This window comes from Coregonus lavaretus (genome assembly GCF_964263955.1).
Source record: "Coregonus lavaretus genome assembly, contig: HAP1_SCAFFOLD_152, whole genome shotgun sequence".
Taxonomy (NCBI): Eukaryota; Metazoa; Chordata; class Actinopteri; order Salmoniformes; family Salmonidae; genus Coregonus; species Coregonus lavaretus.
In genome coordinates this window covers 145,162-216,289 of record NW_028165720.1, presented here as the reverse complement: position 1 = coordinate 216,289, position 71,128 = coordinate 145,162, and the positions used below count along the sequence as shown (strand labels likewise).

Sequence of the window (71,128 nt, the reverse complement as noted above, 5' to 3'; positions counted from 1 at the left end):
CCTCCGACGAACCATCAAACAGGCAAAGAGTCAATACAGGACTAAGATTGAATCGTACTACACCGGCTCTGACGCTCGTCGGATGTGGCAGGGCTTGAAAACTATTACAGACTACAAAGGGAAGCACAGCCGCGAGCTGCCCAGTGACACAAGACTTCCAGACGAGCTAAACCACTTCTAAGCTCGCTTCGAGGCAAGCAACACTGAAGCATGCATGAGAGCACCAGCTGTTCCAGATGGCTATGTGATCACGCTCTCCGTAGCCAATATGAGTAAGACTTTTAAGCAAGTCAACATTCACAAGGCCGCAGGGCCAGACGGATAACAAGGACATGTACTCCGAGCATGTGCAGACCAACTGGCAAGTGTCTTCACTGACATTTTCAACATGTCCCTGACTGAGTCTGTAATACCAACATGTTTCAAGCAGACCACCATAGTCCCTGTGCCCAAGGACACTAAGATAACCTGCCTAAAATGACTACGGACCCGTAGCACTGACGTCTGTAGCCATGAAGTGTTTTGAAAGGCTGGTCATGGCTCACATCAACACCATTATCCCAGAAACCCTAGACCCACTCCAATTTGCATACCACCCCAACAGATCCACAGATTATGCAATCTCTATTGCACTCCACACTGCCCTTTCCCACCTGGACAAGAGGAACACCTACGTGAGAATGTTATTCATTGACTACAGCTCAGCATTCAACACCATAGTGCCCTCAAAGCTCATCACTAAGCTAAGGATCCTGGGACTAAACACCTCCCTCTGCAACTGGATCCTGGACTTCCTGACGGGCCGCCCCCAGGTGGTAAGGGTAGGTAACAACACATCTGCCACACTGATCCTCAACACGGGGGCCCCTCAGGGGTGCGTGCTCAGTCCCCTCCTATACTCCCTGTTCACCCATGACTGCATGGCCAGGCACGACTCCAACACCATCATTAAGTTTGCCGACGACACAACAGTGGTAGGCCTGATCACCGACAACGATGAGACAGCCTATAGGGAGGAGGTCAGAGATCTCCCTCAACGTGACCAAGACAAAGGAGATGATTGTGGACTACAGGAAGAAAAAGAGGACTGAGCAGGCCCCCATTCTCATCGACGGGGCTGTAGTGGAACAGGTTGAGAGCTTCAAGTTTTTTGGTGTCCACATTACCAACGAACTATCATGGTCCAAACACACCAAGACAGTCGTGAAGAGGGCATGACAAAGCCTATTCCCCCTCAGGAGACTGAAAAGATTTGGTATGGGTCATCAGATCCTCAAAAAATTATACAGCTGCACCATCGAGAGCATCCTGACTGGTTGCATCACCGCCTGGTATGGCAACTGCTCAGCCTCCGACCGCAAGGCACTACAAAGGGTAGTGCGTATGGCCCAGTACATCACTGGGGCCAAGCTTCCTGCCATCCAGAACCTCTATACCAGGCCGTGTCAGAGGAAGGCCCTCAAAATTGTCAAAGACTCCAGCCACCCTAGTCATAGACTGTTCTCTCTGCTACCGCACGGCAAGCGGTACCGGAGTGCCAAGTCTAGGTCCAAAAGACTTCTCAACAGCTTCTACCCCCAAGCCATAAGACTCCTGAACAGCTAATCATGGCTACCCAGACTATTTGCACTGCCCCCCCACCCCATCCCCCTCTTTTACGCTGCTGCTACTCTGTTAATTATTTATGCATAGTCACTTTAACTCTACCCACATGTACACATTACTTCAACTACCTCAACTAGCCGGTGCCCCCGCACATTGACTCTGCACCGGTACCCCCCTGTATATATAGCCTCCCTACTGTTATTTTATTTCACTTCTGCTCTTTTTTTCTCAACACTTTTTTGTTGTTGTTTTATTTTACTTTTTTTATTAAAAAATAAATGCACTGTTGGTTAAGGGCTGTAAGTAAGCATTTCACTGTAATGTCTACACCTGTTGTATTCGGCGCATGTGGCCAAAACTATTTGATTTGATTTGATTTGATTTATCCCCAAAAGGCATTGTCTGCATCCCAAATGTAACCCCATTCCTTCCATCGCACACTACTTTTGATCAGAGCCCTATGAGCCCTAGTTAAAGATAGTGAACCATTATGGGAGATAGGGTGCCACTTGCGACGCTGACATTGACATTCTGAGTTTTCTTTACAACCCATAATTTCATCTTTCACCTTACAATATCCTGTAGGAGGCATGTGAAGTGCGCCGAGGTAAAATGGATGCCATGCCACAAACCTGAAATGTAACGGCTCAATATGAGACTTTCAACCAAGAGGCATTTGATCTTGGTAATGGAAAAGAATCCAGGCATGAGAAGGGTTATGATGCTGCTGTATGTAATCTACGTGTCAGGTCTATTGATTCTGCTGGCTGGCTACGTTAATGGCCATATGATTACCATTCAACATGTCAACACCACACACAGGGGGGCCCCGCTCTGATGCCGACACAGAGCACTCCTCTGGCTCTTGACTGACAGCCATAGTAATGATCGCTGGATCTTTCTATTGAGATGTTACTCTGTCTGCACACCAAGGGGGGTCCTTCTACCACAAACTCATGTGATGAATAAGGGCTGACAGGAAATGTACTGTAGATGTGAACCAACCTTTAGAATGTCCCTTAGGCCTACTCCTACATGACCTGTGGTGGAAATGTACGTAGAAGTTAAGGAGTGCAATCATTTTGACATAGAAGGCGCTAAATTCAAGGATTTTACATTGGAGGATTCCCAGATTGAATATTTTTGTCAATTTCCACTCCTGTTTATAACAAACTCTTCACTACTACTAACCCTAACCACTCCTGTTTATAACAAACTCTTCTTGAATATAGAATATTTAATAATTCAAGACAAGATTTCTTAACTGCAAGTTCAATTTTTTTTTTTTAAGTAATACCATTGTACGTAACAAATGTAAACACAATGTTGTAATATGTTTGATCTTATGTAAGACTTTACTGCTGTCATGTCATCATATTTTACTACAGGACAAAGTTCTCCATTTAAATGTTTTCAGGGAGATTGATTTGTCAAACTGTACATTACATATCATATATACATATATACGTATGTGAGGATTAAAGCAGAATGAACGGTGAAACGTTGTTCTCAAATGACCAAACATGACATTCCTGGTTGATGTTATAAACATGGGTGTCAAGAGTACTGATGTGGATGCGGTGGTGAGGTCAAGCGCAGGACACAGAGGAATAAGTCAAGACGACTTTACTACTGAACTCTCTATATGCACACAAAACAAACGGCCTCGAAACACTAGAGGCGAACAAATACGCGGGGTGCGTTAAACAACACGAATAGCCAAGGTGCCGAACCAAATACATACAAGACAAGCGGACAATAACACACAACATGCAAACATAACACAGGGGAACTTATAGGTGACATAATCAATACAGAATACGAAACAGGTGCACCAACTAGACATAACAAAACAACCATCGAAAACATCAAGCGGTAGTTGCTAGTACTCCGGGGACGACGAACGCCGAAGCCTGCCCGAGCAAGGAGGAGGAGCAGCCTCGGCGGCATCCGTGACAATGGGTTATGTAAAATATTCAGATGTTAAAGAATACTGTCACTCCTTTAAATTGACATTCACCACCACAGAATAGTAGGAATTAGGATATATATGTTCACAGCAGTTGGTGAAACTGAGAAGTGTTGATATTCCAGACCTTTCATTGAACCGTGTATATTATTTTTTGGGGGGGGGGGGTTTGTGGGAGATAAGTGCCTTAGACCACTGCTCCACTCGGGAGATTGAACCGTGTTTTGTAACATGTTTGAAATCAGATGTGGAGTTGCATCAGGCCAGATTTCACGGAGGAGTCAGTCCTCAGATAGACAGGCCTAGATCTCCTGAGGAGACATTTCCATGTCAAAAGGAAGATCGCTGAGATTGAAAGTAAAGCAGCTTTCCACCTCTTTTCAAATACTATTTATCTTGGTAGTACCCACAGGAATAGAGATGTAAAGTTACATTTCACACATTAGATATCCTGGTATTTCACCCTCTCCTCACCTAAAGCTTTATAGAAGCCTGTTAACTGTCAATCCACACATCTCAAGTCAACAGGTATGCATCCCAAGGGGGGACACTTTAGACCAGGGGCCTAGGCCTGTCATGCCAAATAGTGTCCACCTCTGCGAATCAATGGGATTCGATAAACTATTAGCGTCCGTTGCTATATCAACGGTGTGTGTGTGTCCACACACACACATGCACACGCACACACACACACACACGTCTGTCTAGGGGACCTGACTCACAGACCCACAGTGACTCTCCTTGACTGCACTTGACTTCTCTCCATCTCAGCTTCCATCTCAGCTTCCATAGCAATAAAAACAGAGCCAGACGGTATTTCAGATCAAATAGGGCTATTCGGGTTAACAGGTAAAGGTAGGGGTTGTCTCTACTCTTAACCAGGGCCCATACAGCCCTGGAATATAGGGAATGGGGAATATGGTGCCCTATGAGACACCCTGGATCCTGTTTACTGTTTACTGTGTAAGGATCTTCTGTCATCCAATACAGAGTCTAGCTACTATAGCTGTAGGGAGTGTAGGAGCAGGTCTCAGCAGTAAACCAACAGCTTGTTATGTGAATAGACAGTAGGAGCTGGTCTCAGCAGTAAACCAACAGCTTGTTATGTGAATAGACAGTAGGAGCTGGTCTCAGCAGTAAACCAACAGCTTGTTATGTGAATAGACAGTAGGAGCTGGTCTCAGCAGTAAACCAACAGCTTGTTATGTGAATAGACAGTAGGAGCTGGTCTCAGCAGTAAACCAACAGCTTGTTATGTGAATAGACAGTAGGAGCTGGTCTCAGCAGTAAACCAACAGCTTGTTATGTGAATAGACAGTAGGAGCTGGTCTCAGCAGTAAACCAACAGCTTGTTATGTGAATAGACAGTAGGAGCTGGTCTCAGCAGTAAACCAACAGCTTGTTATGTGAATAGACAGTAGGAGCTGGTCTCAGCAGTAAACCAACAGCTTGTTATGTGAATAGACAGTAGGAGCTGGTCTCAGCAGTAAACCAACAGCTTGTTATGTGAATAGACAGTAGGAGCTGGTCTCAGCAGTAAACCAACAGCTTGTTATGTGAATAGACAGTAGGAGCTGGTCTCAGCAGTAAACCAACAGCTTGTTATGTGAATAGACAGTAGGAGCTGGTCTCAGCAGTAAACCAACAGCTTGTTATGTGAATAGACAGTAGGAGCTGGTCTCAGCAGTAAACCAACAGCTTGTTATGTGAATAGACAGTAGGAGCTGGTCTCAGCAGTAAACCAACAGCTTGTTATGTGAATAGACAGTAGGAGCTGGTCTCAGCAGTAAACCAACAGCTTGTTATGTGAATAGACAGTAGGAGCTGGTCTCAGCAGTAAACCAACAGCTTGTTATGTGAATAGACAGTAGGAGCAGGTCTCAGCAGTAAACCAACAGCTTGTTATGTGAATAGACAGTAGGAGCTGGTCTCAGCAGTAAACCAACAGCTTGTTATGTGAATAGACAGTAGGAGCTGGTCTCAGCAGTAAACCAACAGCTTGTTATGTGAATAGACAGTAGGAGCTGGTCTCAGCAGTAAACCAACAGCTTGTTATGTGAATAGACAGTAGGAGCTGGTCTCAGCAGTAAACCAACAGCTTGTTATGTGAATAGACAGTAGGAGCTGGTCTCAGCAGTAAACCAACAGCTTGTTATGTGAATAGACAGTAGGAGCTGGTCTCAGCAGTAAACCAACAGCTTGTTATGTGAATAGACAGTAGGAGCTGGTCTCAGCAGTAAACCAACAGCTTGTTATGTGAATAGACAGTAGGAGCTGGTCTCAGCAGTAAACCAACAGCTTGTTATGTGAATAGACAGTAGGAGCTGGTCTCAGCAGTAAACCAACAGCTTGTTATGTGAATAGACAGTAGGAGCTGGTCTCAGCAGTAAACCAACAGCTTGTTATGTGAATAGACAGTAGGAGCTGGTCTCAGCAGTAAACCAACAGCTTGTTATGTGAATAGACAGTAGGAGCTGGTCTCAGCAGTAAACCAACAGCTTGTTATGTGAATAGACAGTAGGAACTGGTCTCAGCAGTAAACCAACAGCTTGTTATGTGAATAGACAGTAGGAGCTGGTCTCAGCAGTAAACCAACAGCTTGTTATGTGAATAGACAGTAGGAGCTGGTCTCAGCAGTAAACCAACAGCTTGTTATGTGAATAGACAGTAGGAACTGGTCTCAGCAGTAAACCAACAGCTTGTTATGTGAATAGACAGTAGGAGCTGGTCTCAGCAGTAAACCAACAGCTTGTTATGTGAATAGACAGTAGGAGCTGGTCTCAGCAGTAAACCAACAGCTTGTTATGTGAATAGACAGTAGGAGCTGGTCTCAGCAGTAAACCAACAGCTTGTTATGTGAATAGACAGTAGGAGCTGGACTCAGCAGTAAACCAACAGCTTGTTATGTGAATAGACAGTAGGAGCTGGTCTCAGCAGTAAACCAACAGCTTGTTATGTGAATAGACAGTAGGAGCTGGTCTCACTCTCAGTGTCAGCGTCAACCTGTTACCTTTGATTTTATAAAACTGTGTAGTTATATTCACGCCATGCCTTAAAGCTGCAGCGCCATTGAGACGCCTTCGGTTGCATTCTTATCATGCTGAGATATTGTAGCTATGTCCAGTCCTTTGGTGTTCCATGTGCACCGATTTAAAAGGTATTCAGTTTGTTATCAGGGCCTGTATAGCATCTCAGAGTCGAGGCGCTGATCTAGGATCCGTTTTTATTTTAGATCATAATGAATGAGATTGTTATGGAAAGGGAGTGCCTGATCCTAGATCAACACTCACACTAATAGGAACTACTGCTGTGAGATATTTAATACATACAGGCCCAGGACATCATGCATCTGAAGATGTGGATTAAAGTTCCACTTTAGTTTAACTTTAGGTACGTGACCTTGTATAGTGTTCATTTTAAAGGAGTGGTTAACTTTTTTTTTTTTTTTTACCAAATCTCTATTTTTTTTTTGTCATTACGAACTTTATCCGCAACGTTATATTCCATTTTGTTGGACTCGAGCGATATATTTCGGCGCGCGAGCATGCGCTTTTTTTTTCTCGTTTCTCGTACCACCACCAACACAATGGAACAAGAAAGCACATGCATGCTCGCACATGGAAAAGTATCGCTCGAGTCCAACAAAGTGGAATATAATGTTGCGGATAAAAGTTCTGAATGACACAATTTCATGAACATGTAAAGACTTGCATCACTATACTGAGAGCTTTGCATTTCTAAAATGACATATTAGGGTGGTTTTGGAGCTTTTACTCATGTTCGTCTGTGGACCCCATACTGCAGAATGACCACTGCTAGTGCGGCTTCTCTAAACCAAGTTAAATTGCAAAACATAAGTGTCCTGACACTTCTATAACATGCCATTTACAAAAAAAAATAGATTTTTGGTTTTAAAAAAAGGGTGAACCAGTCCTTTAAGTAGGACATGACACCTTCAGGGCCGTGTGCAAGAAAAGTTGGAGAATGTCCAAAAGACGCACAGACGGTGGCGGTCCACCGATCACCAAACGAAAAAAGGAACTTCAGTAATTCTGAAATAGAAATTCTACTTCAACAGGTAAATGCCAAACGAGGCACAATATTTAGTAGTGCTATGAACAAGGAATAGGATGGTTCCCTATATGGGGCAATATGTTTTTTCGCAGTGCACTAGATAGGGAAAGGATGCGATTTGAGTCTCCTATTACCCAGGTGTGAACATGACTGTGCTTTCCCCGCCTTTACTGCCTCCCTTCTGAATGACACAGCTTTTTAGGCAGAATGACAGAACATAGAAAGGATCTCACGGTACAGGAGGAGTAAACACATACTCCAGTCACGCTCTCAGAGTTACTGAAGCCGTAAAGATCTTGTACGCTTTTTTCCTTCCTTTAGATTTCCACGTTTATCTTTGTTTGATGATAAATGCATATTTATGTGCATTCTAAAGGGCATTTTTCCGCAGCCATATAATGAACATATATATATATATACACTACCAGTCAAAAGTATGGATACCCCTACTCATTCAAGGGTTTTTCTTTATTTTTTACTATTTTTTACATTGTAGAATAATAGTGAAGATATCAACACTATGAAATCGATCCGTATAGCTCCGCATTGATATGATTGGTTGACAGTCGTTGAGGGCGGGAGGTCCTGTATAAACACAAACACACTTCCTTGACAACAGCTCTGCTCTGCTCTGCGAAGCGCAAGGCCATATCACCATAAATGCTGCACGGCCAATGCACCATGCAGGGCCTTTAATAATAAGAAAAAAACTAGGTCCTGAAGAGACTAGGGGTGTATTCACTAGGAACCAAACGGAAGCGATCAGGATGAAACGGGGAGAGACCTACCTAAACGTGTCCAATATTAACTCTTGTTTTGGTAGCAAAACATTTTCCTTTGCAGAACATTTTACTACAGCGTGCACTAATGAATCCACCCGAGGTTGGGGAGAATTCACACCTCCATATATCTCTCCTGACATTCAATCAATAAAGATAAATCATTTTAAGAGCTGCTGCTTTGCCAGCCCAGGGGTACCTGTATTGTTTCAAACTATTATAGACAAAGTAAGTCTGGTGGGTAGAAAACACATTTCCAGGAAACTTTCTTGTGTAGGTCTACAACATTGTCCGTTTTAGATATGACAGACCTGCTGCATCCCAAATGGCACCCTATTCCCTATGTAGTGCACTACTTTTGACCAGATCCCTATTGGCCCTGGTTAACAGTAGTACACTACATAGGGAATAGGCTGCCATTTGATGTTGTTGGAGAAGAGGAGTGACAGTAGGTCCATCTGGGTTTTCAAACTTAAAGATAATTAATTTGACCAAAACATGTCTTGGTTAATAAAAAAAAGTGGTCAGATGATGCAGATGCTAAAAGCTACAGGACTGTTTTGCTAGCACAGACTGGAACATGTTCCGGGATTCTTCAGATAGCATTGAGGAGGACACCACATCAGTCACTGGCTTCATCAATAAGTGCATCGATGACGTCATCCCCACAGTGACCGTACGTACATACCCCAACCAGAAGCCATGGGATTACAGGCACGATCAGCACTGAGCTAAAGGGTAGAGCTGCCGCTTTCAAGGAGCGGGACTCTAACCCGGACGCTTATAAGAAATCCCGCTATGCCCTCAGACGAACCATCAAACAGGGAAAGCGTCAATACAGGACTAAGATTGAATCGTACTACACCGGCTCTGACGCTCGTCTGATGTGGCAGTGCTTGAAAACTATTACAGACTACAAAGGGAAGCACAGCCACGAGCTGCCCAGTGACACAAGACTTCCAGACGAGCTAAACCACTTCTATGCTCGCTTCGAGGCAAGCAACACTGAAGCATGCATGAGAGCACCAGCTGTTCCGGATGACTATGTGATCACGCTCTCCGTAGCCAATGTAAGTAAGACTTTTAAGCAGGTAAAAATTCACAAGGCCGCAGGGCCAGACGGATTACCAGGACGTGTACTCCGAGCATGTGTTGACCAACTGGCAAGTGTCTTCACTGACATTTTCAACATGTCCCTGACTGAGTCTGTAATACCAACATGTTTCAAGCAGACCACCATAGTCCCCGTGCCCAAGGACACTAAGATAACCTGCCTAAATGACTACCGACCCATAGCATTGACATCTGTAGCCATTAAGTGCTTGAAAGGCTGGTGAGTCCTATGGGCCCTGCTCAAAAGTAGTGCACTTTAAAGGGAATAGGGTACCAATTGGGACTTAGCCTGAGTGAGTTATAATTGAACTATACATCTGACAGCTGTAATGATCATCTTAACAAGATTCCGTCAACTTAATCAATTAATCAGGATGGGGAGACGTGAACTGAGCAACCTCTAAAAGGTGTGTGTGTGTGTGTGTGTGTGTGTGTGTGTGCGTGTGTGTGTGTGTGTGTGTGTGTGTGTGGGTGTGTGTGTGTGTGTGAGAGTGTATTTATACTTCCGGTCAGGAAAACATCCCTTATTGCCTTCATCATTATACAAAAATGGGTATTTTACTTTTGGGGTTGCTTCTCATAAGTACCTTGGTCTTTTAAGAAGGCTTTTATATCATGTTTGACTCAAACATGATCGTTTCAAACCTTGCTTACATTTGTATATGATCAGATGTCTCTCTATTATGTGTGGGAATACTTGGGAACCGATTTCTTAAATTAAAATCACTTGGAGCTGATTTCCTGGTATTTTTACAGTGTTTTATTTTCACAGAAAATTAGGGAACCCTGTTTCAGCAGAACCATACAGGGTTTTTCTGGTCAGCCATATTATATTGTTAAAACTCCGTAGGTGTTATTATTGTGTTCATTGACAAGTTGGATCAAGTGAGCTACCTCTGGAACATCTGGGGGTCCCTGAGGAGAGAAGTGAGACCCAATGACTGACTTAGTCATCTGTTCTCAATTGACACAAGGCCATACATGACTTTTTCACAAGACACCATCACTGGCCATTGTCATATATAATATGTAATGCCATAATTCAAATCAAATGAAATGTTATTTGTTACATGCTTACGGGCCCTTCCCAACAATAGAGAAATAATAGAAAAGTAAAACACAAAATAATAAAAGTAATAATAAATAAACAATGAGTAAGGATAACTTGGCTATAAACACGGGGTACCAGTACCGAGTCCATGTGCAGGGGTACAAGGTAATAACTTGGCTATAAACACGGGGTACCAGTACCGAGTCCATGTGCAGAGGTACAAGGTAATAACTTGGCTATAAACACGGGGTACCAGTACCGAGTCCATGTGCAGAGGTACAAGGTAATAACTTGGCTATAAACACTGGGTACCAGTACCGAGTCCATGTGCAGGGGTTCAAGGTAATTGAGGTAGATATGTATATATAACTAGGAATAAAGGGACAGATAATAAACAGTATCAGCAGAGTATGTGATGAGTAAAACCAGTCAACAACACAACACATTAGATAAACTGACATGACTCTCACTCACGGTTGCACAAAAAGAGCTGTAAGCAAACCACGCCCCAAAATATTATAGTGAGCAGCCTCCCCTACATATTCATTATCACCGAAAGAGTGAGAACTCTTTTGTGAACTGAAAAGAACCAGTGAAGTCATAATGGTTCCACATAGAACCATCACCCTTCACAAAGAACCGTTGAGGAACCCTTGTGTTTTAGTGTGTAGAGGATCTGGAAGCGTGTTCTTGGGTTAGCTCTCTTTGGGTCACCCGTCGACAGGAGTGTCATGCCAATTCACGTGTTATGTTGCGCTCTGTTAAGTTTGTACACTGCCGGTTCTGCGGTCTGAATGAGTCTGACATAAGTGCATTGGCAGTCACAATAATCCATTGTTAAGAGAGTAACATTTTGTTACAATATCATTTGGCAAATGTTTCATATTATGTTCATTTGAATTTAACCATATTTCTAACAAATACATTAAAATGCAATATATTTCACAAAACATTTCCAAATTCATTGATAAATACATGTGTAAATACATTCTAAAATACATTTTCCGATGTGTTTAACATGTGATATACACTGAGTGTACAAAACATTAGGAATACCTTCCTAATATTAAGTTGCACTCCCCCCTTTTGCCCTCAGAACAGCCTCAATTCATCGGGGCATGGACTCTACAAGGTGGTGAAAGCATTCCATAGGGATGCTGGCCCATGTTGACTCCAATGCGTACCACAGTTGTGTCAAGTTGGCTGGATGTCCTTTGGGCCCATTTGGACCATTCTTGATAAACATGGAAAACTGTTGAGTGTGAAAAACCCAGCAGCCCCCGCAGTTCTATGACACACTCAAACCGGTGCGCCTGGCACCTACAACCCCATTCAAAGGCACTTATATATTTTGCCCACCTGGTCAGTCTGTCATGGAAAGAGCAGGTGTTCCTATTGTTTTGTACACTCATTTTTTACATACATTTATGATCTAAATACAGTCCGTAGTATACGTTGAAATGTAGTAAATACAATGTATCTTTCACATGTATCCTAAGAAATGCATTAATGAAGAGAGAAGCTACAACAAAGTAGATAGAGGATTACTGTGTCAGGCCCAGGAGGATTTCTAAGGCTTTTAAGTCTAACAAGCAAATTGAAAAAAAAAAAAAATGCATTGAGCAAACAAGCTTCCACTAGCAGGAGCTTAGTCACACAGACAACCATAATTAGGTTTTCGTTGTTCATTCGTCACAAAAACAGGCAACTACATTTCATGCTTTGAGGTTTAATATGAATAAATGTAACTGCATTTAGCTTTATTGGCGACTATGTGTTGTGTTTACCCATTCAGCAGAAAGACTGGAGAGGAGAGGACACCACGTCTTCATAACGAGCAGAGAAAGAGCTGAGGAGCCTCCTCATTTCTGGCTAAACACTGCACTCTGCTGGCTGGATCTGGGTGTCTACAGTCTGCTCCAAAACAAGATTGTAAATTGGCAGTCAGCGGTATGAGTAGCTTGGTTACTGTTGCAGTATTAACAAAGATGATCAATTATATTGACAAGATAGCCGAGTGACTGTTCTAACAATGGAAATACATGTTTTCAATGATTGAAGGCAGGCGAGATTAAGTGGGACCATGCTAGCCAATGTGAATAACAGGCACACATCAGTCGTTTTCCTCAAAGATGCCGGAATGCCACGTGCACCCACTTACAGCAGTACATTTATAACAGCCTAAACATTGCGAAACTTCAATTTGATCAAATAAGCCTCACGTAATTCGACACTCTCTCTTAGACCTCCTTACAAATATGGGCTTATCTCACGCAGACAGATTTTGGGCGGAGTAAATCATCTCACTTCGACTCTTCATCTCTAGCATTGGTTTGGTGTAGTTTTAGTAGATACACCCCCCACCCCACCAACCTCAGCCGACTTCCTGTAACTGCCATAAATTGTGAATTATCTCACACAACTGCATGGATTAAATCATTTGTATGCTTAGTTTAAAAAATGAATGATGATTTACTTTAAAGTTTCAACTAGTTGCACTAGATCTAGAACCTGGTTCACACAAGCACACCAGGAATTTAGAGCTTTACAGGACAATCCAACAATAAATCATAAAAAATTAAAAAATATTACAAAAAAAGAATTTACCGGTCCCTGAGCAATAGTAATGCTGTCTTTTTGTAGACATTAACTCCACCATGGTTTGTTGGGCAAAACCTATGGGTCAATTCATGGAGTTTAACACCCAGAATAAGGAGTGTGATAAACACAGGCTTAGGAGATCTTATACGTTTTGTTCTGTGAGATAATGTTCATCAGCTGACGTCACTTTTTGTGAATTTTCAAGCATTTTTTTAAAAAGCACATAAAGGCTTCATAATTCATAAAGGTCATGTTAACTGACTGATATTATCTCATAGAACAAAAACGTATAAGATCTCCAAAGCCTGTGTTAACCTCAGACCTTATTTTGGCATTTATCCCAAAACCCTTTTCTTTCCCCATTAATTTTCCCATAGGAATGGCTGAACGAACCAGCGGTAACTCATGTCCGATTTTTAGGACTACAAGCTGGCGAGCTCTATTCCCCGGTATAAACATGGTTGTGAAACACCAGCCAATGGCCTAGGCTCTTAGATTTCGATGTCTACGACTTATATTGTGTCGAATGTCTTTGTCTAAGTATGTACAAAAATGATGTTTAGCAAAAAACGTTGAATGGTCATTATGGGGGAAAACAGACAGATAACAGTCCACTTTCCCACGGCTGTGTATCTGTCAGCTCGCCAAGGCCCTGCGAAGCTGCGCATAAACGGCGCACTTTTGAGCCGCTAATAGACTTTTGAAGCGTCTAAATGACGTCACTGTTTCATGTCGACTGTCGATGTGCGCCATTTTGGATAGGAAAAAAAATCACGGGCATTTCTGTATGCCCTTATTCACGAGTCTAATAACTGTTTCCTTGTAATATCCTGCACTGAAATACAATCCTTACAACTCAAATCACTATCGGAAGACCCCCCAAAGACGCCAGTTCTGTTGCAGAAAGTGGCAATGGCAGGTAAGGTTGACAACTTTGTAGGCGGGGGCCCCACTGGTTCTCAGGCATCAGCGCGGCCTAAAAGCATTGCAAGTTTCTTGGCTAGCAAGCAACCGATAAGCTCTGAGGATGTGTGCCAAATTAAACTCCATAGTTAGCTAGTTGCTATGTTGAAGTACACATTTAAAGGTGGGAGTTATTCCTCTGTGTTTTTATAACACCTGCTAGTATTTTCAGGCTATTTATTCACCTTATTCAATTGGTCATGTTTTTTAGGTGTAGGAGGAGGGAACGATTTCCAATGGTGCTTCTCTCAAGTGAAGGGAGCCATAGACGAAGATGTGGCTGAAGGTGAGCTCGTTTCCATTTAAAAAAGATAGATGTCAATTTGGAATGTTATTCATTGACCTAATCACGGGTGTTTTGTGCAAGCTAACGGTACCGAGCTAGCAACGTCGCTAATACAGATGGTTGCTAGTTAACTATCTAACTAGCCTAGTGCCTAAGATAGCAGCATACAAACCTTGTTAGCTCGCTAACTAGCTAGGCAAGCCAGTTATGGCTATTTAGCGGAGCTAGGTAGTTAGCTGCAAGTACTGTTTTGGCTAGCAAGGTGTAGGGGGCTGAGCTATGTAGATATTGCAAGCACATAGTTAGCTAAACAACAACAGTGAGTCTCTCTTCCCTCTTCACCAGACAGCACAAGGTCAGATATTTGCTAGCTACATCTACATCTGTCACTAAACATAGGCTTGAACTATATAGTTATATACCTATAGCTGTGAAAAATGTATGCACTCACTAACTGTAAGTCGCTCTGGATAAGCGCGTCTGCTAAATGACTAAAATGTAAATGTTAAACTCAGCAAGATCTTAAACACTGTCAGTGTTGGTGTGGAAGAGAATCATGGATACATTGCCCTGCACGCCCCTGTTATCTAAGACGGCATTGATGATGATGTAGGTACACTATGATCTGGCCTGTAAGGCCTGCTATTGGCTGGCAGTGTGAAGGCCGACAGATATGGTGATGCTGGTCCATCTTGTTTTAAATAAGGGTGTCTCATAGACATGCCTTCCTCACTGGACTGTGAGGCAACCTGTGGAACTAGATAATCACCTTGCTCTCTCAAAATGGAAAGATGTATGTTTGTCTGTACAGGACTACCTTACTGTGATACTGTTTCTGAAGCTATTCGGTTGTGTAGTTTGGGACTAGGACTACTTGTCGTACTGACATTAATTATGGTGCAAAATATAATCGTCTGTTTTTGAAGAAAGGGATTGGTCTGTGTCTAACTGTTGTGGACTGGCAGGTGGCACACTGCTGTGGCATCCCAGGAGAAAGGGCAGGAGGGATGCTGCTGTCAGCTGGTTGTTTCCGGCTCCTCTCCTCCTCACTGCTGCTTTGTTATAAATAATCCAGTGGCCTGGCTGTGAGATGTGGTGCTAAAACAGAGAGAGAGAGAGCCCCCAGCATCACAGAGAGCGAGCCCCCAGCATCACAGAGAGCGAGCCCCCAGCATCACAGAGAGCGAGCCCCCAGCATCACAGAGAGCGAGCCCCCAGCATCACAGAGAGCGAGCCCCCAGCATCACAGAGAGCGAGCCCCCAGCATCACAGAGAGCGAGCCCCCAGCATCACAGAGAGCGAGCCCCCAGCATCACAGAGAGCGAGCTCCCAGCATCACAGAGAGCGAGCCCCCAGCATCACAGAGAGCGAGCCCCCAGCATCACAGAGAGCGAGCCCCCAGCATCACAGAGAGCGAGCCCCCAGCATCACAGAGAGCGAGCCCCCAGCATCACAGAGAGCGAGCGAGCCCCCCCAGCATCACAGAGAGCGAGCGAGCCCCCCCAGCAGCACAGAGAGCGAGCGAGCCCCCCCAGCAGCACAGAGAGCGAGCGAGCCCCCCCAGCAGCACAGAGAGCGAGCGAGCCCCCCCAGCAGCACAGAGAGCGAGCGAGCCCCCCCAGCAGCACAGAGAGCGAGCGAGCCCCCCCAGCAGCACAGAGAGCGAGCGAGCCCCCCCAGCAGCACAGAGAGCGAGCGAGCCCCCCCAGCAGCACAGAGAGCGAGCGAGCCCCCCCAGCAGCACAGAGAGCGAGCGAGCCCCCCCAGCAGCACAGAGAGCGAGCGAGCCCCCCCAGCAGCACAGAGAGCGAGCGAGCCCCCCCAGCAGCACAGAGAGCGAGCGAGCCCCCCCAGCAGCACAGAGAGCGAGCGAGCCCCCCCAGCAGCACAGAGAGCGAGCGAGCCCCCCCAGCAGCACAGAGAGCGAGCGAGCCCCCCCAGCAGCACAGAGAGAGCGAGAGAGCCCCCAGCAGCACAGAGAGAGAGAGAGAGCCCCCAGCAGCACAGAGGGGCCATCTGAATCTCTCTCGCCCAGTCATCCATACTGCAGCCTCTCTCTATTCTTCATGAGCAAGCCAGACATGTGCATGAAGACTGAAACAGAGAGAGACAACCTCAACTTGTCCAATAAGAAACCCTAATTTTCATTCTCTGCAAAAGCTTTTGCTACGTTATGTCCTAATGAATATGACCCTGGCTGTGCATCATCATACAGTCTCAACCAGCACAGACAATAAATAGATTTCCCTTGCTGCAGTCTTGTTGTACAGGCCGTGCTTAGATCTTCCATGGCTGGGTGCACTTCCCTGATGTCAGCTGTGTCCTTTAACCAAGGTATAGAGTCCTAGGGCCTCTCTTTAATTGCTACAGGGGCACTGCACTGCGGCTGACCAATTGCTTCCAGCCCAAACGGGGGGGGGGGGGTTGTGTTGTGAGCATAGAGACAAATATTAGTTATCTGTAAGTTAATGGACAACAAAGTACATCTTATCGTATCTTAATGGCTAGCTAGACAGACTGCACTGGAGATGAATGGAGTAGGCACTACTGTGTTCACTCACATGATTTTGTCCAATCAAGTGTTTTTTCAAATCAAATTGTATTTGTCACATGCTTGGTAAACAACAGGTGTAGACTAACGGTGAAATGCTTACGGGCCCCTTACCCACAATGCAGGGAGAAAAATAAACAAATAATAGAAAGATACAAACACCAGGTTACCAAGTCGAGGTGAAGGGGTACGAGGTAATTGAGGTAGATATGTATATATAGGTAGGGGTAAAGTGACTAGGCATCAGGATAGATGGTAAGCAGTAGCATCAGCAGCGTATGTGATGAGTCAAAAGAGTTAGTGCAAAGGGGGGGGTCAATGCAGATAGCCCGGGTAGCTATTTGGTTAACTATTTAGCAGTCTTGTGGCTTGGGGGTAGAAGCTGTTCAGGGTCCTGTTGGTTCCAGACTTGGTGCATCGGTACCGCTTGCCGCGCGATAGCAGAGAGAACAGTCTATGACTTGAGTGGCTGGAGTCTTTAACAGTTTTTAGGGCCTTCTTCTGACACGGCCTGGTATAGACGTCCTGGATGGCAGGGAGCTCGGCCCCAGTGATGTACTGGGCTGTACGCACTACCCTCTGTGGTTCCTTACGGTCGAATGCCAAACAGTTGCCAAACCAAGCGGTGATGCCGCCAGTCAAGATGCTCTCAATGGTGCAGCTGTATAACTTTTGGATGATCTGAGGGCCCGTGCCAAATCTTTTCAGCCTCCTAAAGGGAAAGAGGCGTTGTCGTGCCTTCTTCACGACTGTGTTAGTGTGTGTGTGGACCATGTTAATTCCTTAGTGATGTGGACACCGAGGAACTTGAAGCTGTCGACCCGCTCCACTACAGCCACGTCGCTGTGGATGGGGGCGTGCTCGGGCCCTCCGTTTCCTGTAGTCCACGATCAACTCCTTTTGTCTTTCTTATGGCTCTGTCCAATAGTAAGAGCTAATAAAGCCCTCGTGGCAGAACTGTGTTTCTAGACTTCTAGGTATTACTTATTGTTTCTACAGTGAGGGAAAATAATATTTGATCCCCTGCTGATTTTGTACATTTACATTTACGTCATTTAGCAGACGCTCTTATCCAGAGCGACTTACAAATTGGTGCATTCACCTTATAGCCAGTGGGATAACCACTTTACAATATCCCTAATTGCTCCTGTAAGTCGCTCTGGATAAGAGCGTCTGCTAAATGACTAAAATGTAAATGTAAAAATGTACAATGTATTTTTTTTGGGGGGGGGGTTGGAGTAAAGGGGGTGGGGGGGGGGGTAGAAGGATTACTTTATCCTATCCCAGGTATTCCTTAAAGAGGTGGGGTTTCAAATGTATGTTTGCCCACTGACAAAGAAATTATCAGTCTATAATTTCAATGGTAGGTTTATTTAAAACAGTGAGAGACAGAATAACAACAACAAAAATCCAGAAAAATGCATGTCAAAAATGTTATACATTGATTTGCATTTTAATGAGGGAAATGAGTATTTGACCCCTCTGCAAAACATGACTTAGTACCCTTGTTGGCAATCACAGAGGTCAGACGTTTCTTGTAGTTGGCCACCAGGTTTGCACACATCTCAGGAGGGATTTTGTCCCACTCCTCTTTGCAGATCTTCTCCAAGTCATTAAGGTTTCGAGGCTGATGTTTGGCAACTCAAACCTTCAGCTCCCTCCACAGATTTTCTATGGGATTAAGGTCTGGAGACTGGCTAGGCCACTCCAGGACCTTAATGTGCTTATTCTTGAGCCACTCCTTTGTTGCCTTGGCCGTGTGTTTTGGGTCATTGTCATGCTGGAATACCCATCTACGACCCAGTTTCAATGCCCTGGCAGAGGGAAGGAGGTTCTCACCCAAGATTTGACGGTACATGGCCCCGTCCATCGTCCCTTTGATGCAGTGAAGTTGTCCTGTCCCCTTAGCAGAAAAACACCCCCAAAGCATAATGTTTCCACTTCCATGTTTGACGGTGGGGATGGTGTTCTTGGGGTCATAGGTAGCTTTCCTCCTCCTCCAATCACGGCGAATACAGTTGATGCCAAAGAGGTCGATTTTGGTCTCATCTGACCACAACACTTTCACCCAGTTCTCCTCTGAATCATTCAGATGTTCATTGGCAAACTTCAGACGGGCATGTATATGTGCTTTCTTGAGCAGGGGGACCTTGCGGGCGCTGCAGGATTTCAGTCCTTCACGGCGTAGTGTGTTACCAATTGTTTTCTTGGTGACTATGGTCCCAGCTGCCTTGAGATCATTGACAAGATCCTCCCGTGTAGTTCTGGACTGATTCCTCACCGTTCTCATGATCATTGCAACTCCACGAGGTGAGATCTCGCATGGAGCCCCAGGCCGAGGGAGACAGTTATTTTGTGTTTCTTCCATTTGCGAATAATCGCACCAACTGTTGTCACCTTCTCACCAAGCTGCTTGGCAATGGTCTTGTAGCCCATTCCATGCTTGTGTACGTCTACAATCTTGTCCCTGACATCCTTGGAGAGCTCTTTGGTCTTGGCAATGGTGGAGAGTTTGGAATCTGATTGATTGATTGCTTCTGTGGACAGGTGTCTTTTATACAGGTAACAAACTGAGATTAGGAGCACTCCCTTTAAGAGTGTGCTCCTAATCTCAGCTTGTTGCCTGTATAAAAGACACCTGGGAGCCAGAAATCTTTCTGATTGAGAGGGGGTCAAATACAGTGGTGTGAAAAGGTGTTTGCCCCCTTCCTGATTTGTTATTTGTTTGCATCTTTGTCACACTTAAATGTTTCAGATCATCAAACAAATTTAAATATTAGTCAAAGATAACACAAGTCAACACAAAATGCAGTTTTGAAATGAAGGTTGTTATTATTAAGGGAAAACAAAATCCAAACCCACATGGCCCTGCGTGAAAGTGTTTGACCCCCCTGTTATAACTCAACTGGGGTTTATCACACCTGAGTTCAATTCCTCTAGCCACACCCAGGCCTGATTACTGCCACACCTGTTCTCAATCAAGGAATCACTTAAATAGGACCTGCCTGACAAAGTGAAGTAGACCAAAAGATCCTCAAAAGCCAGACATCATGCCGAGATCCAAAGAAATTCAGGAACAAATGAGAAAGAAAGTAATTGAGATCCATCAGTCTGGAAACTGTTATAAAGCCATTTCTAAAGCTTTGGGACTCCAGAGAACTACAGTGAGAGCCATTATCCACAAATGGCGAAAACATGGAACAGTGGTGAACCTTCCCAGGAGTGGCCGGCCGACTAAAATTACCCCAAGAGCGCAGCGACGACTCATCCAAGATGTCACAAAAGACCCCACAACAACATCCAAAGAGCTGCGGGCCTGACTTGCCTCAGTTAAGGTCAGTGTTCATGACTCCACCATAAAGAGACTGGGCATAAATGGCCTGCATGGCAGAGTTCCAAGATGAAAACCACTGCTGAGCAAAAAGAACATTAAGGCTTGTCTCATTTTTGCCAGAAAACATCTTGATGATCCCCAAGACCTTTGGGAAAATACTCTGTGGACTGACAAGACAAAAGTTGAACTTTTTGGAAGGTGTGTGTCCCATTTACATCTGGCGTAAAAGTAACACCGCATTTCAGAAAAAGAACATCATACCAACAGTAAAATATGGTGGTGGTAGTGTGATGGTCTGGGCCTGTTTTGCTGCTTCAGGACTAGCTAGACAGGACCATGAATTCAGCTGTCTACCAAAAAATCCTAAAGGAGAATGTCCGGCCATCTGTTCGTGACCTCAAGCTGAAGCGAACTTGGGTTCTGCAGCAGGACAATGATCCAAAACACACCAGTAAGTCCACCTTTGAATGGCTGAAGAAAAACAATATGAAGACTTTGGAGTGGCCTAGTCAAAGTCCTGACCTGAATCCTATTGAGATGCTGTGGCATGACCTTAAAAAGGCAGTTCATGCTCGAAAACCCTCCAATGTGGCTGAATTACAACAATTCTGCAAAGATGAGTGGGCCAAAATTCCTCCACAGCGCTGTAAAAGACTCATTGCAAGTTATCGCAAACGCTTGATTGCAGTTGTTGCTGCTAAGGGTGGCCCAACCAGTTATTAGGTTGTAGGGGGCAATCACTTTTTCACACAGGGCCATGTGGGTTTGGATTTTGTTTTCCCTTAATAATAACAACCTTCATTTCAAAACTGCATTTTGTGTTTACTTGTGTTATCTTTGACTAATATTTAAATTTGTTTGATGATCTGAAACATTTAAGTGTGACCAAGCATGCAAACAAATAAATCAGGAAGGGGGCAAACACTTTTTCACACCACTGTACTTATTTCCCTCATTAAAATGCAAATCAATTTATAACATTTTTGCCGTGCGTTTTTCTGGATTTTTGTTGTTGTTATTCTGTCTCTCACTGTTCAAATAAACCTACCATTAAAATGATAGACTGATCATGTCTTTGTCAGTGGGCAAACGTACAAAATCAGCAGGGGATCAAATCCTTTTTTCCTTCACTCTGTGGGTTTGGGTGATACCCCAGCATACGGTATGAACGGTATATTTTGAAAAACAGAAAGTATGATTTTCAATACTATTTGGAAAATAAATCTATATTTTAAGTTAAGTATAATTATAAGAAATGTAGGATGTTAATTTAAATGATCCAGCTCAGGGCTCCAGCTCTGCATTTGGTTTTCTAAGTGGCTAGACGTCAACATCACGCCTCTTGGATACAGCAGAGACAATCAACCCCCTCCTGGTAATACCGTATACTCCAGGATGGTACAGAAACGGTATGAAAATCTGCATACCACCCAACCCTAATTGTGCCATTTTTGGAACAGTTTGAGTGTTTTGTTTTGATTTGGCTGGTCAGGTGTTTTGCCACCCAATAGTTGTAGTAAGTCATCTTGGTTGTAACCTCTGCTGTTGGTTGGTAAAGGCTCATCTGTAAATAAGTGAATGAATGACAGGGTAAATTAGTTGTGTTTAGAGCTGTGTTGTTATATATATTATATATTTTTTGTTGCCAGATTCCGATTTTCTCCATTTTATTTTTCCAAGTTTTTCTTCAGGTTTTCCCTCTCAATCACATTTTTTAAATGTATTTTTATACAAACACAACAATTAGATTCTTAAACCACATCAGGAGAGCACTTTTCAGGTCTGGGAAAAAATATATGAAATAGATTTTTGGGTGTAGTTACCCTTTTAATTCAAGTGTGCACCAGCCAGAAACTGTTTGGTTAGCAATCTATCTGTAGCGCTCATGTGATTGCAGAGTTTTCTAAACAAATGGCCACTGGATTGATACAAATAATCATGATGTAATTCTGCCAGGTAGGCATAGGCTACTTTATAATTAACATTTTAATTGAGAAGGTTTTTGGGAAAAGCTTTTCTATATCTACCAGAAGAGGGTTATCATTAGCATCATCGCTAACGGCTACACAAAGTGGAGACATACACGCGCACCGCGCACACACACAACATTTTTGCCACCAGGAGAAAGGAGGATTTTTAAGCCTTGAGACAATTGAGACGTTAATTGTGTATGTGTGCCATTTAAGATGGTGAATGGGCAAGACAAAATATGCCTTTGAAAGAGGTATGGTAGTAGGTGCCAGGCGCACTGGTTTGTGTCAAGAACTGCAACGCTGCTGGGTTTTTCACGCTCAACAGTTACACGTGTGTGTGAAGAATGAACCACCACCCAAAGGACATCCAAGCCAACTTGACACAACTGTGGGAAGCATTGGAGTCAACATGGGCCAACATCACTGTTGAACGCTTTTGACACCTTGTAGAGTCCATGACCTGACGAATTGAGGCTGTTTTGAGGGCAAAAAGGGGGAGAGCAATATTAGGAAGGTGTCCTTAATGTTTTTTACACTCTGTGTAAATACAGTGCATTTGGAAAGTATTCAGACCCTTTGACTTTTTCCACATTTTGTTACTTTACAGCCTTATTCTAGAATGGATTAAATAAAATAAAAATCATAATCAATCTACACACAATACCCAATAATGACAAAGCGAAAATAGGTTTTTAGACATTTTTGCAAATGTATTAAAAACAGATACTTTATTTACATAACTATTCAGACCGTTTGCTATGAGACTCGAAATTGAGCTCAGGTGCATCCTGTTTCCATTGATCATCCTTGAGATGTTTCTACAACTTGGTTGGATTCCACCTGTGGTAAATTCAATTTATTGGACATGATTTGGAAAGGCACCCACCTGTCTATATAAGGTCCCACAGTTGACAGTGCATGTCAGAGCAAAAACCAAGCCATGAGGTCGAAGGAATTGTCCGTAGAGCTCCGAGACAGGATTGTGTCGAGGCACAGATCTGGGGAAGGGTACCAGAAGTATGAGGACACCTGCTCATTGAACATCTCATTCCAAAATCATGGGCATTAATATGGAGTTGGTCCCTCCCTTTGCTGCTATAACAGTTTCCACTCTTCTGGGAAGGCTTTCCACTAGATGTTGGAACATTGCTGTGGGGACTTGCTTCAATTCAGCCACGAGCATTAGTGGGGTCGGGCACTGATGTTGGGCGATTAGGCCTGGCTCGCAGGCTGCGTTCCATTTCATCCCAAAGTTGTTCGATGGGGTTGAGATCAGGGCTCTGTTGAGGCGAGTCTAGTTCTTCCACACCGATCTCGACCAAACATTTCTGGATGGACCTCGCTTTGTGCATGGGGGCATTGTCATGCTGAAACAGGAAAGGGCCTTCCCCAAACTGTTGCCGCAAAGTTGGAAGCACAGAATTGTCTAGAATGTCATTGTATGCTGTAGCGTTAAGATTTCCCTTCACTGGAACTAAGGTGCCTGAACCATGAAAAACAGCTCCAGACCATTATTCCTCCTCCACCAAACTTCATAGTTGGCACTATGCATTGGGGCAGGTAGCATTCTCTTGGCATCCGTCAAACCCAGATTCATCCGTCGGACTGCCAGATGGTGAAGTGTGATTCATCACTCCAGAGAACGCGTTTCCACTGCTCCAGAGTCCAATGGCGGCGAGCTTTACACCACTCCAGCCGGCGCTTGGCATTGCGCATTGTGATCTTAGGCTTGTGTTCGGCTGCTTGGCCATGGAAATCCATTTCACGAAGCTCCCGACAAACAGTTCTTGTGCTGACGTTGCTGCCAGAAGCAGTTTGGAACTCTGTAGTGAATGTTGCAACCGAGGACAGACAATTTTTACGCGCTTCAGCACTGGTCGGTCCCGTTCTGTGAGCTTGTGTGGCCTACCACTTCGTGGCTGAGCCGTTGTTGCGCCTAGACGTTTCCACTTCACAATAACAGCACTTACAGTTGACCGGGGCAGCTCTAGCAGGGCAGACATTTGACGAACTGACTTGTAGGTGGCATCCTATGACGGTGCCACGTTGAAAGTCACTAAGCTCTTCAGTACGTGCCGTTCTACTGCCAATGTTTGTCTATGGTGATTGCATGGCTTTTTGCTCTATTTTATACACCTGTCAGTAACGGGTGTGGCTAAAATAGCCGAATCCACTAATGTGAAGGGGTGTCCACATAGTTTTGTACAGTCGTGGTCAAAAGTTAGGATGGCAATTTGCATATACTCCAGAATGTTATGAAGAGTGATCAGATGAATTGCAATTAATTGCAAAGTCCCTCTTTGCCATGAAAATGAACTTAATTTCCACTGCATTTCAGCCCTGCCACAAAAGGACCAGCTGACATCATGTCAGTGATTCTCTCGTTAACACAGGTGAGAGTGTTGACGAGGACAAGGCTGGAGATCACTCTGTCATGCAGATTTGAGTTAGAATAACAGACTGGAAGCTTTAAAAGGAGGGTGGTGCTTGAAATCATTGTTCTTCCTCTGTTAACCATGGTTACCTGCAAGGAAACACGTGACGTCATCATTGTCTTGCACAATAAGGGCTTCACAGGCAAGGATATTGCTGCTAGTAAGATTGCACCTAAATCAACCATTTATCGGATCATCAAGAACTTCAAGGAGAGAGGTTCAATTGTTGTGAAGAAGGCTTCAGGGCGCCCAAGAAAGTCCAGCAAGCGCCAGGACTGTCTCCTAAAGTTGATTCAGCTGCGGGATCGGGGCACCACCAGTGCAGAGCTTGCTAAGGAATGGCAGCAGGCAGATGTGAGTGCATCTGCACGCACAGTGAGGTGAAGAATTTTGGAGGATGGCCTGGTGACAAGAAGGGCAGCAAGGAAGCCACTTCTCTCCAGGAAAAACACCAGGGACAGACTGATATTCTGCAAAAGGTACAGAGATTGGACTGCTGAGGACTGAGGTAAAGTCATTTTCTCTGATGAATCCCCTTTTCGATTGTTTGGGGCATCCGGGAAAAAAAGCTTGTCTGGAGAAGACAAGGTGAGCGCTACCATCAGTCCTGTGTCATGCCAACAGTAAAGCATCCTGAGACCATTCATGTGTGGGGTTGCTTCTCAGCCAAGGGAGTGGGCTCACTCACAATTTTGCCTAAGAACACAGCCATGAATAAAGAATGGTACCAACACATCCTCCGAGAGCAACTTCTCCCAACCATCCAAGAACAGTTTGGTGACGAACAATGCCTTTTCCAGCATGATGGAGCACCTTGCCATAAGGCAAAAGTGATAACTAAGTGGCTCTGGGAAAAAACATCGACATTTTGGGTCCATGGCCAGGAAACTCCCCAGACCTTAATCCCATTGAGAACTTGTGGTCAATCCTCAAGAGGCGGGTGGACAAACAAAAACACACAAACTCCAAGCATTGATTATGCAAGAATGGGCTGCCATCAGTCAGGATGTGGCCCATTTAAGAATGATGGAGGCCACTGTGTTCTTGGGGACTTTCAATGCTGCAGACATTTTTTGGTACCCTTCCCCAGATCTGTGCCTCAACATAATCCTGTCTCGGAGTTCTACTGACATTCGACCTCATGGCTTGGCTTTTGCTCTGACATGCACTGTCAAATGTGGGACCTTATATAGATTGGTGTGTGCCTTTCCAAATCATGTCCAATTAATTGAATTTACCACGTGGACTCCAATCAAGTTGTAGAAACATCTCAAGGATGATCTCAAGGATGAAACTGTTCGCTGCTCTGGCACCCCAATGGTGGAACAAGCTCCCTCACGACGCCAGGACAGCGGAGTCATTGACCACCTTCCAGAGACACTTGAAACCCTACCTCTTTAAGGAATACCTGGGATAGTATAAAAGTAATCCTTCTACCCCACCCCCACAAAAATAAAATAAAAAAGAATAATATATATATATATATATAAAACAAATGAAAATTAAAAATATACTCTAAAAAAATATATACATTGTAAAGTGGTTGTCCCACTGGCTATCATAAGGTGAATGCACCAATTTGTAAGTTGCTCTGGATAAGAGCGTCTGCTAAATGATGTAAATGTAATGATCAATAGAAACAGGACGCTCCTGAGCTCAATTTCGAGTCTCATAGCAAAGGGTCTGAATACTTACTTAAATAAGGTATTTCAGGTTTTTTATTTCTAATACCTTTGCAAAAATGTCTAAACCTCTTTTCTCTTTGATTATGGGGTATTGTGTGTAGATTGCTGATAAATGTTATATTTAATCAATTTTAGAATAAGGCTGTAACATAACAAAATGTGGAAAAAGTCAAGGGGTGTGAATACTTTCCGAAGGCACTGTACATAATTTTTTTTTTTTAAGATCATCTTTGAGAACTAACAATCACCAATAAAAACTACAGTCAGAATCTACGATTTTTAAATGCCATTAATGTTTTTTTTTGGGGGGGGAATCACTCGGATATTATAAGAACAGCATAAACCATGGCAAAATGTGTAGAATTGCAGGAAATTAGCTTTAAAAGAGCAAAATGTTGCCTCTGCGGCCAAGAGGAGGGCCTTAAATCTTTGGCAATGCACTTCAGAACATCAGATACAGCCTAGCTTGCCTACTTCTTCTATCAAGCATATTAAGGGTCTATCAGACGGAGACTAGCATGGCTCATGGTTGTTTTGTCTTGCCATGAGGCCTAGTCCCCCAGTGAGCTGCTAGTGTTGTTGCAGTGGGTTGTTTTGTCTTGCCATTAGTCCCCCAGTGAGCTGCTAGTGTTGTTACAGTGGGTTGTTTTGTCTTGCCATTAGTCCCCCAGTGAGCTGCTAGTGTTGTTGCAGTGGGTTGTTTTGTCTTGCCATTAGTCCCCCAGTGAGCTGCTAGTGTTGCATTGGGTTGTTTTGTCTTGCCATTAGTCCCCCAGTGAGCTGCTGGTGTTGTTGCAGTGGGTTGTTTTGTCTTGCCATTAGTCCCCCAGTGAGCTGCTAGTGTTGTTGCAGTGGGTTGTTTTGTCTTGCCATTAGTCCCCCAGTGAGCTGCTGGTGTTGTTGCAGTGGGTTGTTTTGTCTTGCCATTAGTCCCCCAGTGAGCTGCTGGTGTTGTTGCAGTGGGTTGTTTTGTCTTGCCATGAGGCCTAGTCCCCCAGTGAGCTGCTAGTGTTGTTGCAGTGGGTTGTTTTGTCTTGCCATTAGTCCCCCAGTGAGCTGCTAGTGTTGTTGCAGTGGGTTGTTTTGTCTTGCCATTAGTCCCCCAGTGAGCTGCTGGTTTTGTTGCAGTGGGTTGTTTTGTCTTGCCATTAGTCCCCCAGTGAGCTGCTGGTGTTGTTGCAGTGTGTTGTTTTGTCTAGCCATTAGTCCCCCAGTGAGCTGCTGGTTGTGTTGCAGTGGGTTGTTTTGTCTTGCCATTAGTCCCCCAGTGAGCTGCTAGTGTTGTTACAGTGGGTTGTTTTGTCTTGCCATTAGTCCCCCAGTGAGCTGCTACTGTTGTTGCAGTGGGTTGTTTTGTCTTGCCATTAGTCCCCCAGTGAGCTGCTAGTGTTGTTACAGTGGGTTGTTTTGTCTTGTCATTAGTCTCCCAGTGAGCTGCTAGTGGTGATGCAGTGGGTTGTTTTGTCTTGCCATTAGTCCCCCAGTGAGCTGCTGGTGTTGCAGTGGGTTGTTTTGTCTTGCCATTAGTCCCCCAGTGAGCTGCTGGTGTTGTTGCAGTGTGTTGTTTTGTCTAGCCATTAGTCCCCCAGTGAGCTGCTGGTTGTGTTGCAGTGGGTTGTTTTGTCTTGCCATTAGTCCCCCAGTGAGCTGCTAGTGTTGTTACAGTGGGTTGTTTTGTCTTGCCATTAGTCCCCCAGTGAGCTGCTACTGTTGTTGCAGTGGGTTGTTTTGTCTTGCCATTAGTCCCCCAGTGAGCTACTAGTGTTGTTGCAGTGGGTTGTTTTGTCTTGCCTTTAGTCCCCCAGTGAGCTGCTAGTGTTGTTGCAGTGGGTTGTTTTGTCTTGCCATTAGTCCCCCAGTGAGCTGCTAGTGTTGTTGCAGTGGGTTGTTTTGTCTTGCCATTAGTCCCCCAGTGAGCTGCTGGTGTTGCAGTGGGTTGTTTTGTCTTGCCATTACTCCCCCAGTGAGCTGCTAGTGTTGTTGCAGTGGGTTGTTTTGTCTTGCCATTAGTCCCCCAGTGAGCTGCTGGTGTTGTTACAGTGGGTTGTTTTGTCTTGCCATTAGTCCCCCAGTGAGCTGCTAGTGTTGTTACAGTGGGTTGTTTTGTCTTGCCATTAGTCCCCCAGTGAGCTGCTAGTGTTGCAGTGGGTTGTTTTGTCTTGCCATTAGTCCCCCAGTGAGCTGCTAGTGTTGTTGCAGTGGGTTGTTTTGTCTATTCATTAGTCCCCCAGTGAGCTGCTAGTGTTGCAGTGGGTTGTTTTGTCTTGCCATTAGTCCCCCAGTGAGCTGCTAGTGGTGTTGCAGTGGGTTGTTTTGTCTTGCCATTAGTCCCCCAGTGAGCTGCTGGTGTTGCAGTGGGTTGTTTTGTCTTGCCATTAGTCCCCCAGTGAGCTGCTAGTGGTGTTGCAGTGGGTTGTTTTGTCTTGCCATTAGTCCCCCAGTGAGCTGCTAGTGTTGCAGTGGGTTGTTTTGTCTTGCCATTAGTCCCCCAGTGAGCTGCTGGTGTTGTTACAGTGGGTTGTTTTGTCTTGCCATTAGTCCCCCAGTGAGCTGCTGGTGTTGTTACAGTGGGTTGTTTTGTCTTGCCATTAGTCCCCCAGTGAGCTGCTGGTGTTGCAGTGGGTTGTTTTGTCTTGCCATTAGTCCCCCAGTGAGCTGCTAGTGTTGTTACAGTGGGTTGCTTTGTCTAGCCATTAGTCCCCCAGTGAGCTGCTGGTGTTGTTGCAGTGGGTTGTTTTGTCTTGCCATTAGTCCCCCAGTGAGCTGCTAGTGTTGTTACAGTGGGTTGTTTTGTCTTGCCATTAGTCCCCCAGTGAGCTGCTAGTGTTGTTACAGTGGGTTGTTTTGTCTTGCCATTAGTCCCCCAGTGAGCTGCTAGTGTTGTTACAGTGGGTTGTTGTGTCTTGCCATTAGTCCCCCAGTGAGCTGCTAGTGTTGTTGCAGTGGGTTGTTTTGTCTTGCCATTAGTCCCCCAGTGAGCTGCTAGTGTTGTTGCAGTGGGTTGTTTTGTCTTGCCATTAGTCCCCCAGTGAGCTGCTGGTGTTGCAGTGGGTTGTTTTGTCTTGCCATTAGTCCCCCAGTGAGCTGCTAGTGTTGCAGTGTGTTGTTTTGTCTTGCCATTAGTCCCCCAGTGAGCTGCTGGTGGTGTTGCAGTGTGTTGTTTTGTCTTGCCATTAGTCCCCCAGTGAGCAGCTAGTGTTGCAGTGGGTTGTTTTGTCTTGCCATTAGTCCCCCAGTGAGCTGCTGGTGTTGCAGTGGGTTGTTTTGTCTTGCCATTAGTCCCCCAGTGAGCTGCTAGTGTTGTTGCAGTGGGTTGTTTTGTCTTGCCATTAGTCCCCCAGTGAGCTGCTAGTGTTGCAGTGGGTTGTTTTGTCTTGCCATTAGTCCCCCAGTGAGCTGCTAGTGTTGTTACAGTGGGTTGTTTTGTCTTGCCATTAGTCCCCCAGTGAGCTGCTAGTGTTGTTACAGTGGGTTGTTTTGTCTTGCCATTAGTCCCCCAGTGAGCTGCTGGTGTTGTTACAGTGGGTTGTTTTGTCTTGCCATTAGTCCCCCAGTGAGCTGCTAGTGTTGCAGTGGGTTGTTTTGTCTTGCCATTAGTCCCCCAGTGAGCTGCTAGTGTTGCAGTGGGTTGTTTTGTCTTGCCATTAGTCCCCCAGTGAGCTGCGGGTGTTGTTGCAGTGGGTTGTTTTGTCTTGCCATTAGTCCCCCAGTGAGCTGCTAGTGTTGTTGCAGTGGGTTGTTTTGTCTTGCCATTAGTCCCCCAGTGAGCTGCTAGTGTTGTTGCAGTGGGTTGTTTTGTCTTGCCATTAGTCCCCCAGTGAGCTGCTGGTGTTGTTGCAGTGGGTTGTTTTGTCTTGCCATTAGTCCCCCAGTGAGCTGCTGGTGTTGTTGCAGTGGGTTGTTTTGTCTTGCCATTAGTCCCCCAGTGAGCTGGTGTTGTTGCAGTGGGTTGTTTTGTCTTGCTCTCTCCAGTGAGCTGCTGGTGTTGTTGCAGTGGGTTGTTTTGTCTTGCCATTAGTCCCCCAGTGAGCTGCGGGTGTTGTTGCAGTGGGTTGTTTTGTCTTGCCATTAGTCCCCCAGTGAGCTGCTGGTGTTGTTGCAGTGGGTTGTTTTGTCTTGCCATTAGTCCCCCAGTGAGCTGCTAGTGTTGCAGTGGGTTGTTTTGTCTTGTCATTAGTCCCCCAGTGAGCTGCTGGTGTTGTTGCAGTGGGTTGTTTTGTCTTGCCATTAGTCCCCCAGTGAGCTGCTAGTGTTGCAGTGGGTTGTTTTGTCTTGCAATTAGTCCCCCAGTGAGCTGCTAGTGTTGCAGTGGGTTGTTTTGTCTTGCAATTAGTCCCCCAGTGAGCTGCTAGTGTTGTTACAGTGGGTTGTTTTGTCTTGCCATTAGTCCCCCAGTGAGCTGCTAGTGTTGTTACAGTGGGTTGTTTTGTCTTGCCATTAGTCCCCCAGTGAGCTGCTAGTGTTGCAGTGGGTTGTTTTGTCTTGCCATTAGTCCCCCAGTGAGCTGCTAGTGTTGCAGTGGGTTGTTTTGTCTTGCCATTAGTCCCCCAGTGAGCTGCTAGTGTTGCAGTGGGTTGTTTTGTCTTGCCATTAGTCCCCCAGTGAGCTGCTAGTGTTGTTGCAGTGGGTTGTTTTGTCTATTCATTAGTCCCCCAGTGAGCTGCTAGTGTTGCAGTGGGTTGTTTTGTCTTGCCATTAGTCCCCCAGTGAGCTGCTAGTGGTGTTGCAGTGGGTTGTTTTGTCTTGCCATTAGTCCCCCAGTGAGCTGCTAGTGTTGCAGTGGGTTGTTTTGTCTTGCCATTAGTCCCCCAGTGAGCTGCTGGTGTTGTACAGTGGGTTGTTTTGTCTTGCCATTAGTCCCCCAGTGAGCTGCTGGTGTTGTTACAGTGGGTTGTTTTGTCTTGCCATTAGTCCCCCAGTGAGCTGCTGGTGTTGCAGTGGGTTGTTTTGTCTTGCCATTAGTCCCCCAGTGAGCTGCTAGTGTTGTTACAGTGGGTTGCTTTGTCTAGCCATTAGTCCCCCAGTGAGCTGCTGGTGTTGTTGCAGTGGGTTGTTTTGTCTTGCCATTAGTCCCCCAGTGAGCTGCTAGTGTTGTTACAGTGGGTTGTTTTGTCTTGCCATTAGTCCCCCAGTGAGCTGCTAGTGTTGTTACAGTGGGTTGTTTTGTCTTGCCATTAGTCCCCCAGTGAGCTGCTAGTGTTGTTACAGTGGGTTGTTGTGTCTTGCCATTAGTCCCCCAGTGAGCTGCTAGTGTTGTTGCAGTGGGTTGTTTTGTCTTGCCATTAGTCCCCCAGTGAGCTGCTAGTGTTGTTGCAGTGGGTTGTTTTGTCTTGCCATTAGTCCCCCAGTGAGCTGCTGGTGTTGCAGTGGGTTGTTTTGTCTTGCCATTAGTCCCCCAGTGAGCTGCTAGTGTTGCAGTGGGTTGTTTTGTCTTGCCATTAGTCCCCCAGTGAGCTGCTGGTGGTGTTGCAGTGTGTTGTTTTGTCTTGCCATTAGTCCCCCTGTGAGCAGCTAGTGTTGCAGTGGGTTGTTTTGTCTTGCCATTAGTCCCCCAGTGAGCTGCTGGTGTTGCAGTGGGTTGTTTTGTCTTGCCATTAGTCCCCCAGTGAGCTGCTAGTGTTGTTGCAGTGGGTTGTTTTGTCTTGCCATTAGTCCCCCAGTGAGCTGCTAGTGTTGCAGTGGGTTGTTTTGTCTTGCCATTAGTCCCCCAGTGAGCTGCTAGTGTTGTTACAGTGGGTTGTTTTGTCTTGCCATTAGTCCCCCAGTGAGCTGCTAGTGTTGTTACAGTGGGTTGTTTTGTCTTGCCATTAGTCCCCCAGTGAGCTGCTGGTGTTGTTACAGTGGGTTGTTTTGTCTTGCCATTAGTCCCCCAGTGAGCTGCTAGTGTTGCAGTGGGTTGTTTTGTCTTGCCATTAGTCCCACAGTGAGCTGCTAGTGTTGCAGTGGGTTGTTTTGTCTTGCCATTAGTCCCCCAGTGAGATGCGGGTGTTGTTGCAGTGGGTTGTTTTGTCTTGCCATTAGTCCCCCAGTGAGCTGCTAGTGTTGTTGCAGTGGGTTGTTTTGTCTTGCCATTAGTCCCCCAGTGAGCTGCTGGTGTTGTTGCAGTGGGTTGTTTTGTCTTGCCATTAGTCCCCCAGTGAGCTGCTGGTGTTGCAGTGGGTTGTTTTGTCTTGCCATTAGTCCCCCAGTGAGCTGCTAGTGTTGTTACAGTGGGTTGCTTTGTCTAGCCATTAGTCCCCCAGTGAGCTGCTGGTGTTGTTGCAGTGGGTTGTTTTGTCTTGCCATTAGTCCCCCAGTGAGCTGCTAGTGTTGTTACAGTGGGTTGTTTTGTCTTGCCATTAGTCCCCCAGTGAGCTGCTAGTGTTGTTACAGTGGGTTGTTTTGTCTTGCCATTAGTCCCCCAGTGAGCTGCTAGTGTTGTTACAGTGGGTTGTTGTGTCTTGCCATTAGTCCCCCAGTGAGCTGCTAGTGTTGTTGCAGTGGGTTGTTTTGTCTTGCCATTAGTCCCCCAGTGAGCTGCTAGTGTTGTTGCAGTGGGTTGTTTTGTCTTGCCATTAGTCCCCCAGTGAGCTGCTGGTGTTGCAGTGGGTTGTTTTGTCTTGCCATTAGTCCCCCAGTGAGCTGCTAGTGTTGCAGTGTGTTGTTTTGTCTTGCCATTAGTCCCCCAGTGAGCTGCTGGTGGTGTTGCAGTGTGTTGTTTTGTCTTGCCATTAGTCCCCCAGTGAGCAGCTAGTGTTGCAGTGGGTTGTTTTGTCTTGCCATTAGTCCCCCAGTGAGCTGCTGGTGTTGCAGTGGGTTGTTTTGTCTTGCCATTAGTCCCCCAGTGAGCTGCTAGTGTTGTTGCAGTGGGTTGTTTTGTCTTGCCATTAGTCCCCCAGTGAGCTGCTAGTGTTGCAGTGGGTTGTTTTGTCTTGCCATTAGTCCCCCAGTGAGCTGCTAGTGTTGTTACAGTGGGTTGTTTTGTCTTGCCATTAGTCCCCCAGTGAGCTGCTAGTGTTGTTACAGTGGGTTGTTTTGTCTTGCCATTAGTCCCCCAGTGAGCTGCTGGTGTTGTTACAGTGGGTTGTTTTGTCTTGCCATTAGTCCCCCAGTGAGCTGCTAGTGTTGCAGTGGGTTGTTTTGTCTTGCCATTAGTCCCCCAGTGAGCTGCTAGTGTTGCAGTGGGTTGTTTTGTCTTGCCATTAGTCCCCCAGTGAGCTGCGGGTGTTGTTGCAGTGGGTTGTTTTGTCTTGCCATTAGTCCCCCAGTGAGCTGCTAGTGTTGTTGCAGTGGGTTGTTTTGTCTTGCCATTAGTCCCCCAGTGAGCTGCTAGTGTTGTTGCAGTGGGTTGTTTTGTCTTGCCATTAGTCCCCCAGTGAGCTGCTGGTGTTGTTGCAGTGGGTTGTTTTGTCTTGCCATTAGTCCCCCAGTGAGCTGCTGGTGTTGTTGCAGTGGGTTGTTTTGTATTGCCATTAGTCCCCCAGTGAGCTGGTGTTGTTGCAGTGGGTTGTTTTGTCTTGCCATTAGTCCCCCAGTGAGCTGCTGGTGTTGTTGCAGTGGGTTGTTTTGTCTTGCCATTAGTCCCCCAGTGAGCTGCGGGTGTTGTTGCAGTGGGTTGTTTTGTCTTGCCATTAGTCCCCCAGTGAGCTGCTGGTGTTGTTGCAGTGGGTTGTTTTGTCTTGCCATTAGTCCCCCAGTGAGCTGCTAGTGTTGCAGTGGGTTGTTTTGTCTTGTCATTAGTCCCCCAGTGAGCTGCTGGTGTTGTTGCAGTGGGTTGTTTTGTCTTGCCATTAGTCCCCCAGTGAGCTGCTAGTGTTGCAGTGGGTTGTTTTGTCTTGCAATTAGTCCCCCAGTGAGCTGCTAGTGTTGCAGTGGGTTGTTTTGTCTTGCAATTAGTCCCCCAGTGAGCTGCTAGTGTTGTTACAGTGGGTTGTTTTGTCTTGCCATTAGTCCCCCAGTGAGCTGCTAGTGTTGTTACAGTGGGTTGTTTTGTCTTGCCATTAGTCCCCCAGTGAGCTGCTAGTGTTGCAGTGGGTTGTTTTGTCTTGCCATTAGTCCCCCAGTGAGCTGCTAGTGTTGCAGTGGGTTGTTTTGTCTTGCCATTAGTCCCCCAGTGAGCTGCTAGTGTTGCAGTGGGTTGTTTTGTCTTGCCATTAGTCCCCCAGTGAGCTGCTAGTGTTGTTGCAGTGGGTTGTTTTGTCTATTCATTAGTCCCCCAGTGAGCTGCTAGTGTTGCAGTGGGTTGTTTTGTCTTGCCATTAGTCCCCCAGTGAGCTGCTAGTGGTGTTGCAGTGGGTTGTTTTGTCTTGCCATTAGTCCCCCAGTGAGCTGCTGGTGTTGCAGTGGGTTGTTTTGTCTTGCCATTAGCCCCCCAGTGAGCTGCTAGTGGTGTTGCAGTGGGTTGTTTTGTCTTGCCATTAGTCCCCCAGTGAGCTGCTAGTGTTGCAGTGGGTTGTTTTGTCTTGCCATTAGTCCCCCAGTGAGCTGCTGGTGTTGTACAGTGGGTTGTTTTGTCTTGCCATTAGTCCCCCAGTGAGCTGCTGGTGTTGTTACAGTGGGTTGTTTTGTCTTGCCATTAGTCCCCCAGTGAGCTGCTGGTGTTGCAGTGGGTTGTTTTGTCTTGCCATTAGTCCCCCAGTGAGCTGCTAGTGTTGTTACAGTGGGTTGCTTTGTCTAGCCATTAGTCCCCCAGTGAGCTGCTGGTGTTGTTGCAGTGGGTTGTTTTGTCTTGCCATTAGTCCCCCAGTGAGCTGCTAGTGTTGTTACAGTGGGTTGTTTTGTCTTGCCATTAGTCCCCCAGTGAGCTGCTAGTGTTGTTACAGTGGGTTGTTTTGTCTTGCCATTAGTCCCCCAGTGAGCTGCTAGTGTTGTTACAGTGGGTTGTTGTGTCTTGCCATTAGTCCCCCAGTGAGCTGCTAGTGTTGTTGCAGTGGGTTGTTTTGTCTTGCCATTAGTCCCCCAGTGAGCTGCTAGTGTTGTTGCAGTGGGTTGTTTTGTCTTGCCATTAGTCCCCCAGTGAGCTGCTGGTGTTGCAGTGGGTTGTTTTGTCTTGCCATTAGTCCCCCAGTGAGCTGCTAGTGTTGCAGTGGGTTGTTTTGTCTTGCCATTAGTCCCCCAGTGAGCTGCTGGTGGTGTTGCAGTGTGTTGTTTTGTCTTGCCATTAGTCCCCCTGTGAGCAGCTAGTGTTGCAGTGGGTTGTTTTGTCTTGCTATTAGTCCCCCAGTGAGCTTCTGGTGTTGCAGTGGGTTCTTTTGTCTTGCCATTAGTCCCCCAGTGAGCTGCTAGTGTTGTTGCAGTGGGTTGTTTTGTCTTGCCATTAGTCCCCCAGTGAGCTGCTAGTGTTGCAGTGGGTTGTTTTGTCTTGCCATTAGTCCCCCAGTGAGCTGCTAGTGTTGTTACAGTGGGTTGTTTTGTCTTGCCATTAGTCCCCCAGTGAGCTGCTAGTGTTGTTACAGTGGGTTGTTTTGTCTTGCCATTAGTCCCCCAGTGAGCTGCTGGTGTTGTTACAGTGGGTTGTTTTGTCTTGCCATTAGTCCCCCAGTGAGCTGCTAGTGTTGCAGTGGGTTGTTTTGTCTTGCCATTAGTCCCACAGTGAGCTGCTAGTGTTGCAGTGGGTTGTTTTGTCTTGCCATTAGTCCCCCAGTGAGATGCGGGTGTTGTTGCAGTGGGTTGTTTTGTCTTGCCATTAGTCCCCCAGTGAGCTGCTAGTGTTGTTGCAGTGGGTTGTTTTGTCTTGCCATTAGTCCCCCAGTGAGCTGCTGGTGTTGTTGCAGTGGGTTGTTTTGTCTTGCCATTAGTCCCCCAGTGAGCTGCTGGTGTTGCAGTGGGTTGTTTTGTCTTGCCATTAGTCCCCCAGTGAGCTGCTGGTGTTGTTGCAGTGGGTTGTTTTGTCTTGCCATTAGTCCCCCAGTGAGCTGCTGGTGTTGCAGTGGGTTGTTTTGTCTTGCCATTAGTCCCCCAGTGAGCTGGTGTTGTTGCAGTGGGTTGTTTTGTCTTGCCATTAGTCCCCCAGTGAGCTGCTGGTGTTGTTGCAGTGGGTTGTTTTGTCTTGCCATTAGTCCCCCAGTGAGCTGCGGGTGTTGTTGCAGTGGGTTGTTTTGTCTTGCCATTAGTCCCCCAGTGAGCTGCGGGTGTTGTTACAGTGGGTTGTTTTGTCTTGCCATTAGTCCCCCAGTGAGCTGCTAGTGTTGTTGCAGTGATTTGTTTTGTCTTGCCATTAGTCCCCCAGTGAGCTGCTGGTTGTGTTGCAGTGGGTTGTTTTGTCTTGCCATTAGTCCCCCAGTGAGCTGCTAGTGTTGTTACAGTGGGTTGTTTTGTCTTGCCATTAGTCCCCCAGTGAGCTGCTAGTGGTGTTGCAGTGGGTTGTTTTGTCTTGCCATTAGTCCCCCAGTGAGCTGCTGGTGTTGTTGCAGTGGGTTGTTTTGTCTTGCCATTAGTCCCCCAGTGAGCTGCTAGTGTTGTTGCAGTGGGTTGTTTTGTCTTGCCATTAGTCCCCCAGTGAGCTGCTGGTGTTGTTGCAGTGGGTTGTTTTGTCTTGCCATTAGTCCCCCAGTGAGCTGCGGGTGTTGTTGCAGTGGGTTGTTTTGTCTTGCCATTAGTCCCCCAGTGAGCTGCTGGTGTTGTTGCAGTGGGTTGTTTTGTCTTGCCATTAGTCCCCCAGTGAGCTGCGGGTGTTGTTACAGTGGGTTGTTTTGTCTTGCCATTAGTCCCCCAGTGAGCTGCTGGTGTTGTTACAGTGGGTTGTTTTGTCTTGCCATTAGTCCCCCAGTGAGCTGCTAGTGGTGTTGCAGTGGGTTGTTTTGTCTTGCCATGAGGCCTAGTCCCCCAGTGAGCTGCTAGTGTTGTTGCAGTGGGTTGTTTTGTCTTGCCATTAGTCCCCCAGTGAGCTGCTGGTTTTGTTGCAGTGGGTTGTTTTGTCTTGCCATTAGTCCCCCAGTGAGCTGCTGGTGTTGTTGCAGTGTGTTGTTTTGTCTTGCCATTAGTCCCCCAGTGAGCTGCTAGTGTTGTTGCAGTGGGTTGTTTTGTCTTGCCATTAGTCCCCCAGTGAGCTGCTAGTGTTGTTGCAGTGGGTTGTTTTGTCTTGCCATTAGTCCCCCAGTGAGCTGCTGGTGTTGTTGCAGTGGGTTGTTTTGTCTTGCCATTAGTCCCCCAGTGAGCTGCGGGTGTTGTTGCAGTGGGTTGTTTTGTCTTGCCATTAGTCCCCCAGTGAGCTGCTAGTGGTGTTGCAGTGGGTTGTTTTGTCTTGCCATTAGTCCCCCAGTGAGCTGCTAGTGGTGTTGCAGTGGGTTGTTTTGTCTTGCCATTAGTCCCCCAGTGAGCTGCTAGTGGTGTTGCAGTGGGTTGTTTTGTCTTGCCATTAGTCCCCCAGTGAGCTGCTAGTGGTGTTGCAGTGGGTTGTACAGTACAGGATGACGTCTGCCTAATGGGGTTCAGGCCTATACTGAGAGGGGAATGTCCATTAGGCCCCGCCCCTTATAATATGATTGAAAAGCCCACTGCTACATCAGACTGGTCATCAATGATACTGATCATGTTTATGTTTTGTGATCTAGACCTGACTGTGTGATTGTTTCTCTCACTCTTGTTTATTATTATTTTACATATGCAACAACGGCCTGCATAAAATGTTATGCAACTCATGACCTTGTTTGTTGTCTCTCTCAGCCGACATCATCTCAACGGTTGAGTTTAACTATTCTGGAGAACTACTAGCAACAGGAGACAAGGGAGGTCGAGTCGTCATATTCCAACGGGAACAAGAGGTCAGTTAACTATCAAATAGCCTTAAATCAACAGACAAAACAACGTTTTAAGACTAAAACACACCTTGAAAACAACATGAAGTCGGATTCGACTTAATGTAGCAAACAATATAGGCCTACTAATAATGAATGAATGGTTTGTTTATTTCAGAGTAAAAACCGCCCTCACTCCAGAGGAGAGTACAATGTGTACAGCACTTTCCAAAGCCATGAACCGGAGTTTGACTATTTGAAAAGTTTAGAAATCGAGGAGAAAATCAACAAAATAAGATGGTTACCCCAACAAAACGCTGCACACTCCCTGCTCTCAACAAACGGTAAGTCACAGGCTGGCTCTTTTCATATTTCTCATTCCATTAGGTCAGGGTGATGATGCTTCAGCACCACAGACATTCCAAAGAAATGCATATGTTGTGTGCATTGAATTTTGAACTCTCTAAAGTCTTTTTTACAGACTTGAAGGCCAAGGTGACTGTAAATCTGTGCTAACACTTGACATTTGCCATTTTCACCCACAGACAAAACCATCAAGCTATGGAAAATCAGTGAAAGGGACAAAAGAGCAGAGGGCTACAACTTGAAAGACGAGGATGGAAGACTGAGAGATCCTTTTAGAATCACATCATTACGGGTAATGTCTCCTCTCGTTCATCACCGTTTACTTGGTGATAGTTTTTGAATGATCCCGTTCCAGGGAAATTAAAACCACAAAGTGTTTTGGAGTGAAAAACACATCGCACCCAATGACGGTCTGATATTCATCTGCCGTTCGTTAGGCGCAGTGTGTTTTTAGGGGGTTGTTAGCTGTGCCAAGTACTCTTGGCCGGCAAACGATACATTTACATTTACGTCATTTAGCAGACGCTCTTCTCCAGAGCGACTTACAGTTTGTGAGTGCATACATTATTTTTACATACTGGCCCCCCATGGGAATCAAACCCACAACCCTGGCGTTGCAAACACCATGCTCTACCAACTGAGCTACATCCCTGCCGGCCATTCCCTCCCCTACCCTGGACGACGCTGAGCCAATTGTGCGCCGCCCCATGGGTCTCCCGGTCGCGGCCGGCTACGACAGAGCCTGGAATTGAACCAGGATCTCTAGTGGCACAGCTAGCACTGCGATGCAGTGCCTTAGACCACTGCGCCACTCGGGAGACAAGTGGGAGACCAGTGTGTCTGTGCCTTTTTTAAACAGTGATTATGTCATCCCTTCTGATCCATCTCACATATGATTGATTACCTGATATATGATTGACATATTATTGATATTATTTGTTAGTACGAGATTGACATTTTAAAAGTATATAATATACAGTGCCTTCAGAAAGCACTCACATCCCTTGATTCCTTCCACACCCCGCCGTGCCGCAGGCCGAACCCAACACGGACCAAACTGGGATCCCTTAGTTTAATACATATTTTATATACATATTTTAATAAATCGCCGCCACTGTTAAATTGTTGACGTCACACCCCATAAAATATGGAACATTAAATAATATTTCTGCCAAGGCTCACTTTCAAGATTCTAGAACTCTCTACATTCACTTTTCCTCTGCCAACAAGACTGGTAATGAACAGCAACTCAGACAACCCCATAGTAATATAGATTACATTTACCTAGTCAACTCAGACAACCCCATAGTAATATAGTTTACATTTACCTAGTCAACTCAGACAACCCCATAGTAATATAGTTTACATTTACCTAGTCAACTCAGACAACCCCGTAGTAATATAGATTACATTTACCTAGTCAACTCAGACAACCCCATAGTAATATAGATTACATTTACCTAGTCAACTCAGACAACCCCATAGTAATATAGATTACATTTACCTAGTCAACTCAGACAACCCCATAGTAATATAGATTACATTTACCTAGTCAACTCAGACAAACCCATAGTAATATAGATTATATTTACCTAGTCAACTCAGACAACCCCATAGTAAAATACAGTTGAAGTCGGAAGTTTACATGCACTTAGGTTGGAGTCATTAACTCGATTTTCAACCACTCCACAAATTTCTTGTTAACAAACTATAGTTTTGGCAAGTCGGTTAGGACATCTACTTTGTGCATGACACAAGTCATTTTTCCAACAATTGTTTACAGACAGATTATTTCACTTATAATTCACTGTATCACAATTCCAGTGAGTCAGAAGTTTACATACACTAAATTGACTGTGCCTTTAAACAGCTTAGAAAATTCCAGAAAATTATGTCATGGCTTTAGAAGCTTCTGATAGGCTAATTGACATCATTTGAGTCAATTGGAGGTGTACCTGTGGATGTATTTCAAGGCCTACCTTCAAACTCAGTGCCTCTGCTTTTGACATCATGGGAAAATCAAAAGAAATCAGCCAAGACCTCAGAAAAAAAATTGTAGACCTCCACAAGTCCTTGGGAGCAATTTCCAAACGCCTGAAGGTACAACGTTCATCTGTACAAACAATAGTACGCAAGTATAAACACCACAGGACCACGCAGCCGTCATACCGCTCAGGAAGGAGATGCGTTCTGTCTCCTAGGGATGTACTTTGGTGCAAAAAGTACAAATCAATCCCAGAACAACAGCAAAGGACCTTGTGAAGATGTTGGAGGAAACAGGTACAAAAGTATCTATATCCATAGTAAAACGAGTCCTATATCGACATAACCTGAAAGGCCGCTCAGCAAGGACGAAGCCATAATGACCATTGTTATGTTTGGAGGAAAAAGGGGGATGCTTGCAAGCCGAAGAACACCATCCCAACCATGAAGCACGGGGGTGGCAGCATCATGCTGTGGGGGTGCTTTGCTGCAGGAGGGACTGGTGCACTTCACAAAATAGAAGGCATCATCAGGAAGGAAAATTATGTGGATATATTGAAGCAACATCTCAAGACATCAGTCAGGAAGTGAAAGCTTGGTCGCAAATGGGTCTTCCAAATGGATAATTACCCCAAGCATACTTCCAAAGTTGTGGCAAAATGGCTTAAGGACAACAAAGTCAAGGTATTGGAGTGGCCATCACAAAGCCCTGACCTCAATCCTATATACATTTGTGGGCAGGCTCTTGTCAGGAGGAATGGGCCAAAATTCACCAACTTATTGTGGGAAGCTTGTGGAAGGCTACCCGAAACGTTTGACCCAAGTTAAACAATTTAAAGGCAATGCTACCAAATACTAATTGAGTGTATGTAAACTTCTGACCCACTGGGAATGTGGTGAAAGAAATAAAAGCTGAAATAAATCATTCTCTCTACTATTATTCTGACATTTCACATTCTTAAAATGAAGTGGTGATCCTAACTGACCTAAGACAGGGAATTTTTACTAGGATTAAATGTCAGGAATTGTGAAAAACTGAGTTTAAATGTATTTGGCTAATGTGTATGTAAACTTCTGACTTCAACTGTAGTTTACATTTACCTAGTCAACTTGCCATTGTGCGTTCTATGCAATAAATACATATTCCTCTGGAGGCGCATTTCAAGTTGCGAGAAGCCACAGGGGGAGAAACATGCGGTCAATTTAAAATAAATAAATCTGCAATTGGGGGAATAACACTTTTGAAAGCAGTTTTGATGGCCTTTGTTTAAAAAGGGGGTCCCATCTCCCCATTTCTACTACATGTTAGGGCTGGGAATTGCCAGGGACCTCACGATACGATATTATCACCATACTTAGGTACCTGGTAAAATATGGGTTGAATAAAATCAAATAAAAAAATATATGTAATTTGATTCAATACTGCGAGCTTATTGCGATTTGGTGTTCCAAACATACAGTATTGATCACGATACACTCAGTGTACAAAACATTAGGAACACCATCATAATATTGAGTTTTCAACCTCTTTTGCCCTCAGGACAGCCTAAATTTTTGGGGGGCATGGATGACAAGGTGTCGAAAGCGTTCCACAGTGATGTTGGCCCATGTTGACTCCAATGCTTCCCAGAGTTGTGTCAAGTTGGCTTGGATGTCCTTTGGGTGGTGGACCATTCTTGATACACACGGGAGACTGTTGAGCGTGAAAAACCCAGCAGCGTTGCAGTTCTTGACTCAAACCGGTGCGCCTGGTGCCTGCTACCATACCCCGTTCAAAAGCACTTTAATCTTTTGTTTTGCCCAGTCACCTTCTGAATGGCACACATACGCAATCCATGTCTCAATTGTCTCAAGGCTTAAAAATCCTTCTTTAATCCGTCTCCTCCCCTTCATCTACACTGATTTTGAAGTGGATTTAACAAGTGACATCAATAAGGGATCATAGCTTTCTCCTGGTTTCACCTGCTCAGTCTGTCATGGAAAGAGCAGGTGTTCCTCTGGTTTTGTCCACTCAGTCTGTTGCAGAGGGAAAAGAGAGTCGGTCATGGAAATAAAAGTGCTGAAAACATATTGGCTCACTATTTTTTAAAAGAAGATGGAGAACAAGCAGAATCCAGTAGTTTTAGCGCAGGTACAGCCAACTAGCGCTAGCTAACGCTATCTAGCAAAAAAATTTGTGTATGTATATATATGTATATATGTATATATGTATATGTATATATATATATATATATATATATATTATTTTTTACAAATATAGATTTTGAGTCAAAGTGGGGGGAAAAAAGTATTTAGTCAGCCACCAATTGTGCAAGTTCTCCCACTTAAAAAGATGAGAGGCCTGTAATTTTCATCATAGGTACACGTCAACTATGACAGACAAATTGATATGTTTTTTTCTCCAGAATATCACATTGTAGGATTTGTTATGAATTTATTTGCAAATTATGGTTGAAAATAAGTATTTGGTCACCTACAAACAAGCAAGATTTCTGGCTCTCACAGACCTGTAACTTCTTCTTTAAGAGGCTCCTCTGTCCTCCACTCGTTACCTGTATTAATGGCACCTGTTTGAACTTGTTATCAGTATAAAAGACACCTGTCCACAACCTCAAACAGTCACACTCCAAACTCCACTATGGCCAAGACCAAAGAGCTGTCAAAGGACACCAGAAACAAAATTGTAGACCTGCACCAGGCAGGGAAGACTGAATCTGCAATAGGTAAGCAGCTTGGTTTGAAGAAATCAACTGTGGGAGCAATTATTAGGAAATGGAAAACATACAAGACCACTGATAATCTCCCTCGATCTGGGGCTCCACGCAAGATCTCACCCCGTGGGGTCAAAATGATCACAAGAACGGTGAGCAAAAATCCCAGAACCACACGGGGGGACCTAGTGAATGACCTGCAGAGAGCTGGGACCAAAGTAACAAAGCCTACCATTAGTAACACACTACGCCGCCAGGGACTCAAATCCTGCAGTGCCAGACCTGGCCCCCTGCTTAAGCCAGTACATGTCCAGGCCCGTCTGAAGTTTGCTAGAGTGCATTTGGATGATCCAGAAGAGGATTGGGAGAATGTCATATGGTCAGATGAAACCAAAATAGAACTTTTTGGTAAAAACTCAACTCGTCGTGTTTGGAGGAAAGAACACCATACCTACTGTGAAGCATGGGGGTGGAAACATCATGCTTTGGGGCTGTTTTTCTGCAAAAGGACCAGGACGACTGATCCGTGTAAAGGAAAGAATGGGGCCATGTATCATGAGATTTTGAGTGAAAACCTCCTTCCATCAGCAAGGGCATTGAAGATGAAACATGGCTGGGTCTTTCAGCATGACAATGATCCCAAACACACCGCCCGGGCAACGAAGGAGTGGCTTCGTAAGAAGCATTTCAAGGTCCTGGAGTGGCCTAGCCAGTCTCCAGATCTCAACCCCATAGAAAATCTTTGGAGGGAGTTGAAAGTCCGTGTTGCCCAGCGACAGCCCCAAAACATCACTGCTCTAGAGGAGATCTGCATGGAGGAATGGGCCAAAATACCAGCAACAGTGTGTGAAAACCTTGTGAAGACTTACAGAAAACATTTGACCTGTGTCATTGCCAACAAAGGGTATATAACAAAGTATTGAGAAACTTTTGTTATTGACCAAATACTTATTTTCCACCATAATTTGCAAATAAATTCATTAAAAATCCTACAATGTGATTTTCTGGATTTTTTTCCTCATTTTGTCTGTCATAGTTGACGTGTACCTATGATGAAAATTACAGGCCTCTCTCATCTTTTTAAGTGGGAGAACATGCACAATTGGTGGCTGACTAAATACTTTTTTTCCCCACTGTAATATCGGCCAAAATAATAATGAGATATGTAACTAACTTTTTCCCCCCCGTCACTAATACATTTCTTTCTCAACTTCAAAAAAAATGAGTGAACTGCACAGTTTTAAAACGTAGTATATCTTCATAATAAAGTATGTTTTCTCCTAGGTGCCTGTGTTGCTGCCAATGGACCTGATGGTGGAGGCTAGCCCAAGGAGGATATTCGCTAACGCACACACATATCACATTAATTCCATTTCAGTAAATAGTGATCATGAAACGTACCTTTCAGCAGATGATCTTAGGGTAAACCTATGGCACTTAGAAATTACAGATAGAAGTTTTAGTATCCTTTTTAATCAGAAAAATACGGAAAATGTATTTTTTTTAAAAACAATTTGAAAATTTGTTTGTGCCTGCCAGCGTGCACACGTGTCTACCTGTGTGTATCTGTGAGTATGTCTACCTGTGTGTATCTGTGAGTATGTCTACCTGTGTGTATCTGTGAGTATGTCTACCTGTGTGTATCTGTGAGTATGTCGACCTGTGTGTATCTGTGAGTATGTCTACCTGTGTGTATCTGTGAGTATGTCTACCTGTGTGTATCTGTGAGTATGTCTACCTGTGTGTATCTGTGAGTATGTCTACCTGTGTGTATCTGTGAGTATGTCTACCTGTGTGTATCTGTGAGTATGTCTACCTGTGTGTATCTGTGAGTATGTCTACCTGTGTCTACCTGTGTGTATCTGTGAGTATGTCGACCTGTGTGTATCTGTGAGTATGTCTACCTGTGTGTATCTGTGAGTATGTCTACCTGTGTGTATCTGTGAGTATGTCTACCTGTGTGTATCTGTGAGTATGTCTACCTGTGTGTATCTGTGAGTATGTCTACCTGCCCATGTCTTGGTGCTCTTGTTCCTTGATTGTGTCCCCACCCCCAGACATTGTAGACATTAAGCCTGCCAATATGGAGGAGCTGACAGAAGTCATCACTGCTGCAGAGTGCCACCCACACCAGTGTAATGTATTTGTATACAGCAGTAGCAAGGGGACCATCCGCCTCTGTGACACGCGAGCTGCTGCCCTCTGTGATAGGCAAAGCAAATGTAAGTCAATAATATTATTGGTTAACACTTTACATAGAATAATACACTGAACAGAAAAATATAAACGCGACATTGCAACAATTTCAGATTTTACTGGGTTACAGTTCATATGAGGAAATAAGTCAATTGAAATAAATTCATTAGGCCCTAATCTATGGATTTCACATGACTGGGAATACAGATATGCATCTGTTAGTCACATATACCTTTAATTAAAAGGTAGGGGTGTGGATCAGAAAACCAGTATCTGATGTGACCACCGTTTGCCTCATGCAGCGCAACATCTCCTTCACATAGAGTTGATCAGACTTGATTGAGGCCTGTGGAATGTTGTCCCACGCCTCTTCAATGGCTGTGCGAAGTTTGCTGGATGTTGGCGGGAACTGGAACACGCTGTCATACACGTGGATACAGAGCATCCCAAACATGCTCAATGGGTGACATGTCTGGTGGTATGCAGGCTATTGAAGAACTGGGACATTTTCAGCTTCCAGGAGTTGTGTACAGATCATTGCAACATGGGGCTGTGCATTATCATGCTGAAACATGAGGTGATGGCGGTGGATGAATGGCACGACAATGGACCTCAGGATCTTGTCACGGTATCTCTGTGCATTCAAATTGCCATCGACAAAATGCATTTGTGTTCGTTGTCCGTAGCTTATGCCTGCCTATACCATAACCCCACCGCCACCATGGGGCACTCTGTTCACAAAGTTGACATCAGCAAATCGCTCGCCCACACAACGCATTAAACGTGGTCTGCAGTTGTGAGGCCGGTTGGACGTACTGCCAAATTCTCAAAAAAACGACGGAGGTGGCTTATGGTAGAGAAATTAACATTAAATGATCTGGCAACAGCTCTGGTGGACATTCCTGCAGTCAGCATGCCAATTGCACGCTCCCTCAAAACTTGTGGGATTGTTGTGACAAAACTGCACATTTTAGAGTGGCCTTTTATTGTCCCCAACACAAGGTGCACCTGTGTAATGATCATGCTGTGTAATCTTGGCAAAGGAGAAATGCTCACTAACAGGGATGTAAACACATTTGTGTGAATGAAATATTTCTGTGATCTTTTATTTCAGCTCATGAAACATGGGACCAAGAATTTACATGTTGCGTTTATATTTTTGTTCAGTGTATATGCCATTTTTATCCATAGTGACTTACAGCCATGCATGTATACGAAGTAGTGAACTTCCATCCAGTTACTTGCAGGTGCGGGCAGGGTTCAAAAAGAAGGATGGACACTGAATGCTCCTGCCGTTTTTATTGAGTGCAATAAATCTGGGATCTCTCCACAATGTATTGGTATCTACAGTATCTTCAACATTATTATTATTATTATAGCCCTGATAAGAGAGGAGCATCAGTGGTGCACTTGCTTGTGTTCTGGGTCACATACAGTGCATTCGGAAAGTATTCAGACCCCTTGACTTTTCCCCAAAAAAAAGTTACGTTACAGCCTTATTCTAAAATTGATTCAATTTGTTTTTTCCTCATCAATCTACACACAATACCCCATAATGACAAGCAAAAAACAGATTTTTAGAAATGTTGGCAAATTGTATAAGATAAACGGAAATATCACATTTACATAAGTATTTAGACCCTTTACTCAGTACTTTGTTGAAGCACCTTTGGCAGCGATTACAGCCTTGAGTCTTCTTGGGTAGGACGCTCCAAACTTGGCACACCTGTATTTGGGGAGTTTCTCCCATTCTTCTCTGCAGATCCTTTTAAGCTCTGTCGGGTTGCACAGCTATTTTCAGGTCTCTCCAGAGATGTTAGATTGGGTTGAAGTCCGGGCTCTGGTTGGGCCACTCAAGGACATTCAGAGACTTGTCGCGAAGCCACTCCTGCGTTGTCTTAGCTGTGTGCTTAGGGTCGTTGTCCTGCTGGAAGGTGAACCTTCGCCCCAGTCTGAGATCCTGACTAGTCTCCCAGTCCCTGCCGCTGAAAAACATCCCCACAGCATGATGCTGCCACCACCATGCTTCACCATAGGGATGGAGCCAGGTTTCCTCCAGACGTGATACTTGGCATTCAGACCAAAGAGTTTAATATTGGTTTCATCAGACCAGAGAATGTTGTTTCTCATGGTTTGAGAGTCTTTAGGTGCCTTTTGGCAAACTCCAAGCAGGCTGTCATGTGCCAGTTACTTCCATCTGGCCACTCTACCATGAAGGCCTGATTGGTGGAGCGCTGCAAAGATGGTTGTCCTTCTGGAAGGTTCTCCCATCTCCACAGAGGAACTCTGGAGCTCTGTCAGTGACCATTGGGTTCTTGGTCACCTCCCTGACCAAGGCCCTTCTCCCCCGATTGCTCAGTTTGGCCGGGCGGCCAGCTCTAGGAAGAGTCTTGGTATTTCCAAACTTCTTCCATTTAAGAACGATGGAGGCCACTGTGTTCTTGGGGACCTTCAATGCTGCAGAAATGTTTAGGTACCCTTCCCCAGATCTGTGCCTCAACTCAAACCTGCCTAGAGTCTCATACGGTGATGGAAAAAGTGCTCAATTGTCATACTTGAGTAAAAGTAAAGATACCTTAATAGAAAACGACTCAAGTAAAAGTGAAAGTCACCCAGTAAAATACTACTTGAGAAAAAGTCTAAAAATATTTGGTTTTAAATATACTTAAGTATCAAAAGTAAATGGAATTGCTAAAATGTACTTAAGTATCAAAAGTAAAAGTCTAACTCATTTCAAATTCCTTATATTAAGCAAAACAGATGGCACAATTTTCTTGTATATTTTTTTTATTGACAGATAGCCGGGGGCACACTCAAACACTCAGACATAATTTACAGACAAAGCATTTGTGTTTAGTGAGTCCGCCAGATCAGATGCAGTAGGGAATCTAGTGAAGTAAAAGTAAAAGTTCCCAAAAATATAAATAGTAAGATATCCCAAAAAAACGACCTAAGTAGTACTTTAAAGTATTTTTACTTAAGTACTTTACACCACTGGTCTCATAGCAAAAGGTCTGAATACTTATGTAAATAAGGTATTTCTGTTTATTTTTAATACATTTTCTAATATTTCTAAAACCTGTTTTTGCTTTGTCATTATGGGTTACTGTGTGTAGATTGATGAGGAATTTTTTTTATTTAATCAATTTTAGAATAAGGTAACAAAATGGAAAAAGTCAAGGGGTCTGAATACTTTCCGAATGCACTGTGTATAGCTGAAGAACGCTAAACTGTTCTCTTATATCGAGGCAGAGTTGAGTTTTGAAAACTGGTCGCTGGATTTGCTATTCTTGTAAAAATTGCAATTCTGAAAAGGTTTACTTGTATCTATGCTTGTCCTGTACAACTGCGGCCCTTCCGCAGGGTGCTGAAATTCATACTTTTAATAAAAACTTGTAGCGAATACAACCTCCGACTGTTTCCTCATTACTACGTCAACTGAGATTAAATTGGGTCCGTGCTATCCGGCATCCTTGGGACATCCATACCCCATTTTGAAGTTGACATTTTAAATGGTTAAGGTAAGGCTTAGGGTTTAGGGTATGGACGTCCCAAGGATAGCAGATAGCACGGACCCAATTGAAACTCAGCTTATGTAGTAGTAAGAGCAATGAGGGAAAATTCGGTGGTTGTATTCGCTAAAAGTATGAATTTCAGCACCCTGCGGAAGGGCCACAGTTGTACAGGACAAGCATAGGTACAGCTAATCGTTTTGCCAAATTGCCATTTTTACAAGAATCGACTGATGGTGGCTCAATGTTGTTGCTAGCAAATCCCGCGACCAGTTATCAAAACTCAACTCCGCCTCGATATGAAAGCACGGAGTTGAGCGTTCCTCGACTAAGTCAGATCATGTGTTTTCACATACAAGCTGTTTTACTCTGTTTTCACAATAGTCTCCCTCTGTTTAATGTCAGCAGGTGATGATGATGTAACAAACAGAATGATGTAATCCGTCTAGTGCCCTCTCAGCTCTTCGGGATAGTGGGGACAACTGTCAAGGAATATAGGCTTTGTTTCGGCTGATAGAGCTTTCATCGTTTAGTTATAGACTAGGGTTGTATAATGCGTTATGATGCAGTTACAATGAGTTGTAAGACTTGTCATAAGCATGAATGATTCCTCTATAACGTCTTATTAATTATCACGTAATGATCCTTCAGTTGAACGACAGTGAGGCTCATACGTGGTTATATAACAAGTTATAAAGCATTATACCTGCTGGCTTTAGGTAAAGTGTAACCTGTCTTCTAGGAGATAGATGTAGGCCTGTTTTTGATGCTCGTGTCGTCCTGTATGGCTTTAGGGAAAGTGTAACCTGTCTTCTAGGAGATAGATGTAGGCCTGTTTTTGATGCTCGTGTCGTCCTGTATGGCTTTAGGGAAAGTGTAACCTGTCTTCTAGGAGATAGATGTAGGCCTGTTTTTGATGCTCGTGTCGTTCCTGTATGGCTTTAGGGAAAGTGTAACCTGTCTTCTAGGAGATAGATGTAGGCCTGTTTTTGATGCTCGTGTCGTCCTGTATGGCTTTAGGGAAAGTGTAACCTGTCTTCTAGGAGATAGATGTAGGCCTGTTTTTGATGCTCGTGTCGTCCTGTATGGCTTTAGGGAAAGTGTAACCTGTCTTCTAGGAGATAGATGTAGGCCTGTTTTTGATGCTCGTGTCGTCCTGTATGGCTTTAGGGAAAGTGTAACCTGTCTTCTAGGAGATAGATGTAGGCCTGTTTTTGATGCTCGTGTCGTTCCTGTATGGCTTCAGTTGGTAGAGCATCAAATCACATTTTATTTATCACGTGCGCCGAATACAACCGGTGTAGACCGTACCGTGAAATGCTTACTTACAAAGCCCTTAACCAACAATGCAGTTTTAAGAAAAATACGAGAGAAGGAAAAAATATTTACTAAATAAACTAAAGTAAAAAATAAAAGACCAACAATAAAATAACAATAACGAGGCTATATACAGGGGGTACCGGTACCGAGTCAATGTGCGGGGGGTACAGGTTAGTCCAGGTAATTGAGGTAATATGTACATGTAGGTAGGGATAAAGTGACTATGCATAGATAATAAACAGAGAGTAGCAGCAGCGTACAAAAAAGAAAGAGGGGGTGGGGGGGGGGGGGTCAGTGCAAATAGTCTGGGTAGCCATGATTAACTGTTCAGCAGTCTTATGGCTTGGGGTAGAAACCTTTTGGACCTAGACTTGGCACTCTGCGGTAGCAGAGCGAACAGTCTATGACTGGAGTCTTTGGCAATTTTTAGGGCCTTCCTCTGACACCGCCTGGTATAGAGGTCCTGGATGGCAGGAAGCTTGGCCCCAGTGATGTACTGGGCCGTACGCACTACCCTCTGTAGTGCCTTGCGGTTGGAGGCCGAGCAGTTGCCATACCAGGCGGTGATGCAACCAGTCAGGATGCTCTCGATGGTGCAGCTGTATAACTTTTTGAGGATGGTGCTTGAAATGCCAGGATTGTGGGTTTGATTACCAGGGCCACCCATACAATAAAATGTATGCATGCATGACTAAGTCACTTTTAGATAAAAGCATCTGTTAAATGGCCTATATGATATATATAATTATTTTAGTGTTTCGTTAATATTTTGAACTGGTTTGGAATGGTTTATTTATTTGTTTATCAGTCTTCGAGGAGCCAGAGGACCCTAGCAGCCGGTCCTTCTTCTCAGAGATCATCTCGTCAATATCTGATGTGAAGTTCAGCCACAGCGGCCGCTACATGATGACCAGAGACTACCTGTCAGTCAAGGTGTGGGATCTGAACATGGAAAACCGGCCTGTGGAGACCTACCAGGTACTGACTGGAACATTACCTGTAGAGACCTACCAGGTACTGACTGGAACATTACCTGTAGAGACCTGCCAGGTACTGACTGGAGCTTTACCTGTAGAGACCTGCCAGGTACTGACTGGAACATTACCTGTAGAGACCTACCAGGTACTGACTGGAACATTACCTGTAGAGACCTGCCAGGTACTGACTGGAACTTTACCTGTAGAGACCTGCCAGGTACTGACTGGAACTTTACCTGTAGAGACCTGCCAGGTACTGACTGGAACATTACCTGTAGAGACCTGCCAGGTACTGACTGGAGCGTTACCTGTAGAGACCTGCCAGGTACTGACTGGAACTTTACCTGTAGAGACCTGCCAGGTACTGACTGGAACTTTACCTGTAGAGACCTGCCAGGTACTGACTGGAACATTACCTGTAGAGACCTGCCAGGTACTGACTGGAGCGTTACCTGTAGAGACCTGCCAAGTACTGACTGGAACATTACCTGTAGAGACCTGCCAGGTACTGACTGGAGCGTTACCTGTAGAGACCTGCCAGGTACTGACTGGAGCGTTACCTGTAGAGACCTGCCAGGTACTGACTGGAGCGTTACCTGTAGAGACCTGCCAGGTACTGACTGGAGCGTTACCTGTAGAGACCTGCCAGGTACTGACTGGAACGTTACCTGTAGAGACCTGCCAGGTACTGACTGGAGCGTTACCTGTAGAGACCTGCCAGGTACTGACTGGAGCGTTACCTGTAGAGACCTGCCAGGTACTGACTGGAGCGTTACCTGTAGAGACCTGCCAGGTACTGACTGGAGCGTTACCTGTAGAGACCTGCCAGGTACTGACTGGAGCGTTACCTGTAGAGACCTGCCAGGTACTGACTGGAGCGTTACCTGTAGAGACCTGCCAGGTACTGACTGGAACATTACCTGTAGAGACCTGCCAGGTACTGACTGGAACATTACCTGTAGAGACCTGCCAGGTACTGACTGGAACGTTACCTGTAGAGACCTGCCAGGTACTGACTGGAGCGTTACCTGTAGAGACCTGCCAGGTACTGACTGGAGCGTTACCTGTAGAGACCTGCCAGGTACTGACTGGAGCGTTACCTGTAGAGACCTGCCAGGTACTGACTGGAGCGTTACCTGTAGAGACCTGCCAGGTACTGACTGGAGCGTTACCTGTAGAGACCTGCCAGGTACTGACTGGAGCGTTACCTGTAGAGACCTGCCAGGTACTGACTGGAGCGTTACCTGTAGAGACCTGCCAGGTACTGACTGGAGCTTTACCTGTAGAGACCTGCCAGGTACTGACTGGAGCGTTACCTGTAGAGACCTGCCAGGTACTGACTGGAACATTACCTGTAGAGACCTGCCAGGTACTGACTGGAGCTTTAGCTACATTCCTCTGGCTATGGAGCAGTATGTTGTGTAGTAGTATGTTACTACTATGTTAGCCGTTTTTTATCACATTTGAATGAATTGCAGTGGTATGAAAACAGCCAGAAACTATATGTATTTGTTATTTTGTTAAATCTTTTAAATTCTTGTCTCAAGAATGAAAGACAAAATTCCTCTAAAAGGCCAAATAAATGAATGGAATTGATCTGTACTGTTGTTTTTAATGTGTTATTTGGTATAGGTGCATGAATACCTCCGCAGCAAGCTCTGCTCGCTGTACGAAAACGACTGCATCTTCGACAAGTTTGAGTGCTGCTGGAGTGGTTCTGACAGGTACGGCAAGCCAATGGACATAGGACTTCAGAATCAGGTTGAAAGTTATGTACTGTCTCATAAATGGACCCACAATATTTACATTTACGTCATTTAGCAGACGCTCTTATCCAGAGCGACTTACAAATTGGTGCATTCACCTTATGATAGCCAGTGGAATAACCACATTACAATTATTATTATTTGTAATTTAAATGTTATTGTTTATTTTTATAGTTTTCGTTTAAAAAAAATAATACAATACACAAATTAAACACCTGCGTTACAATCAGTCACGGTATATATATATGGACAAAGCCATGGATCATGTGACACCATTTGTTACTATGTGAAGACTCGACAGCGCATTGAAGCCAAGTAGTCAGTTAAGACGGCATCTCATGGAGATATAACTTTTGCAGTTTGAGCTACGCCAGGAAGTGATGTTGCAGGCTAGCTCAGTGCTGCCCCCTCTCAGTGAGTAACTAGTTGAAGGCTGACCAGAGTACTGCAGGCTGCCATTAACAACTAAATTATCCTTAACTTCTGTGTGTGATTTATTTAAATAATCGGTTCAAGGACATACATCTGGTGTATTAGAAGCAATTATTGGTACCATAATTGTCTTCTAAACATTTTATTTACACCAAGATTGACCACAAAGATTGATAGTTTTCCATTCATATTGGGGGATCATGTTTTCTGCTAACAATGCCTGCAGTACCACCGTCGGCCTTGAACCTCTGTGGCTTCAATGAGAGGGGGCAGTCGTTCTCACCTGATTACAATTCACACCTGCAATCGACTTCGAGCCATGATGACTTTACAACATTACTCTTCTAGAACCATGATGACTTTACAACATTACTCTTCTAGAATCATGATGACTTTACAACATTACTCTTCTAGAACCATGATGACTTTACAACATTACTCTTCTAGAACCATGATGACTTTACAACATTACTCTTCTAGAACCATGATGACTTTACAACATTACTCTTCTAGAACCATGATGACTTTACAACATTACTCTTCTAGAACCATGATGACTTTACCACATTACTCTTCTAGAGCCATGATGACTTACATTTACATTTTACATTTTAGTCATTTAGCAGACGCTCTTATCCAGAGCGACTTAGTTAGTGAATACATTTTTTTTTTTTATACTGGCCCCCGGTGGGAATCGAACCCACAACCCTGGCATTGCAAACGCCATGCTCTATCAACTGAGCTACATCCCTGCCGGCCATTCCCTCCCCTACCCTGGACGACGCTGGGCCAATTGTGCGCCGCCCATGAGTCTCCTGGTCGCGGCCGGCTGCGACAGAGCCTGGATTCGAACCAGGATCTCTAGTGGCACAGTTAGCACTGCGATGCAGTGCCTTAGACCACTGCGCCACTCAGTGGTCTAGCATTACCATTCTAAAGCCATGATGACTCTGCATTACTCTTACCCCTTGTTTCCTTTACACTAGATAAATAAATGCAATATAACTTTATACGAGCGAAGGTGAACCTTTGCCACAGTCTGAGGTCCTGAGCGCTCTGGAGCAGGTTTTCATCAAGGATCTCTCTGTACTTTGCTCCGTTCATCTTTCCCTCGATCCTGACTAGTCTCCCAGTCCCTGCCACTGAAAAACATCCCCACAGCATGATGCTGCCACCACCACCATGCTTCACCATAGGGATGGTGCCAGGTTTCCTCCAGACGTGATGCTTGGCATTCAGGCCAAATAGTTCAATCTTGGTTTTATCAGACAAGAGAATCTTGTTTTATAGTTCTTTAGAGGCCCTTCTCCCCCGATTGCTCAGTTTGGCTGGGCGGCAAGCCTTGGGAAGAGTCTTGGTGGTTCCAAACTTCTGTGTTCTTCAATGCTGCAGAAATGTTTTGGTACCCTTCCCCAGATCTGTGCCTCGACACAATCCTGTCTCGGAGCTCTACAGACTATTCCTTCGACCTCATGTCTTGAGTTTTGCTCTGACATGCACTGTCAACTGTGGGACCTTTATATAGACAGGTGTGTGCCTTTCCAAATCATGTCCAATCAATTGAATTTACCACAGGTGGACTCCAATCAAGTTGTAGAAACATCTCAAGGATGATCAATGGAAACAGGATGCATCTGAGCTCAATTTCGAGTCTCATAGCAAAGGGTCTGAATACTTATGTAAATAAGTTATTTCTGTTTTTTATTTTAATACATTTGCCAAAATGTCTACAAATCTGTTTTCCCTTTGTCATTATGGGGTATTGTGTGTAGATTGATGAGGCGGAAAAAATAATTTAATCAATTTTAGAATAAGGCTGTAATGTAACAAAATATGGAAAAAGTCAAGGGGTCTGAATAGTTTCCCAATGCACTGTAAGTCTAATAATTATACATGGTATTTATATAGAGCTTTTCAAGGACCCGAAGTCACTTTACAATTGTCTACATTTTTGGGATTCACCTTGTTTTGCTGTTCCTCCTCCCCAGTGCCATCATGACGGGCTCGTACAACAACTTCTTCCGGATGTTTGACCGGAACACGCGGAGGGACGTCACGCTGGAGGCCTCTAGAGAGAACAGTAAACCTCGGGCCATCCTGAAGCCCCGCAAGGTGTCCACCGGGGGAAAGAGGAAGAAGGATGAGATCAGCGTAGACAGTCTGGACTTCAACAAGAAGATCCTGCACACCGCCTGGCACCCAAAGGAGAACGTCATCGCTGTCGCCGCCACCAACAACCTCTACATATTCCAGGACAAGATCAACTAAACGTAAAAATCTCCAGTCCCTGAAACTGTTCCAACCTTCCCGAACCCAGCCATCATACCTACCTACCGCGAATGGACAGAAATCTTGTACGTTGCATAGTTAAGAATAGTCGTTAAATCTGTTTTTAAAGAAACAACAACAGCCTGGTCTGTCCTCCTAATGAAGAAGAAATGTTATGCACTTGTTTTTCGATGTGTAGCCAGCCAGCCAGACGCCTGGTCGCCTGCTGGAGTCAGACGGCCTGTTTCTTTAGAGTCTGAGGTGTTGGTTGGTTGGTTTGCGTCCTGTCTCGTTGTGAGGGCAGACAGAGGCAGACAGGAGCCCCAGGTCTGACTCTGGACAGACTAGCCCGGGCCTGACTGCAGCAGAAATATTGATGGACAGCACTCAACGAATAGGCCAAAAAAAATGTCAGTTTAAAGTTTGTGTATTTATTTAAAAGTCTGAGCCTTGTTTTACTTTCTATGATTTGACAACCCAAATGATGGAATCGGGAGGAAAGATGTTGTGACGTCGTGTTGAAGTCGGAACGAGATGTTATTAGTCTCTTAACTGTAAATCTGGGCCTTGGAGAAACTGAAATGAAATTAGCTTGATAAGTAGGGTTGCAAATTCCCAGGTAACTTTTCTTAAAATTCCCAGGTTTTTCCAGAAATCCCAGTTGGAAGATTCCCGGAATCGGTAAGGAATGAGCAGGAAATTCTCCAGGAATCCTCAAAACCTGGATTTCTGGAAATGTTTGGAAAGTTTATGGGAAATGTTGCAGCCCTATTGATAACATTCCTCCTCCCTGGCCCGACTCTCTCAGGCCTCAGTGTTTAAATGCTTAAACACAGGTCTCCATGTTTGGTCAGTGGACAGTTGTTTTCGGTTATTTTTTTTAGTTTTTATCCTTTTTTTTTCTCATGCATAATAACATTTATTCACTGACTGTATCTATATAACCACACCGTCTGGTGTCAACCACTTAATAAAAATAACGAAAACCACAACGACGAGCTGCGTTTTTTACATTCAGAAATTAATCTGGGTTTCTTCTGTTCTACTTACTACTCATTCAGCCTATATTGAAGACTCAAATGACAATGGTAGATGTGGACAGTCAACCTACTTTGCCACCCAATGCCCTTTTCTAAGGCACCTGATTCTCGGTTATTAAGCAGCTCACTACCGGAGCTTGTGAGAATCCTGTTATTGGCTAAGTCAGTATTGTCATCTTAGATCCTGAAACTTACATTGTAGTCCAGTAAAAACAAGATTGGTTTTAAGAAGGATTCTACAGCCTTAAGCTCTTGAGGGGGAAATCCCAGTGATGCTCCGTGCAGGTTGCAACTGTACCAACAATGTTTAAGTTAATGTAACGGCACCCGATATGTTCTACAGAAGACTATTCTACTTTTTAAGTTTAGTTTGAATGTGTTTGTCCTGTATGAACCCTGGTACAGTCTGGATCCTGCGGTCGGTCTGCAGTAAAGGAAGATGGTTTACTGTCATGTCCCTCTATTATAGCAGACATCCATCCTCTCCTTGCCTCTCCTTCAGCTGTACTGATCTGGAACCAGGTAACAGCCAGCTTCATGGTGAGACCTATCAAGCAGGTAACAGCCAGTTTCATGGTGAGACCTGTCAACCAGGTAACAGCCAGCTTCATGGTGAGACCTATCAAGCAGGTAACAGCCAGCTTCATGGTGAGACCTGTCAACCAGGTAACAGCCAGCTTCATGGTGAGACCTGTCAAGCAGGTAACGGCCAGCTTCATGGTGAGACCTGTCAAGCAGGTAACAGCCAGCTTCATGGTGAGACCTGTCAAGCAGGTAACAGCCAGCTTCATGGTGAGACCTGTCAACCAGGTAACAGCCAGCTTCATGGTGAGACCTGTCAACCAAGTAACAGCCAGCTTCATGGTGAGACCTGTCAACCAGGTAACAGCCAGCTTCATGGTGAGACCTGTCAACCAGGTAACAGCCAGCTTCATGGTGAGACCTGTCAGCCAGGTAACAGCCAGCTTCATGGTGAGACCTGTCAAGCAGGTAACAGCCAGCTTCATGGTGAGACCTGTCAACCAGGTAACAGCCAGCGTCATGGTGAGACCTGTCAACCAGGTAACAGCCAGCTTCATGGTGAGACCTGTCAACCAGGTAACAGCCAGCTTCATGGTGAGACCTGTCAAGTATTTTCCAATCAGTGAAGATAACAGGAGAGGACCGATTTTAAGACAATTGAGAAAGAGCCATAGGTCATTCCTGCCCAACTAGATGGACAGGCGTTGCATTTCATCCACTGCAGTAGGGCAACAAATTCCTATATATGATGTGGTTGGCCGATATGTTAAATACCTATCCAGGAACTAGTAGGGGTGAATTAGTCTTCTGTTGAATGACCCTGTTCCTTGTTTTAATGCTAACATTGTGGAAATATTTTCATCTGTTTTGATTATTTGTGACTAAAGGTAAATACATTTTAATTTAGTTTACTGGAATATGAGTTAAGAGTTTTTACTTGTTGCTATGGTAGGCGTACGTGTTATTTGAAATATCAATTTTGGTATGAACAACCCATTCAGTAGTACAAGTTGTTGGTGAGAATACACTGTTGGAAAAAGGCAATTTTAGTAAAATGTGTTGACTGACATTTTGGATAATTACGTTTTCCTTGTATGGTTTACAGAAACAAGCACAACAGAGAGAGGTGGATATTCTTAAGATGGAACCATTTTATTTTTCAGATACAGTTCCAACTGTTCATACAAAACCGTTTCCAAAGTCACATATACACTTGACATGGTGACCAGCTCTACAAGACGTGCAGCAACAGATTGGTAATGCCTTTTCAAGACTTGGCATAGAACAGTCAAAACACAGAAGGTTCTCTGTTGCTCTTCATTAGAACAAAAATACTGAAGTGTTCTGGGTACTGAGATTTGGGACTTAATTCAGTAAAGTATAAGGAAGACACCAAATATTTCTAAATTCACTCATAATTCCAAGTGTGAAAGTGAATATTTTCCCCCTAAATATTTGATTTGGAGATTTGTGGTCTTATGCAATAGTGGTAGAAAAGCTGTTTGTGTATTTCAAATTGTCATGCAGGCAATATCACAAGGCAATTTAAATGCCACCAACCATACAACAGTTTTGGTTTACATTTGGCGCCACATCCTAATGTACACCATGTGCAATTCTAACCGTACACATCCATATTCAGTGAATGTGACACATTGTTGTCACTGAAAACAACCCTGAGTGAAAGGTAACACCAACAAACTGAAAGGTGCCGACAGAACCAAAATCCTTACGCTCCTGTTTTGACCTAATCTGGGATCTGATGGAAGATACCCCATACCTTGATTCTTCAATACATCCAAAAACTCTTTCAGGGTTGATCTATTTCATACCTTTTTTCCATTTCTGCTGACACCTTGTTTTATTATTAAGGCCTCATGATCCATGAGAAGAATCAGGGTCAGAAATAACATTTTGGTTGAATGTCTCGATCCCTTTTCCCCAACCAAGGACATTTGATAAAACAATCACTACGTCATCATCTTACAAGCAACAGGCCCCTCAAATTCAACTTCCAGTTTCAACTTCCAGCTTTTGTCTAACCCATTCCCTTTCTGTCCCATACATATCTCAATGCTGAGAAATTCACAGTGCTTTCCTGTATCGTCATTTTAATAATCATTATCTCAAAAAGGTCTTCTACAAAAAAAAAATCTCAACTCGGAGCAAGACAAAAAATGGCTTGAAAGTGACTTGACTGAACGCTAGCTGAGGACAACGATGGCTCTTAAACGTTGATCATAAGATGCCCCCCCCCCCCCCTTACCCAGAGATAGTCCAGTGAGATGGAAGAGGAACACTGGGTTCTAAAAGCAGCCCTGGGAACTAAGGGAAAAGCCAACAGTATTCACAGGGGTACAATACGGGATACAGGCAGGGCGGCTCACCGCCAGGGAAAAAAAGGGGTTCAGCGTCCCAAATGGCACCCTAATCCCTATATAGTGCACTACTTTTGACCAGAGCCCATATGGGAACTGGTCAAATGTAGTGCAGTATGTAGGGAATAGGGTGCCACTTGAGACCTCTAGGCAGTGGGGCTGGGGGGACACATGACGGATGTTGCCTATCTGTATCTAATAAGCATCACTTCAAGCCAAGCAGCAGTGGTAGATAATAATGGTGTTGGTGCAACAAAAAACCATGTTGTTCCAGTCCAGTGGACTGCCCCTTTAGAAGGTATTGGTCACGGAGGTAGTGAGACGTCTCCCAATGTACACCCTGAGGACAGAGGGGGAAATAACATCAAACACTAGTTCAGTTTTGTACATGGGCCTACAGTTTTGTACATGTGTTGCCAACTTTATTTTGTGCAATATTTCACTCATATTTGTCGGTGGTTAAGAGTTTCCTGAAAATCAGCAAGGCATTCTTTAGATTTTTCACTCTACAGTCCCCAGTGTATTTTTTTTTTTTTTTTTTTACTAGGATCCCCAATGAGCTGCTGTCGAGGCAACGGCTGCTCTTCCTGGGGTCCAAACAGGAAACGCAACAAATAAAATACATAATATACAGCACTAAATTACAATTTTGTCATCTAGCAGATGCTTCCATCCAGAGAGACCCACAGCTAGTGCATTCATCTTAAGATAGCCAGGCGAGACAACCACATATCAAAGTCGTATCCCAACCACGTATCACACACACAATAAAAATCAAAATGCATAAAAATGTCTGTCTCTTCATAGCCCCCTTTGTGCAGTAAGGTGTTTTTGAATCTGGTTTTATTGCTAGCTTGAGTTACCTGGGGTGGCAGAGAGTTCCATGTAGTCATGGCTCTATTTAAAACTGTGTGTTTCCCAGCCTCTGTTCTGGACCTGGGGACTGTGACGAGATCTCTGGTTGCATGTCGTGTGATACCGACGAGTGTCCGAACGGTGTGCCAACTGCTTGAACAGACCGTTCGGTACCTTCAACACATCAACACCTCGCACAAAGACCAATAGTGATGCAGTCAATCTCTCCCTCAACTTTGAGCCAGTAGAGATCGACATGCATGTCATTGACATTCGCCCCCTCCGTGTACACTTTTTAGTGCAATGAGGCTCACAGCTCAAACTCTTTGATTGGTGACTAAAGTGGATCACCCATTCCATTCTTTCCACAGTGAGCTGCGGCCATAAAAAAGTAACACCATCTGGATCTGGGGCCTTAGCAGCACAGCTGAACACGCTGAACACTCACCTGCAAGAATGCACCTCTAGTCTCCTCTGTGTGCTCTCCAGCACGTAGATATAGTTGATCATAGAAATACTATAGTTTAGCCTTCTAATTATATTTACATCACTTTATTGCTCAAGGGCACAACGGCAGGCAATGGCATCTTCCCGTCGGACCCGGGATTCGAACTGGCATCTAGGATCTGATACCAGCAACCCCCCCCCCCCCCCTCGCCAGCTCACTTCCCAACAGATTATTCCCGTCGGACCCGGGATTCGAACTGGCCCCCGGTTGCTGGCTCGCCCCTCTAACCGCTAGGCTACCTGCTGCCCCTGGTATCTATGGCGGAGATGGGACAAAATAGGACACTGATCACCAAACTAGATTTGTGTTACTGTCGTCTCTGTGCAGATTTGATCCCATGCAAACATACAAGAGAAAATTAAAAACAGATCTATTTCACGTTCCGCTCTTTTACCCTTACAAATAATACATTCTTCATAATTAGCTTTTGTTTTCAAAAGGTTTTTTAAATCAAAACTCACCCCAGACCGACGGCCAGTACGTGGGATATGAGCAGAGACGGAAGGAAGACCTTGAGGAACTCGGCAGAGAAGATACCTCCGCTCTTCATGACGCTGGTGTTTCTGATGCTGAGCGGGTTGGAGCGTTTAGGATGCTTCAGCACGAACTCCCTGGATCCAAAAGACAGAGAGCACATTACAATGTCCCTGGAGGTGGTTTGGGTAGAAAGGAATATCAAGTTCTGTTCTATTTAATTATATAATAGTATAGAGTAAAATTGAAAATAATTTGTATTAAATTATATTCACTATTTTCTATTCTAAACTGGGCTGAGCAGAACTTAATTGAAAACCCATATGAATAGATATGACCCGTCTGTCTGGGATACGGAGGGTAAATATTGAGGGGGTACTAACTTGCGTTGAATGTTCTCAGGTCTACTCGACCAGTCCCAGATCCAGTCTGCGTTCTTCTTCATCAGGTTCTCCACTTCACGTCTCCGTTCTAGGTAGTCTTCTTCAGACTAGAACAGAATATAAAACAACTTTTTATTTGTCAATTTGTTACAACGGGAAACTGGTCTTCTGCTCTGCTCTCAACCTCCGAGGGAAAAACTAGAAATGTAAAAACAATATACTGCAGAACTTGAAATATTAGGTTATAACCTTTTTAGTTTTATAACCTTTGAACCACCCCACTGTGCCTCACCAACTACTTTGAGGTAGTGCCCCACACAGAGTTGAATAGAATGGTATTATATTGAATCTATGGTGCCCCTGGTTAAGGACTCCAAACCTGTGAGCTGTTCTTCTCTCCTGAGCTGTGTCCTTCTGAACCCCGGCGGAGCAAAGGAGTCTGGGGTCTTGGAGGACTGGTGGGGTAAGACGCAGAAGGAGAGAGACAACATAAGTATTGGGAAAAGCCCTCTGACGGATCTCTTTGTGTTTTCATCATGACGTTCTTCATCTATTAATCTGATCTAGAAATGTATAGAGGCACACATACAGATGAAGGATAGAAGGTCAGCGACGGTGAAGATGTGACAGGTCATTATAGTACATACCGTATTATAACTTCAATGTATGACAGTGTCTCCTATCTCTTAGTCCTTTGTGTTCAGGTGACTAATCAAAATGATTGTGTCATGTGACGGTCTATATGGCATGTGATTGGTAGAGGGGCACCTGTCGCAGGGCACACTGCCCCTGGAGCTGCTTCTCCCTGACTCGTGCTGGGCGTCTAACAACATCTTCTCCAAGTCCACCCCTCCCTGGACTGACCCTGACCCAGGAATCAGGTCACCTCCCTGGGTAGAGGCAGAGAGAGACCCAGGCAGGACCGACGCAGTCATCAGGTCTCCGCCGTGGACTGAGGCAGAGGCACCTGACCCAGGAATCAGGTCACCTCCCTGGGTAGAGGCAGAGAGAGACCCAGGCAGGACCGACGCAGTCATCAGGTCTCCGCCGTGGACTGAGGCAGAGGCACCTGACCCAGAGCCTGGTACCTCAGTGGCAGAGCCTGACACCTGCTCTTCCTCCACCCCAGCAGCCCCATGCGCTGGTGAGCCACCACTGCTGCCATTGTTAAAGTGCAGCTCCACCCAGGAACCTTAAAGAAGAAAAATAAACATGACAAAATGGTGCAGAACATTGAGACATAGTTCATAATGACAGTCATAAGGCATGTATTAACAGCCTTCATGTACAGTGGGAGTGGTTTAGGAGGTGTGTGTATGTGTTTAGCCTAGATAGCATGGCACAGTCAGCCATTGCTAAATGTTTTGTTCTTTAAATAGTACCTGCCCAGGGCCCACTGCAGTCTGTGCCCCCCTTATAGCTCAATGATCCCTGTTCTCAGCCCTTGTTTTCCTTCCTGTGTGTATCCAATAGGAAAGAGACGTGTTCAGCCCTCCTCCCCTTTATAGGCTGGCTATCCAATAGAAAAGCGACGTTCAGCCCCTCCCTTTATTACATCATCCAGAAGCACACAACAGGCGGATGGGCAGAATCTGGTTTGTTGTGTTCCTTATCATTGTTGCATTGAACAATGCTAAAAATAGCATCATTACAGCATTGAGAATACGCATTCCGAACACTGCGCTGAGGTCAAGATCGACTTTACATCACCACAATTACCCATTAGCTTGCTGACAATGTTATAGGCCTGCCCTATAGCCTAACGTTACCTGTCCTACCGTCTGATCTGTAGGACAGTCAGGCAAGACGAGGAATGTATACATGGCCGCGGAATACAGACTTTCGTCATAGATCTACCACCGCTGAAGAAACATTGTTGTGATACAATGTAGCAACAAATCATATCGTTAGAATTGTGTCCCCTCGGCGCAACACTGTTTCACCATATGTAAAATGACGTTGGCTACAGATCTCTTGAAACCGACAAAGCATGGCATCCTGAATATACTCCGTTTTATAAAAATTATGAAACATGCCATGCCATTAGACTACGAGACAGCAATGAACTTACCCTGCAAATTTTCCTCGGTGACGCTTTGTTTGTCCTCAGTCATGTTGGTAAACAAGGGACGCAATGCGTATTTGATTGACTCCCCTTCGCGTCGCGATCGTTCGAGTCAAACGCCCTAAATAATTGTAAGAATCATGTAATTACAAATCCGAAGCTAGACAATATTATTCCGATGCCTCTGAATTGGGAGAGAGGTTTACATCGAGTGCAGACCATTCAAAAAAGCACTAGGCTACCAGAACAACAACAAGCATGTGACAAAACGTGGTCAGCTGTGTAGCCTACATGAATATCAAAGCTGGTCCATTATCACTGGTGTATTCATTAGTTTTAAATTCCGTTTCAAAACGTTTCGTCTGTTGCGAAACGTTTTGCAAAGGAAACTGTTTAAAAGAAAACGAGAGTATCTATTGGACACATTCAAGTAGATCCCTCCCCGTTTGTTCGGTTTGCTCTGTGCATTTGCTCCCGTTTGGTTCCTAGAGTAAACGGTAAACGGTTTCTATTGCAAACCGAACGTTGAAACGTTTTGCTGTGTGACGCAACTCTCTGTGCTGTTGGCCTAAATTAACGCTTCATGTGATTGGTCCAGAAAGGACAAGACGCCGTAGAGCTAGATGTATCCAAACAAGAGCACGCTTGTGTAGGCCTAAATACCCTGATGTGATTTCTGATATTGTATCATAAGACCGGTGTACACAGTAAGCTTTCTAGCAAACATACGGTAAATCTGGCAACACTGGCAGGTTTCATCCATAAAGGTAGGCTACAATGCATGTAAAAACAGCCTTCACCTGTTGGCCTTATCAAGACCATCCAAGACTATTGGAGTTGTGAATGCAATGAGTTTTTGTGATAATGGATAATGTATGTGTCTAAAACACAAGTCCTCTACTTTGTAGTCTATGGGTTGTAGATAGACCATAACAGCTCTCACAAGCTAATGTCTATTTAATGTTTACTACTTGTGGAGTCCATATAGAGTTGTGAATTCAGTCATGCACTTGTGAGAAATATCATGTCCATTTAATCAGACTGATCTGAGAATGTGTTCTCTGATGCCCTCTGCAGGATCAGTTTGTCCTACTGTATCCTCTATCAGTATTCCATCACAATGGCACCCTCCCCTGTATCCTCGATCAGTATTCCATTACAATGGCACCCTCCCTCCCCTGTATCCTCTATCAGTATTCCATCACAATGGCACCCTCCCCTGTATCCTCGATCAGTATTCCATCACAATGGCACCCTCCCTCCCCTGTATCCTCGATCAGTATTCCATCACAATGGCACCCTCCCTCCCCTGTATTCTCTATCAGTATTCCATCACAATGGCACCCTCCCTCCCCTGTATCCTCTATCAGTATTCCATCACAATGGCACCCTCCCTCCCCTGTATCCTCGATCAGTATTCCATCACAATGGCACCCTCCCTCCCCTGTATCCTCTATCAGTATTCCATCACAATGGCACCCTCCCTCCCCTGTATCCTCTATCAGTATTCCATCACAATGGCACCCTCCCTCCCCTGTATTCTCTATCAGTATTCCATCACAATGGCACCCTCCCTCCCCTGTATCCTCTATCAGTATTCCATCACAATGGCACCCTCCCTCCCCTGTATCCTCGATCAGTATTCCATCACAATGGCACCCTCCCTCCCCTGTATCCTCTATCAGTATTCCATCACAATGGCACCCTCCCTCCCCTGTATCCTCTATCAGTATTCCATCACAATGGCACCCTCCCTCCCCTGTATTCTTCATCAGTATTCCATCACAATGGCACCCTCCCTCCCCTGTATCCTCTATCAGTATTCCATCACAATGGCACCCTCCCTCCCCTGTATCCTCTATCAGTATTCCATCACAATGGCACCCTCCCTCCCCTGTATCCTTCATCAGTATTCCATCACAATGGCACCCTCCCTCCCCTGTATCCTTCATCAGTATTCCATTACAATGGCACCCTCCCTCCCCTGTATCCTTCATCAGTATTCCATCACAATGGCACCCTCCCTCCCCTGTATCCTTCATCAGTATTCCATTACAATGGCACCCTCCCTCCCCTGTATCCTCCATTAGATAAGATGCAGACAGATAATAACACAGCCCTGGCTGAATACGCCCTGGCTGAATACGCCCTGGCTACTTCCACATATAGCAGCCTGAAATCATGACATCTCTTGTCAAATTAGCTCTTTATGGTGAGATACAAAAAGGATTCCTCCCTCAACATTCCTCATTATTGTAATACTATTTTTAAAAAAATGTTTCAACGTTGTTCATGGTGGGTCCCCCCTCTCCTCTCTCTCTCTCTCTGTAGTGACGCGTCTGTGTGCTGTGGCGGAGTGGAGCTGCAATGACACTGCAGTGGCCAGGGGGTGGCTGGAGCTGGGCTGGAGCCTGACGGAGGCTGCGTAGAGGCAGGCAGAGGCTGGCAATCAACACATCCCCCCAGAAGGGGAGCCAAGCTCACAGCACACAGCTCACAGACACGGCATACAGCACAGAGCATCACTGGCTAGGCACGCAGCATGTGCGTGTGTGTGGTGTGCTCGCAGCCTCCAGCACCACCTCCTCCTCCTCCTCCTCTGCTTCCTGTCTCCTACCGGCTGCCTGGTTCCCTCGCTCCACCAGGGAGGGGTGTGTGTTCACGGTAAGCATCACAGTCCTGCTCAGTCCCTTCCTTTCTCTCTTCAAAATGCTGCTCTGAACTGTATTTTCCCTCTCTCTCTTCTTTTCTGCCTCCTCCCTTTTTTGTGTGATGAATCCCTCTCCTCTCTCTGCCTCCGTTATTCCGGAGATTGTGGGTGCTGCTGGGTGTGGAGGCTAGCTAGCCAGGGATCGCATGCAGGCAGCCTCCCATCTTTATCCTCTATTAGCAGAGAGAACGAGAGAGAGATGAGGTCTGTGACTGAGGGAAGCAGATCTGGCTGTACGGTAGAGATAATAGAGACATAGACATGCAGCAGACTGATCTGTGTTCATTTTAAGAGCTTGTGCCACAGCTCACAGCAGAAAATGGTGATTCTAGCACAGTTCCCCAGCTAAGGCAGGCAAGGGAGCAGACAGACAGCGTTCACGTCACAAACTGGATCATGGTTTTAAGGTTGGTCTAACTCTCATCCTACGCTTGTTTGATTTCCTGTTGGATAGAGGTAGAGAGAGATATAGAGAGGTAGAGGTAGAGAGAGAGGTAGAGAGAGAGATAGAGGTAGAGAGAGATAGAGAGGTAGAGGTAGAGAGAGATATAGAGGTAGATGTATAGAGGTAGAGGTAGAGAGAGAGGTAGAGAGAGAGGTAGAGGTATATGTATAGAGGTAGAGGTAGAGAGAGAGGTAGAGGTAGAGGTAGAGAGAGAGGTAGAGGTAGAGGTAGAGAGAGAGGTAGAGATAGAGAGGTATAGAGGTAGAGAGAGAGGTAGAGAGAGAGGGGTATAGAGAGAGAGGTATAGAGGTAGGGGTAGAGGTAGAGAGAGAGAGGTATAGAGGTAGGGGTAGAGGTAGAGAGAGAGAGGTGTAGGGGTAGAGGTAGAGAGAGAGAGGTATAGAGGTAGGGGTAGAGGTAGAGAGAGAGAGGTATAGAGGTAGGGGTAGAGGTAGAGAGAGAGAGGTATAGAGGTAGGGGTAGAGGTATGCCAGAGGATGCTGCAGGGTGGAGTTGTTGCATACCTTCTGCTATCTGTGTGTGTGATGTGTAACTGTGTCTGTGATGTGTGTCTGTAACTGTGATGTGTATCTGTGACTGTGATCTGTGTCTAACTGTGATGTGTAACTGTGTATGTGATGTGTGTCTGTAACTGTGATGTGTATCTGTGACTGTGATCTGTGTCTAACTGTGATGTGTAACTGTGTATGTGATGTGCGTCTGTAACTGTGATGTGTATCTGTGACTGTGATGTGTGTCTGTGATGTGTATCTGTCAGATAGCTTGTTGTTCTTCAGTATAATGATGATGAATGTGGGCCTTGTTGTGTGTTAAACCTCTCTGTCAGTAGAAGCTGCCGCAGCATCTATCTCTCTATGCAAAACAACATGGACCCAGCCAGCCAGAGATGTTGCTCGGGTCACTCCACTCTCTGTCAGCCAGAGCAGGATGTCATTGTTTTGACAGGCGCAAGATCAAGACTGCTTGCAATTTGTATGTTGACTTACAGTGTGTTAAGGATGTACTCTGAGGCATTGCATGTTTCCTATGTTGTGTTTCAGGAAAACATACTGTAGTTGTTTTGGTATGTTAATGTATATAGAGACAGTTGAAACATACTGTAGTTGTTCTGGTATGTTAATGTATAGAGACAGTTGAAACATACTGTAGTTGTTCTGGTATGTTAATGTATATAGAGACAGTTGAAACATACTGTAGTTGTTCTGGTATGTTAATGTACTGTATTACTGCAGGTCCTAAATCCTTCCAGAGTGTTCCATGTGTATTAGCTTGTGATGCTCAGATCTCTCTTCTGGAATCCCTCTGTTGGGGAGCATTGGGAGGTTCCTTTCTCAGTGTCTCGTCCATCGTCATTATGCATTGATCTTTTTGTTGTTGTCATGTATTCAGATACGTAATGCTGTGGTTAATCCAGACAACACTTTTAGAATTGGAGAGGGCACTGACACAGACCAAATAAGTGTGTTTGGTCACAGCACAACTCTGTGGTCACTGTGGTGGGGTATTTAGTCAAACCTTATTACAGAACAACTCTGTGGTCACTGTGGTGGGGGTAGTTAGTCAAACCTTATTACAGAACAACTCTGTGGTCACTGTGGAGGGGTATTTAGTCAAACCTTATTACAGAACAACTCTGTGGTCACTGTGGAGGGGTATTTAGTCAAACCTTATTACAGAACAACTCTGTGGTCACTGTGGAGGGGTATTTAGTCAAACCTTATTACAGAACAACTCTGTGGTCACTGTGGAGGGGTATTTAGTCAAACCTTATTACATGTGTTCTCATGAAACTATCAATGCATTTGGGGAGTATAATCACCTGGACTCATTCAGAACAGAGGAAATATTTAGGTTGATTCAACCGAATTCATTACATTTAGATGGCTAGTTAAATTCCTTAATACATTAGTTAGGCAATGTGTTTCTGGTTTCTCTCTGGGTCTTGTCAATATAGTTTTATTTAACCTCAAGGTGTCATGTTACTTTGGGTATTAGCCGGTTGTTGTACAATTTGAAGGGTAATTTGATTTAATTGGTCTAAATCTGCATTAATTTAATAATTTCCATCCCAAATCCATGTCAGTCTAGGATTAACTACTGCTAGGCATTATTTAAAGATAATACTGGGCCTCAGAAATTCTGAGTGCAGGGAAACAGAAGGGAACAAAATAATTAAAATGTGCTTTTTGTGTTGTTGAATATCTGAATTAACCTGGGACCTGTTGAATATCTGAATTAACCTGGGACCTGTTGAATATCTGAATTAACCTGGGACCTGTTGAATATCTGAATTAACCTGGGACCTGCAGCCTGACAATTTCAGTTTAGTCCCAGGCGATATCTAAACATTATTTAGGAAATTCTAGTCCCGACATGCATAGTTATTCTGTGTACATACAGTGGTGTGAAAAAGTGTTTGCCCCCTTCCTGATTTATTTGTTTGCATGCTTGTCACACTTACATGTTTCAGATCATCAAACAAATGTAAATATTAGGCAAAGATAACACAAGTAAACACAAAATGCAGTTTTGAAATGAAGGTTGTTATTATTAAGGGAAAACAAAATCCAAACCTACATGGCCCTGTGTGAAAAAGTGATTGCCCCCAACAACCTAATAACTGGTTGGGCCACCCTTAGCAGCAACAACTGCAATCAAGCGTTTGCGATAACTTACAATGAGTCTTTTACAGCGCTGTGGAGGAATTTTGGCCCACTCATCTTTGCAGAATTGTTGTAATTCAACCACATTGGAGGGTTTTCGAGCATGAACTGCCTTTTTAAGGTCATGCCACAGCATCTCAATAGGATTCAGGTCAGGACTTTGACTAGGCCACTCCAAAGTCTTCATTTTGTTTTTCTTCAGCCATTCAGAGGTGGACTTGCTGGTGTGTTTTGGATCATTGTCCTACTGCAGAACCCAAGTTCGCTTCAGATGGCCGGACATTCTCCTTCAGGATTATTTGGTAGACAGCTGAATTCATGGTTCCATTTATCACAGCAAGTCTTCCAGGTCCTGAAGCAGCAAAACAGGCCCAGACCATCACACTACCACCACCATATTTTACTGTTGGTATGATGTTCTTTTTCTGAAATGCAGTGTTACTTTTACGCCAGATGTAATGGGACACACACCTTCCAAAAAGTTCAACTTTTGTCTCGTCAGTCCACAGAGTATTTTCCCAAAGGTCTTGGGGATCATCAAGATGTTTTCTGGCAAAAATTAGACAAGCCTTAATGTTCTTTTTGCTCAGCAGTGGTTTTCGTCTTGGAACTCTGCCATGCAGGCCATTTATGCCCAGTCTCTTTATGGTGGAGTCATGAACACTGACCTTAACTGAGGCAAGTGAGGCCTGCAGCTCTTTGGATGTTGTTGTGGGGTCTTTTGTGACCTCTTGGATGAGTCGTCGCTGCGCTCTTGGGGTAATTTTAGTTGGCCGGCCCCTCCTGGGAAGGTTCACCACTGTTCCATGTTTTCGCCATTTGTGGATAATGGCTCTCACTGTGGTTCGCTGGAGTCCCAAAGCTTTAGAAATGGCTTTATAACCATTTCCAGACTGATGGATCTCAATTACTTTCTTTCTCATTTGTTCCTGAATTTCTTTGGATCTCGGCATGATGTCTAGCTTTTGAGGATCTTTTGGTCTACTTCACTTTGTCAGGCAGGTCCTATTTAAGTGATTCCTTGATTGAGAACAGGTGTGGCAGTAATCAGGCCTGGGTGTGGCTAGAGGAATTGAACTCAGGTGTGATAAACCCCAGTTGAGTTATAACAGGGGAGGGGGGGCAAACACTTTTTCACACAGGGCCATGTGGGTTTGGATTTTGTTTTCCCTTAATAATAACAACCTTCATTTCAAAACTGCATTTTGTGTTTACTTGTGTTAACTTTGCCTAATATCTAAATGTGTTTGATGATCTGAAACATTTAAGTGTGACCAAACATGCAAACAAATAACAAATCAGGAAGGGGGCAAACACTTTTTCACACGCCTGTATGTGTTGCTGTGGACATGTTTCAGTTTTATTCAGTTGTACACAGTTTCACTGTACATGGTTGTCAT

General features: G+C 44.7%; 2 protein-coding genes across 3 annotated transcripts; one reads left to right on the top strand and one right to left on the bottom strand.

The window, feature by feature from the left end:
- The first annotated feature begins 13,933 nt into the window (after window positions 1-13,933).
- Window positions 13,934-56,654, top strand: LOC311115549 (serine/threonine-protein phosphatase 2A 55 kDa regulatory subunit B delta isoform). The gene is made up of 10 exons (XM_084190701.1): window positions 13,934-14,111; window positions 14,367-14,441; window positions 38,063-38,160; window positions 38,312-38,477; window positions 38,679-38,791; window positions 44,478-44,655; window positions 45,251-45,415; window positions 51,030-51,199; window positions 52,831-52,922; window positions 55,385-56,654. Exons 1-10 carry the CDS (start codon window positions 14,105-14,107, stop codon window positions 55,662-55,664), a joined length of 1,344 nt encoding a protein of 447 aa, XP_084046827.1. The 5' UTR covers window positions 13,934-14,104; the 3' UTR covers window positions 55,665-56,654.
- Window positions 56,655-58,357: 1,703 nt separating this feature from the next.
- On the bottom strand, window positions 58,358-64,353 carry LOC311115551 (BCL2/adenovirus E1B 19 kDa protein-interacting protein 3-like). Of its 2 annotated transcripts, none has more exons than XM_084190703.1 (6): window positions 63,896-64,353; window positions 62,593-63,016; window positions 62,204-62,279; window positions 61,825-61,931; window positions 61,429-61,578; window positions 58,358-59,944 (listed from the first exon to the last, which is right to left on the bottom strand). In XM_084190703.1, the coding sequence occupies exons 1-6, from the start codon at window positions 63,936-63,938 to the stop codon at window positions 59,896-59,898; spliced, it is 849 nt and encodes a 282-aa protein (XP_084046829.1). In that variant the 5' UTR covers window positions 63,939-64,353; the 3' UTR covers window positions 58,358-59,895. The 2 variants fall into 2 exon arrangements, with proteins under 2 accessions (XP_084046829.1, XP_084046830.1); XM_084190704.1 differs by lacking the exon at window positions 58,358-59,944 and adding an exon at window positions 60,147-61,222 and having other exon boundaries at window positions 63,896-64,209.
- Between the last annotated feature and the right edge of the window lie 6,775 nt (window positions 64,354-71,128).

What these genes read in the sequence shown, in the direction of transcription:
- LOC311115549 (XM_084190701.1), top strand. An exon ending in TATTCCAACGGGAACAAGAG is followed by an intron (nt 38,161 to 38,311) that starts GTCAGTTAACTA and finishes TGTTTATTTCAG; the next exon opens with AGTAAAAACCGCCCTCACTC. An exon ending in TGCTGGAGTGGTTCTGACAG is followed by an intron (nt 52,923 to 55,384) that starts GTACGGCAAGCC and finishes CCTCCTCCCCAG; the next exon opens with TGCCATCATGACGGGCTCGT.
- LOC311115551 (XM_084190703.1), bottom strand. Translation starts at nt 63,938, where the DNA reads ATGACTGAGGACAAACAAAGCGTCACCGAGGAAAATTTGCAGG. An exon ending in CACCGAGGAAAATTTGCAGG is followed by an intron (nt 63,017 to 63,895) that starts GTAAGTTCATTG and finishes TTCTTCTTTAAG; the next exon opens with GTTCCTGGGTGGAGCTGCAC. An exon ending in GGCAGTGTGCCCTGCGACAG is followed by an intron (nt 62,280 to 62,592) that starts GTGCCCCTCTAC and finishes TTACCCCACCAG; the next exon opens with TCCTCCAAGACCCCAGACTC.